The 71,608-nt window shown below is 48.7% G+C and overlaps 1 protein-coding gene across 1 annotated transcript; it reads right to left on the bottom strand.

Annotated features, from left to right (window-relative positions):
• Positions 1 to 35,503: 35,503 nt before the first annotated feature.
• On the bottom strand, positions 35,504 to 50,216 carry DACT1 (dishevelled binding antagonist of beta catenin 1). The gene is made up of 4 exons (XM_075426973.1): positions 49,911 to 50,216; positions 47,689 to 47,821; positions 45,915 to 46,070; positions 35,504 to 43,415 (listed from the first exon to the last, which is right to left on the bottom strand). The coding sequence occupies exons 1-4, from the start codon at positions 50,214 to 50,216 to the stop codon at positions 41,557 to 41,559; spliced, it is 2,454 nt and encodes an 817-aa protein (XP_075283088.1). The 3' UTR covers positions 35,504 to 41,556.
• Positions 50,217 to 71,608: the final 21,392 nt, after the last annotated feature.

Consider the following 71,608-nt stretch of genomic DNA (forward strand, 5'->3'; position numbering starts at 1 on the left):
TGCAAATGTTCCATCAGAAGTGCAGCTTTAATTTCTTTCCTGAAAGAAGACCCTCCCCAAAAAAAGAGTTTAACCAGATTTCTGAAGAAAGAAAGGAGGAATGCAGAGAATGAATCCACCAACATCAAAACCCAGGAAGCTGCCATTTAGCCACGAAGAGAATCTCACTGATAGACTTGATTTTTCTCACCCCAGCCGGGAGTAATGTTTTCTTTCCTTTTCTTTTTTTTTTCCCCATTTGCTGAATGTGTTCATTCTACAAAGGGTTTTTTTTTAAAAAAAAAAAAAAAGACAACAGACATTCATGGCTCCCAGCTGTCAAAAGCCGCAAAATGCCTGAGGCTGTCTGTCTTCTTACAAATGCTGAAGCCATTTTCCTGTAGTGTATGTTCTCATTAATCAAGTTTCAGACTCAACTCAGTCTGTATCATTGCCCATAAGCCAAGAGAGACACTTTAGGGTGAGTAATGTAACGCAGCATCGCCGAACTTACCATGGCATTGTCAGACACAAAAGTGTCAGCTGGACTCTTCTTCCACTGAAGTCAGTAGGAGGTTTTTATTTTAAAATGGCTCAATTTAAAGTCAGAGTCAATGACTGATGAATAGAGGTAATATCTACAGACTGGAGAACTGTTTCTTTGAAGATCGCCACCAGAAAAACGCATAGCCCCAGACCCATCAAAATTCAATTAATGTGGTGGGTTGACTTAACTCCATCCCAGCCAGACCTAATACAATAGTATTTAATTTCCACTGAACCACTAGACATAGGCCTGGCTGGTGACTGGTGGTGTCCCCTGAGCTCATCTTGCTGAAGTCTGGAGAGCAAATAGGGTCCTGGGACGTGGATATGTGTCGGGTGGCAAAAGCGAGAACAGCCTATTCACCATTTGCTGTTTGAAAAACATATCCATGCCTGGGCTTCTCACTTCAAAAAGAAAGTTGAAAAGCTGTAAATGGTTCAAAGAAGAGCTCTAATAGAGGGGGAAAGCTGGTCTTGAGTGAGACAGTAGAAAGTCAATCTGCTCCGCTAATGCAACAGAAAGTTGAGGCCCATAAGTATAGCAAGAAGAGACAATTTCCAGGGTCGGAGCCTTTGCCGGCTGGCAGAAGCAGAATGACATCACACAGCTGCAGGTTTGGGCAGCTGAATACACTCAAACTGGAAACCTGGAGGTACAGAAATCGAATGGTGGCAATCGTGAAGAAGCGAAAGGGTCTCCCCAGCATTGCGGCACGCTTGCGGGAAGCTCATATGCTCCCGCTCAGCCAGGGCTGGGCAGAGGAGGTGCAGCTCTGGCACACGCCATGCCCACAAAACCCTCTCATCTCGCTCATGGCCACAGGGATTGAACAAGTTAAAACTGTGGCCAGCAAAAAGCAAGTGGTGACACGACACACTGCTCACTGCCGGCTCAGAAACATCACCCTCAGGGCCCAACCCAGCCAACGCAGGCTGAAGCAGTTGGGCATAATTGCCCCTTCTTAACGTTTTTACCTCCAGAGAAGCCACAAAAGGGCCTCGCACATCTCCGACAGCAGTGGAGGACCTGGCCCTCATGTGGAGCCTGGCAGGCTGCTCACAAGGCTCCTCTCAGCTAATGTGAAAGTTTACCTTCACTCTGGTAATGAGATATTTCATGGCTTGCGCTTCTCTCCTTTAAGTCAGGTGGAGGGTCAAGGCAGGATGGCTTCACCATGAAGCATTTGTCACACGTCAATATTCAATTAATGGCTGTGAAAATGTCCATCAGGAGTCTGGTGGCAGCCAAGCAACGTGAGGGTCACCACAGGAACACAAGCAACAGCAAAAGGAAGAAACAAAAAATGTGAGCAGAGTCCTGCACGTGCTCCTGGGAGAAAAATAAGAGCTTTTTCCATCTCATTTCATTCACAGAAATGTTTTTGCTTAGAAGGTTTGTATCTTATCTCATCATTCAGGTCATTTTTTAACTGTCAGTAATTTTAATTTGGGCAGGCACTTAATATGCTAATCAAAACTGATGGCTCTCAGGAGGATGGAAAATTCCAAGTGTGGACACGATTATTGGGCTTCTAAAGAAAAACATCGTCATGTAAAGAGAAAAAAAAAAAGAAAAAAACAAATACATTTTTGTATAGCGGTTGTTTACTGATCTTTTCACTCCACACATAAATTCAGCCACATTGGTCTATTTTATACCCAGGGTTATTCAGGCACGCGTTACTTCATCTGCTGCATCCCAGAGCAGCGGGAGGGACCCAGCACAGCACAAAGAGTAACGGGAGCACCCTGCTTCTTGTGCCATTAACCACAGCTCTTCTGCTTCTCAGAAGTTGACAGCCAGGCCAAAATCTCTCATCTGCAACCCCAACAGGTGCTCACAAGGACTGCACACCTATTACCTTCAGGAGCAAGGCTTGACAGCAGGTGAGGGTGCAGATGTGGCCCAGAGGTTCAGGACAGTGCAAGAAGCCCGGGGTATAAATTTCCTTTTCTCAGATTCCCGTGCCAGCTCTGGGGCTGGGCACCCAGCTGAGGAGGTGCCTTCAACACGGGATCCAGGTCCCCTACCCCTGCCTTGCTGGGGGCTCCTGTGGGTGGGCTCACAAAGGGAGAAGAGAAATCACTCCTCCCCTTCCCCTGACTCAGGCTTGTAAAATACGGCCTCTTGGAGAAACCAGAACACTAATAAATCCTAACCTGCCTGGGTGACGCATGGTTGCGTGATACGATCAGTTCCAGAGGGAGGCAATCAGCGCCTGTCAAGATTAAACTGACAGGTCGCAGTGGGTGGGCAGGATGGGGAAACTCCCAAGTAATGGTCCAAGCCCTCCTTCAGCCCCTCCGTGCGCAGTGGTGCTCCCCGAGCAAGCCAGTGTTTGACGGAGGAGGAGGCTGAAGCAAAGACTGCAACCAACTCACTCAAAGCAAAGCAGCCTCTGCTCCAGCTGGGAGCAGACTTCAGGATTGATCCCAAGACCAAGGGTGGTATCTTTGCTCCCTCATAGCCTAGACCTGCAGCATCCCCGATCAGCAACCTCTGGACTCCAGGATCCATCCACTCCCCAACTTGCGTGGGGAACTTGCTGCCATGATCACCCGGGATGGGTCAGAGAAGAGAAGCACAGATAAACGTAGCAAAATGTCTCATAAATCCTGAGACAGCTCTTGCAGCAGTGATGTCTCTGCACCGCTTTCCTTCCCAGTATCACCAGTCCCTGTTGATAGCCAGACCACTATGCCAAGGCAGCTCACAGCTGAAAGTCATGCAGCCTCAAGGCACTCAGGAGAAGGAGCACCCCAAAAACAGACAGCAGAACAAGACACCCCACAGCCTGTTCCACTCCAAACCACCCTGAATCCCAACAGGCCCATGCAAACCCAACGCTGGAGGTGGCTCAGAAGATCCAGGGGCTCAGTGCAGAGCCCAACGCATGCCTCTGTGCAAGGTCGAGGATTGGAGCAGCACAGCTTGAGCAGCCAGGTCTGGTGGTCCAGGAGGTGAAAACACCAGGCGGACAGTATTAATCCAGGTGGGACTGACCTGGATTGCTGTCTGCCAAGCAGCACACAGTCCAGCAGCACTGACCAGCTCATTACAATGGTAAACACACAAAAGTATGAATCTGTCCCTATAGTCAATGGTTTACAACCAGTGCGTGGCATCCCTGCCTACTCATGCTCAGCCCCAGGCCTGCTAGGCAGTTGTCTTTGGGAGGGCCCGCCGCCCCCTTCTGAGATAGTTTTCATGGAGATGTGCAGAGAAAAATGGCCACTTCTATAGCATTTTCTTCTCCTCTGTCTACCTGCCAACAGCAAATTGGGAACTCAGTGCCCAGGCAGCAGTGCACAAGGGCATCCGCGGTGTAAGTGAGTTTTGAGGTGCTCAGCTGGCAACCTCTTTGTGGTAATACTGCAACTCCTTAGGAGTCTGGGTCCTCTTGTGCTTCGTCTTTCAAAGAAATCCAATTAACCTACTTCCCTTTGTACCTAGTATTTCTAACGTCAAAGAGCATCACCTGGAAGACCTTTTACAGACATGATAAATGCCATGGCAACTGCAAAGATATTTCCAAGAAATCCCAGCTGCAGCCTTCAGACTGCAAGTCCAGGAGACATTTCCCACATCGTAATTTCTCCCTTTCAGTATCCTCCATTTCTGGGGAAGTATTGACTAAGCGTTAAGCCTCCAGACTGAATTTCTGATTCAACCCTTTGAAAGAGCAAGAACCCATCATTTCAATTTATCTGGAAATGCTTGTACAGAAACGTTGATCACTGTGATTAATTGTCACATCTGCGGGAGCATCCTGTTCAGGGAAAAATTAGACTCAGTTCTACATGAGTTATTTACGACCCAGCTGCTCCAGCCATTAAAATTGCCCTGAATATCTGCTTTCCCTGCCACAGTTTGAACAAGTGGATTAGTCCCTGAAAGCACAAGCCTCCGAGTTTTCCAGCTCAGTACAGCTCATCGCAAAATAAAGGCCTTGCCGCAATAAATAGCACTGTTAAGGGCACTCCTGCTGAAACAAGCCTTCCCTAGCAAAGCTTTGACTCTGGAAAGAGCCTGTTCTGAGCACTAAAGAAATCCATCAGAAATAACCTTGGAATCTGTATGTTTATATCTGAGTAGCTGGGGAAACACAATGGGAGAGGGTTATTTTTTTGTTTTGCGAGGCAAATGGAAAATCTATTATATTCTTTGATATTCCAAGGCTTCTCTCCCCTCCTGTTGCAAGCAAAGGGCTCTCACCCAAGCTGGGTTTTTTTATAAACGCCTCCCCTGCCCCAGCACAGAGTAATCCAGTGTCAAGCACATTCCTTGGCATCCTCACCCCTAATCACTCTCAGACTGTTGCAACACTTCTCGTGTTCCCTGCTGGATACGGAGACCCAAGGGTTGACTTGGCTTTGGAGGAGGCTGGGCTGACCCCAGGTCTTGCTGAGTCCACGCTCCCGGTGAGGTGTCTGGGAGACACTCAAGGAGCCTGGCTGAGAGATGAATCACCTGTTTGCTTGGGATGAAACAGAGTCTGTTCTCTGCAGCTTGCCGGAGATGTTGCTGAGATGGCTGCAGCCAGCAGAGAGCCCAGAGCGCACCGTGCAAAGCGTCTGCCGAGGCAGATCTGGTTGGATCCTCACGCAGACAAGTGTCCCAAAACTATCCACAGGAAAATCTTGGCTTCTCCTTTTTCATTTTCACTGCTTCCCTCTTTTCTCCTCACTGCTCCTACTCTTGTCCCCACCTCTTCTGCTCCACTGCTGGGAGGGCTCCTTGCTGCCTCCTTCTATCTGCTTTCCTTTCGAACCTGCAGCCCAGCCTCCAAGGGGTGAAGCCCGAGAGGCACTGACTGAGCTGCTCTGCCCGAGAATTCACCAGACTGCCCCACCATCAAAGAGATCTCTTCCCAGCAGAGCAAGTCCCCTTTCCATCTCTGCTTTCTCCCTCCTTCCCGGCCCATCGAGGAGAGTCAGGACCCCTGCAACGGGAGCAGACGGAGACTCTGTCCTGTTGCCAGCTCCAGCGTTCATCAGCATTTGAGTAACCTCCTTCTTGGCACAAAAAAACCTCAAGCCAAACCTCTGTAGGGCAGTGCTCCCCTCACAGACACCCACGCCACAAACTCCTCACAAAACCCCATTGCAAACTACCAGCTACTTAACACCGTGTCAAAAATTCTTTCCCAAGCACCTGCACGGCACCAAGCACGCAACTCCCAGCCGGAGCCTCCAGCACCACTGTGATGTTAATGATAGGCACGAGGACCTGCTAGTGCAACCCAGCTCTTGCACGCTGCCGCGCACAGGAGCTTGTCCCTAATGGTGTCTGCGTGCACAAGGTGTTATGGCCTGCAGCAACCCCAGCGAACGGAGTAACCCGGGGCAGTGCAACACGCCAGTCTAAGGCAGGGTGAAGCAGCCTGATGATAAACTATCACCATCCTAATCAAAACCCACGCACGCAGAGCCAGATGTATTCAGCATCCTGCAAAGAAAGGCTCCAGGCCAGCGCTTAGCGAGGTGCGAGCCAAAGGATTTTCCCAGAACTAGGCTGAGCCCTGGCACAGGCTGCCCAGGGAGGCTGTGGAGTCTCCTTCTCTGGAGATATTCAAGACCCGCCTGGACAAGGTCCTCTACAGCCTACTGTAGGTAACCCTGCTTCGGCAGGAGGGTTGGACTAGATGACCCACAGAGGTCCCTTCCAACCCCTACCATTCTGTGATTCTGTGATTCTGTGAGCCTGGCATAAGGCTTGGGAACGCAACTGCTCCTTGTGACAGGATTGCCATCTGAGCAAGGGCATGGGACACCACCAGAAAAGGGACGTGGGACTGGCGTTGTCCTCCATCAGCAATGCAGGAGCAGAGGCTCCCTGCTGCAAAAACACCCAAGCAAGTTGTGGGGAGGAGTGGTTGCTCCATCAAAGAGGACTTTCCAGATCATCTGTTGTAGCCGCACCGTCAGCCTCACCCGTGAAGGAGGCAGGCCCCAGGGCTGGAGGCTTCCCGCTGCTGCTGCGTTCGTTAGGAGGAAAAGTGTTGCTGAGTGGTGGTTAGAAGGCAAGGGGCTGCCCAGAGAAAGGCTTTGCTGTGGCGCAGGGGTGTGACCACACTGGGGGTTCTGGATTCCTGCCATTGCCACTTCACACAACTCCCTTTGTGGTCAGATACCAGACCATGGCACTCACCAGGAGCATTTACAGCCACAACCTTTGCACATGGCTTCTGCCCCTGGTTGCAGCACGGGTGAGGAAGGGGACAACCCTGGGAACAATCAGCAGTTTTTCTGGGGCAACAGAGGCAGAGGAGACCCCCGTGCCCATGCTGGACGTTATCCTTGGCCTCCTGCTGCCAATACAGCACGTGGTCTGCCACTCCTGCATTTAATGAGGATGAGATACGAAGGATACATGAGGGAAATTAGGGCAATTAAGGAGACGGATCCATTGCTGTGCCCATTGCATCTGTGCTGCGGCAGGAGAACCAGGGCATGTGTGTGCCGGGGCACAGATGGGAATCGCTGCTTTCATCCATGCCACATGTAGAGCCGTGGCGTTAGGCTGCTGGTCCGTAAGGCTGTCGGGCACCTCCAAGTCACAAACCCTGTTTCCATGTGCCCTGGATGGTGGTCCCTGCACACGGCATCTCCTTGAAGTGACAACGAAAACTGTTGGTTATTGCACACAATCATTCACCTCCTTCAGACACAGGTTTGGAAAAAACGCCTGATTGAATCCACCCTGAAGCACTTTGATGGCCTTTTCTTTGGCTTTCCCTGCTGCAGGAAGCAAGGGGTGGGAAACAAGTGAGTCTCTGTAGCAGGAATCAGCCTTCTGCCCAAATTTGCTGAGGTTTTTTTTCCTTTTTAAACTCTGCTCAGGAAAGCATAACCATATGGAGCAAAGGAAAATCTGGATTTGGGTGGGAATGGAAGGACCAGGCAAGGAGACCATGAGTGGGAGACAAGTTGCCCCAGGCAGACCTAGGGAAAAAGCATGGGCAGGGAGACAAATTAGGGGTGCCCGAGCAAAGTCATTTCTGGTATTCCCCAGTCTGCAGTGCTTGGCTTGGCAAGCATGTCATCTTCTGCGCAAGAGCCCCGAAACGGAGGGTACTGCAGGTGTTTTGATGGGAGGTGTTTGGAGCAAGACGCCATGATGGGGGTCAGGAGTCAGCCAAATCACATAAATCGATAGGATTTCAGAGCCTGATCTCAAGGTTTCTAGGGGTACTTCAGCATCATTGCAGATCGGGTACCCCCTCTGCTTCAGACCCCTCGCACAGTTCCACGCCAGCAGCATTTTCCTGATGCATAATAAATTGATTAATTCTTGCTAGGAGTAGAGGTAATATGCTACTGATGTCCTTAGGTATGGGTAACTTCATGGACATTTAACATACACTCTCCTTTCAGCATTAAAAAAACCCAGAACCAAAACACTTCTAGAAAATCTCTTGCAGAGCCTTAAGACCAGCTCCCTAAACACTGCATCCCTTTGCAATCAGGCATGCCCTCCCCCTTCCCAACTTCAGTTTGTAAACTATTTGAATGCTGATGGTTTTTAAATAGCTCCCAATGAGGATTTTACATACAGGGGATGGCAGAGAAAAAAAAAAAATCTGCAGGCTGGAAATTTATGTAAACACAAATTCCCTGCAACAGCAAGTTCCTCACTGCATGTCACCCCTTTTACACAAACACACCACCAGACAAAGGAATGTACGCGATTCACTCGCTGCCCTCTGATGTGGTGGAGCTCCTGAATCAAACATTTAAACTACCCTGCTTTACTATGCTGCTTAAAATCAGTCTCATAGGACTTACAGGCGGAGGTGGCATGGCAAAAGGCAGGCTGAATTTCCAGCAGACATGGGGTTGCTCCCCATGTGCTAAAAACTCACGTGGGGGCTAGAAAAGAGGTTTTGTTCAGCTGCGCTGAGCTGTTGGCGTGTGGAAACTAGGAAGTCATATTTATATCTGCTGGCCTGCTCTGGAAGCTGTTACAGGCTCGACATTCACTGCCAGTGGATGCTTTATCTTTCCTTGCTTGTGCTGGAAATGTCGTGGGACCACAATGATGGCAGACTGCTAGATAGTGCAGTCCTTATTAGACCAAAATAGACGGGTCCCGTCGTTCAATAGTGCTGCTAAGTTTGCAGCTGCATTTGCTTCTCCTTCCCAAGAAATGGGCCAAAGCTGGTAAAATTGCAAAGCGTTTTGGGAGGAGATGTGGGCACACATGCTTCATGGAGGGCTGGGATGAGCCCACACGGCTCTCTGAGACCTGAGATAAAAAACCACTTTGGTGGTGGAGATCCAGGACTCCGCAGGGAAATCCGGTAGCCCCATTCCTTGGAGGGGAAACTAAAGCCCTGGTAGAGCTGCTTCCAGTCCCACGGGACTGGGGCTTCAGCCCTGTCTCCAGATACCACCCAGCCGACCCCACTGGCTGTGATGCACCAAGGGCTGTGCTGCTGTACCGGCAGGCAGGATTCGACCTCCAAGCCCCCAGGCTCTCTCTCTTCAGCACAGTCTGCCTAGCCACAGTGGTTGCTCACACTCATATGAAACAGGGAGGGTTTCAAGCTGGAGCCCAGAATCCTGTTTTCTCCCCTAAGCCTGTGTAGGAATTGTGGGCGAAGGCCCAGTTCCTTCTTCACACCATCAGCTGCCCCTTTACAGGTGCACCAGGGAGCTCTTCCCACATCAAGAGATCTCACTCTCCATTAGTTGTCCAAGTAGCAAAACACCAGGGTAGGACTTCTGCAGAGAAAGGAAAGCCTGGCACCTGGCATCTCCTTAGTAAAACTCCTTCCTCCTCCCCAAACCCAACCCAGCTCTTCTGGCCGCAGAGACCCTCCAGCACCAACTGAGCCCCCCCCCACCAGCATGTACTTCAGACATCTCGGGCGCAGGCAACCTCCAAGCACAGGTCTGAGGATTTTTGGTGGGGTTGGTGGGCAGGTCTGCTCTGGAGAGCAGGATGAGATTGGTGCACAGGGTGAAGATGAACCTTTCTACCTTTCTCTGAGCATGGAGGATCATCCCCCTTGATAAGAGGCAGAGCACCCTTGGCCAGCGCTCCAAGCAATGATGGGGAAGGGGTTGCCAGCAGAGCAAAACTGTGGTCTTCAGCAGCCGCCACAATCACCTGCCAAGCAAACTGAAAACCAGACACCTCAGAAGAAAACTTAAAAAACATGGTTTTGATGGTTCTGAGCCCTGGCACTGCCTCCACAGGCTGTCTGCTGAGAGCTCCCTCTCCTTTCCTATGGCACTTGCTGTTCCCAGCTACTGCCCAAGGACCAGAGAGGAAATTCCCTTGTTTAAACACAACAGTCCCTGGTTTTCATGGGATATCCCGCAACCTTGGAGTTTCCCTGCAGAAGCCTTCCCCCATTTTGCTCCCGACCACAAAGCATTTCCTTTGCATTTAGCAGGAACAACCAGTTTAGTGGCTGAATGAATGATCAGTGTTAATTAGTAGTATTCAAAATTAAAATAAAGGTCAAAAGATGGTAGGCATTATCAAAGAGCCTTGTTTGCTCAAACGAAACATTAATGACACTGTTCAGTGCTTCAAGATAAACTCGTTCAGGCACGAAGTTAATGAAGAAATAAACCCTCCTCTCCAAGGAACGTCACTACTCCTCAAACACAAACCACAGTCTTTCATCTCAAGGTGTGCCCTTCTCTATCTCTCATCTCTCCTCGCTGTTTCATTTCTCCTCACTATTGAGATGTCAGTTCCCTTGCCTGAACATCTGCAAGACGGGCCCATCACCAGCTCACTGGACTTGGGCTGAGAGATTCTTGCTGCAGAGGTATCACCCTAGAGCCATCTACAAAGGCATCTCACTGCCCTTCTTCCCGCTCTCATTTGATGTGAAGCTAAGGACAAGGGGGTATCACAGGACTTGTGTGCACAGGGAGCACGAGGTGGATGCTTTAAAGACCTCAGTCTTCTCCAGCTGATCCAGACCAGCATCAGCTCCTCTGCCTCTACACTAACCTGACCTGATGCTGGGTAGACGCACCACCAGATCACAAGCTCCCTGGGGCAGAGCCACTTTCCTGCCCCATCTCTGTGCAGCACCTGGCACAGAGGGGCCCGGCTGAGGGTCCTGGCGTCAGAGGACATGTAGGTCCAGACCCTTCCCTGCTGCCTGCGGGCATTTTGCTGGCACAGAATAAGCCACAAGCCAACTAACCAAACCACTCACCTGAGAGAGGGATCACCTTCTGCAGGTGCTTCGTTCCATCGACAACAGAGGGAGCCCGAGGATGTCTGTGCTCCAGAGCCAGGCACCTCAGGCAAATTTAGGGTGGGATGAATCCAGGGCCAAACGAATATTAATACATTCAGAAGCCAGCAGCAGCAGCATTCAAACATATTTATATATACACAGAGAGAAAGAGGGAGGGAAAGTGCGTGCGCACCCTTTGGCTTCTCCGTGACCCCCAAAATGCCATAAATCACTTTCAGCGGGAGAGCAAGATGCAGCAAGATTTACCTCCCGCCGCAGCTTCCACGCTGCCATAATTAGGGCAAAGCCTGCCCTGCCATCGGCAGTGCGGCGAGAAGGCTGCTGGGCCGGTGGGAGGGAACCGGGATGCAGGAGACGGGGGCTTCCAGACTGTGCCAAGAACACAACGCTCCAGCGCCCGCCGCTAAAACCGCTGAAGGTCGAGGAAGATGATATTTCCATTTTTTGGAAACTAAATACTGGGAACACGCCTACACAGTCTTTGTCATAATCTCCCGAATTCAGTTAGAACTAAAGAACAGGCAAAGGTCAAACTTTTCCTTGCTTAATAGAAACGCTATCAAAATTTAACCTCCTCCCTGCTGGCAGCAGGCGGATCTCCCATTCCCAACAAAGATAGGGCCACGGCACTCATGTGCATGATGAACACACGCTTGCCTTCGTAGCAACATCATTTTTCTTCTCCCGCTTCCCTGCGTGCACAGGCAATGCAGACAGCAACGTTTCCGACACCGGCAAGCATGAGCAGACTCGGCTGCGTGACAACCGTCTGTGGAGAGATGCAATCTTGCGTCCCGTGTCCCATTCGGCTGCGCGAGCGCACGTACCAGCCCGACGCTGCCTCACCCCGTCTCATACGCTAGAGGAGAAGAGAGATGAAAGACAGGCTTCCAGGGGACCAGATGGGCATCTGTCAGCAGCCATACATCAAGAGATCAGTGCTTTGGATTGTGTATTACAAAAAAAAATTTAAAAACAAAAAAGGAAAAAAAGGAAAAGAACCCACGTTCTGCAAGATTTTCAAACACATGATTCTCAGATGTTGTGTGAAAAAACAAATTGGCAGTGCTCCCCCTTTTTTTCTGAGCAGGAGTGAAGCAGTCTGGTATCCCACATTTATCGCAGCACCCCTCACCGTTTTGGAAAAGCAGCAAAGCAGGGTCTATTTCTCCAAGTTATTTCCCCCTGACACTTCAGAGGAGCAGTGGGCAGCTGCACATAGATGGTCAACCTGGAGAACAGGAGCAGTAAACCGGTGAAAAGTTGCACTCTGCAGCTCAGCACCGTCACTTCGCAAAAGGCTGGGAGCTAATTCTGATCTACATGTTGGTGGCCATAAGGATCCCAAGCCCTAGAAATCGATAGTGGACTCCAAACATGACACATTAGACAGCGATGAGGCGAAGATGCTCAGGTAACTTTATCCTGCCCAGCAGACCTCTGTGTCAAGGCTGTTTGCTCCAGCCCAGCTGTCTCCGAGCTCAGCAGCCATACGGCTGGTAGGGCTTCAGAGCAGGAGATCAAATTCGGAGGTTGCAAAGCATGTGGTTGTTTGCTTTCCACGTCCCCGCTCAACTTTTGGCCTCCTGCTTTTGTAATGAATTTCTCGGAGGTTCTCAGCATTGCTTGCTCATTTGCAGACTGCACTTCCAGCCACAAAAATAGCACAGACACTAAAACGATCTTCAGGAATCAGATAAGAGCTCCTCCCAGGAGGAAGAAAAAGAGTTCTTTCTTCTCTTTTCTTTTTTTGTTCTCTGTGTTTAAGAAGGCTGACGTGTTGCAATTATAGATTGTGATTTCCATCCCAAAGTGCTTCGCAAGAGCTCCCCCGGCACCTCTGCGCAGAGCTGGCAGCAGGCACTGCTGGGACGAGCTGTGCAGCCGCACAGAGGAGCACAGCCCGCCCCGGGTTCTCACATAAACTGTCCAAATACCTGCTCAGAATAACTGCAACAGACCTTCTGGGGTAGGAATAGCCAAAGACACCAGACAACACCGTTTTCTGACGTTGCTTGCTCCTCAAACACAGCTCAGTGAGAAAAATGCATAGGTAAAAAGCTCTGTCACATCACAGCTTTCTGTGGTCTTGGGCAAGTCATTTCTGGCACCGAGGTTTGCCAAGCAAAGCCTTAGGGAGCCTCCCACATCTCCCCCAGTTTCCAGCTGGCCACTCCACTCCTCCCTCCCCCAGATTTGATGCTCACCAGACTCTTCCCCAAGCCACCTCAGCACATTAACTTGGGACGAGTGCCTGGGCCCTTGCTGGGCTGGTGTCCTCCCATCCTCGTGAGCTGTATCAGCTCTCATAGGGGTCCCACCAGTCCTGGAGCTGGGGTGAGATAAGCCCTGGGAAAACAAGGATGGGAGAGAGGACGGAACATGGGACTTCTGCCGGTCCTTCTCCCTGCTTGCTGCTTTTCGTGGAAACTTTTGAAACCTTTCTCTTTGCTAAAATTAGAGTTTTATAACTCCCTTATCTGCATATAGTTACTGATAAGCACTCTGATATATGTCTGGTCACACTGTGCACTGTGTGTACACGGAAACAGATACCCACATGCCCCAAAATAGCCTTTAAATGCTACATAAACACAAATAAATAAATACAATACAGCAAATGGGGCCATAAGGGACCTCGAGTGGTCTTCTAGCTCACCCCCGAAGGCAGGCTCAAATTACAGCTTATTGCCCAACCCAGTGCTAAAAATATCCGTTCACTGAAATTCTAGTCTTCCCGGGCAACTGCTTTCCGCAGCTCTCTCTTCACCCTTCAAAGCTTTTCCTGGGCTTAGATGTCCCTCACTGCAGCTTAAGCCCAGGCACTCTCCTGTCTCTGGCAGGCACAGGGAACAGTTCATTCCCATCCCGCTCGCGGCGCACATCTGGAGATGGTTATGTCTCCCACTCGGGCTCTGCTACGTTTGCATCTCTTTTCTGTACAAACAGTGGCAGCTTGTTCGGGAAAAAACAAAGAGTCAGTGGTTGGCCGTAATGCAAGAAGCAGAGCTGGTGACGGCCCTGGAAGGAGCCGGCGATATGGCTCGTTTTTTGGTGAACTGGTGGTAGCAAGAAAATAGGGCAGCTCTCAGCAGGGGCACCGGGGCCAGGCGCTATGAGACCCCAGCGATATTTTGCAGCATGATTTGTCTGCTGCTACCTGTCCCAGCATCCCATTCCCACCTCCGGGCTGGCACACGTTTGCAAGACTGCGTTTTGCAGCATTTTTCCATTTTTAACACACTTTCAAAGATTTTCCTTGCAGGAGGTCAGAAAGCGAGACGTACTTGTGAAAACAGACCAGGTACATACTGGACCAAAACTACAGGCTCCAGCATCAGCCTGGAGATATAACTGGTCTGAAAATGGCCTTGTTTCATCATTTGTCGTGGTCCTCCCTCAGTGCTCCCCCTCCAAATTGGAGCGTGGCCTCTGCATACCACAGCACCTTGCGACATGACTCACCTCCACCAAGCAAAGCACATTTTCCACCCACGTTGCTGCAGCTCCTCTGCTGGAGGTCACCACCGTGGCTGCGGACAGGATTGCAGGTCCAGCCCGCCGTTGCTGCACCCACTGCACCAACGTGCCCCGCCAGCAGTTTGCTCCAGCACTGTGCACGGGAGCCCCTCATGGGAAGGTTCTTGCTCCCATCCCTCACTGCATCTCCTCTCGCAGAGCCCTTAAGATGCAAGGGAAGAACAAAAGCAGGCAGGAAGTCATGTAGAAGAGAAAATACACCGCATGAGTTCCTGGGTGTAGCACACTGATGCCCTCTTATCCCTTTAACACCCACAAAGACTCATTGAACCCTAGCTGCAAAGCTGCCATCACCAACACGCGAGAATTTTTGGAGTCCTAACTGAAATGGAAAATACCACCTACTGCAAAACCCAGAGTTTACCCAGCCTGTCCCTTAGAGAAACGCCACATCAGCTTGCCCAGCTCAGACCTGCTGAAATCCCACCTGAAGGTGTCAGGGCCTCAGGTCAGTCTAAACCCTCTTCTGGGAGCATCCTGAATCCTCCTCCCTCCCCCAGCCTCAGAGATGCTGTTCCACATCTTTGCCTTGTTGTTTTTCTTGGCAGCTGTTTCCTTTCAAGTCAAGCTATGGCTGTGTTGCTTTTAGGTACTTAAATTCATATTCTTGATTCATTTCTTCCCTAATCACCTGGGACACTGCGTTTTACAAAAGGGAGTATAATTAATCTTCCAGGTTTGTGCACGTGGGATGAAAAAGATGTGATCCGTGACAATTTAATGCCCTAGCTAGCTGCGAGACAATGGAAATTTCTGAGTTATGCCCAAAAAAGCCACACCCAGGCTCACAAAGACTTCAGCAGCTGACAAGCATCTTTTCCAAACTCTTAAACAAGAACATTTTTGAGGGTTTTGTTGTTGCTGTTGTTGTTTTAAACTTGGCCCCAAAAATCCGTTGCAAAAGAGCGAAGCTGGCAACTTACGCAGCGGTTCGATGGGTTCCAGAAGCTGTTGAATTTCTCACGAGGTTATCAGCGATCTGGGAGACCCACCAAGGCGCATTTCGTACGGTGATCGCCGTCAGCGTGCCCCTGCTCCCCTCCAGCACGCATTCCTTGCAACCTCAGTGACGGTTCGACAGCCAGCATCGCTGGCAGACAGCTCCATCCCATCTCAATCACTCTCTCAGATGTCAACAGCCCCGCAATGGCCAACGTGATGTTGGCTGCCCATAACAAAGCTATCAGAGTGACATTTTGCTAGGAAATGGTGAGAGTGCTGCAGTAATCGGACAGAGTTATAAAAGGTTAATGAAGATGAAAGGACAGCAAATAAAGAGGAAAAGCCCAGGCAGCCAGAGGGATTCTGGCAAGATTTGCTAAGCTGCTGCCCAGCCACACACTAATACATTTCCTGCGTTTCCCAATCCAGCTGCTCTTTTCCAGTAGCCTCAGCAAATCTGTATCGCTGGGAGAAACGCTTGAGCTACTGTGTGGCTGGTAGCATTCGTAGCGACTCTTGCCCATTACCAAGAAGAATGCTCAAGTTTCCAAAAGGAATTTGGGAAGAAAGTTCATTTCATCTAGGTACAGCGTCCCTGGGGAGGCTGAAGTCAGGAGTGCTCCAGCTCAGCCCAGACACACGTAACTGAAGCTCTATGGATACATCGTTCACCTAAGGGACATCTCTTTCCAAGTCACCTCAGTGTTTTTGGAAGGAAAATTTCTCACCCTGCGTTATGAGAATGCTGCTAAGAACAAGCGATCCTCTGGTGCCGCTGGGTAGGGTAGAGCGGTGCGAGGCACTCGTTCAAAGCTGAGGGGATGAAAATTCATTTCTTTCCACCCTCGTCATGGGACAATTCCTGACAGTACACTTGGGCTGTAGTATCCAGATTTCACACTACGGGACTCCACTCATTCCCTTCAGAAAGCTATTTAATGCCTTAATAGATGTCCTCATCACACTTTTTGTTTTTACCACATCATTGTTTTCTTCATTATCTCTCTCGCCACCTAAAATATCCCTTCTTCCTCACCAGCACTTCAGGCTTTCAAATCACTGCAGGCTCTTACCTAATCTCTTTCCTACTCCTCATCCGATGTCGAGACCGGTGCTTAGCTAAGCTACGCACATAGCTCGCTGTCAGCGTTGCCACATACATCAGTCTCTCCAGCTCCAGCGCGTTGCCGGTGCGATTCTCTGAATTCCTGCCACTCGTCACCACGTCTGCACGGGTGGGTGCCAAGGGGAGGACACGGACCTGCTGGGTGGGATCAGATGAGCTCAGCAGAGGAAGACTTGCAGCTCATGTTCTCCCCAGCACAGGACATCTGCACGTACAACCCAGCCCATCACCCAGCAGTTTTGCTGCCATCTCCTAGCATTCATCCTTCATGTGATCTTCCATCAAAATTTCTCCATGCTTTTTCCAGCTTCCCCATCTCACAAAGAGAAGGGTATTATTAACTATTTAGCATAACTATTTCCAAGGCAAGCCTTGATCTACTCTGTTGCTGATTTCTCTCAGTTCTTCCCAGTTTCACAGTGACTGCAGGTTTGACTACGCTGCTTTTAGCACTGAGATCATTTATGAAGGCACGATGTTTGGCCAGACTCACCACCACCGCCATCTGTAACCCACGAGACACCTCCTTCATCCCAGCCACACACCCCCCTGCAATTATTGCTGTCAATACTGATGCTAAGGGTACGTGTAGGCAAACAGAGTTCACTCACTGCTAACTCGATCTTCATACATCTTGCCCTTTGGGGAACTGGGGAAATTGCTGCCTCCTTTCCCATCACCCATGACAGCACAGACTTTTATGTTTCATCAGTAGTGTAACCATGGTCATGGTGTACAACACTGGCCAACCCAGCTGCAACGTTGTCCATCCCAGAGACTGTCCAGCCCGGGCAGCAGAGACCTGGTGCATGGCAATACCCATGACTGACAGCAGCGTCGGCCTCTCCAGCCTCGGGATTTTTGTGGCCGTGACAAACTTTGAGCTGGCTTTCAATTTATGCACGCTGCCGTACCCGCGCCGCTTTGAACTGCCTGCATGAGTAAGCCACCCTGACAAGCTAGAGTTCATGGGGGTTGCAGTCAGTCATATTACAGCCCATGACAGATTTAATTGCAGATTAGAAATTACATAGCAGAAATATTACAGGAGACTTGGGATCCTAATTGTTTCCTGCTTAAGGTAGTAGCTTAATTTTATTTTTAAACTCCCAAGCGCTGACAGCCAATATTTTGGTGTGAAAAAGCTAAAGAAGTAACTGCTACCTCACTGTGAGCAGGTAACAACTTTCAGAGTTTAATCTTACACCTTAATTTGTTCTTAATATTCGGATTGTGGCAGCAGCCAGGAGGCATTATCAAGCTAAGTGCTCCTTTGTGTCAATACACAGCAGCAGAAAAATTCCCCGCCCAAACGAGCTGTGATTGCTGTATCTGCTGGAAGAAAGCCATGCTCTCTCTTGTGCCATGCTAATGCACTTTTAGCAACAGGACTGATTAGGATTCTTGGTTTGGATTTGCTCAGATCTAGCCTGGTTGGATTTTTAATCTTCAGGATAAGCTGTGGATAGAGAATTAGCCGTTTGGATATAAATGCATCGCTGGGAAACAGTTTGCCGGCACCCACCGCAAAATAAATTCAGTGTCCGATCTGGCGAGCGGCTGCTAGATAATGAAGTGATAATCAGGGGTGCGGGGGCAGAGGGGGGATTTTTGGCTTTCAAGAAGCACCAGACATCTTTGCCTGATTCTGTCTCCACCAGCACAGAATTTAGAAGAGTGCTGAAGAAAGTGTGCTAAGAGTAAAAATAAGCACCCTCCACTCTTCTCAGATTTAAAATGATGCTTGACAGGGGAATTACGGAGTCGCCACCGGCAAGCCGAGGCACAGGGATCACTGCTCGGGCTGTTTGAACCTCACGGCTCTCCTGTGCTGTATTTCGACACAGCTGCCTAAGGAAGTCTGGCAGGCCGCGCGTCCTGTCCATCTCGGCAAGGCTGGCAAGCAGCATCGCACAGGCGAGAGACACCGGCTTTCGGGTTTAACCCGACAACAAGCCTCTCGCACCCGAGTCTGCAGCGTCTGACAAGGGGAAATGCTCCCCGGCATGCTCTCATCTTGCAAACAGCAAGGAGGTTGGGTGTGCTCCTTCCAGAAGGCTTCTTTCTCCAAAACCGTTCTTTTTTCCCCAGTCCTAAAGAAGCCTGACAGCCACCTCCCTCCAGTTGCCCATTGCGTGGTGGCAAAGCCTCCCAACACTGAGCAGGACCCAGGAGTGGCACACCACCACGATTAATTCTGCCACAGCACCCGAGCAACCCAAAAGAATGCTCCCACACACTTGTCACCCCACTTTCTCTAGGGCTGGCCTCAAACTGGGCAGCAGCACGGACACACAGATCGCAGCCTGAAGATCTCAGATCCAGGAGCAGTGGCCATACTCCACCTGAAATTGATGTCCTGTCAATCCTTTCTAATTCTCATGGATGTCAGAAAGATTTATCCGGAGAGGTCTTGTTTTACAGCCTGTGTCTTCTGGTGTATTTGCTCTTTCAGAACTCTGGGTTCACAAGCTACTGCACCCTCCCCAAGCCCTCTCTCACCCATGCTGGAGAGCTGTAAATCAGAACAACCGGCAATGCATTCAGCTACAGTCTTGTCCATCATCTGTGCATGGCATTAACCCTGTGAAACTTGGACACTCAGATCTGCATTTCCCAAGCTTTGAATCCTTATCCACCGCTAAAGCCCCTCAGACAGCCAAAGAATGAAGCGTGTACAGCAGCCGGCATTTCTAAAGAAAACTTGATGGCTTTCTGACACCCGACACATGCAATTCCCAACAGAGTTAATTGAAGCTAATTCCTCAAAGGCTGAGATGAGAATATCCCCATAAATTATGTTCCCGCTTCATTCCAGACAAGGATGGCAAGAATGCATTACACGCAATCCCCCAATTTACAGCATTAAAACCGGCACGTCAATCAAGGAGACAGCATAAAGTCACTTGAAAGCTGAAATTCATTTTCAGCCTCGCTCCATCTGTACTGTAACCTGAAAGGTTGATTTTTGAGGGCGTCTTTCATATTTTCACGCACAGCAGGACCCATTCGGCATGAGAAGGGCCTTCTCCATGGATGCAGAAGGTGTTTGGCACAGCAAAGCCCCTGCTTGGGGGATGTTGCTGGGGTGCAGGTTTTCAAGGCCATTACTGAGGCAGCTTTCAAAGATGTCTCCAGAGACCTTTGGGTTTCCAAGACACAGAGAAAAACAACAGAGGACTGAGGGCATCACGTCCCTGCTGCTGTCACAGAAAGCTAGGGCTGATTATTGGAGAGGGTGCGCGCACACACAGACAGACATGCACAAAATCTAACCTATAGCACTGCTACTGCCAATCTGCTCTCATTAACAGAGAGTTATTTTTAAATCCTGTGTTTTTTGGACACAGTCCTAACAGCAAGTTATTTTGAAATGGCAGTTTAAAGAAATAAGCACATTTCATGTGCCATTCATGTCACTCTTTTAGGGACTGAAATATCATTGAATTGTACTGTAGGGATCATGCAAATTAAAGCCAGATCCAATAAAAATTGCCCAGCTTCTCTGCTGCTCAGAATCAGGACCGAAAATACATTTCTGGGAACTTTTACTGCCTTGCAGAAGCTCTGGAGCTGTCAAAGTTGGAAATGGTTTGAGCTGTGGTCTATACCCAGTTAGTTATGTGCTGCAAGATGCATGAATGCTTCGTGTTGGATGCTCAGAAAATAAGTATCCACGTGAGGCAAAGGTGAAAAGCTCAGCCTAGATCAAATAGAAAGCCTGTGACAGAATCAGGATCTTGTGGGTCCCACCATGGCGTAACTCCAAAGCCGTGCTATAACCTGTTAAAGATGAAAGAATACGACTTCCACCACATTATAAATGATCCATAGGGCAACACTACTATCTCACTTTTTAATTTATAAGGTCTCTTAGACATGCAGTATTTAGCAATTAATGTTTGCACCAAGTTCAAGCCCAGCTATGGTGAATATGCTATAATTTTCACTGGAATCCATAGAATTTAAGGGCCCAGGGCGACCTTAACAACTGTCTCGCCTGACCTTCTGCACAACAGCTAACACAGTTTCTGCCTCAAGCCCTTAACTCCTGGCTGAGCTATGACCCACTCTCAGGGAAATGTGCAGACTCGACACAAAGACCTAGAAGATGGAAAATCCAACTTGTCCTTGAATCACTGTTCCAAGGTTAGCTGCCTTCCTTGCTCCGAGTTCTCCAGCTCTAATTAAGCTGACTCTCATTTCCATTGTAACCTATTCAGCTACAATGAAGCATCACCTCCTATTAGAAATTTCTTTTATACACAGGTACTCCGAAACCACAATCAAGTCATCTCCTAACCTCTTTGATCGGCTAAACCAGGGGGTTACTGTACAATAATGTATTCACCACCGGCTGCATTGTAGGTCTGTAGATGCAGTGATGTTTCTGCTCTCTAATGAGTAGCAGTTGCCACAGGTCAGCTGAGCTTCAGTAAATGTCCACATGAATGCCCTTCACCCAGAGCTAACACAGGTTTATCTATAACACAGCTCAAGAACAGCAATAAACTCCTATAAATTCATTTACTTTCCTCTGATTGTTTTGGAGAGAATCTTTCATGAATGAAACGTTCAACTCAAGAAGCATTAAATGCATTGACACAGCATTCCAAATACATTTAAATCAAGTAATATTTACCTATAAGAAAATATAATGGTGATTTAAACACATTTTTTAATGATTAAATGCTAAAAATTGTGTTACAAGTTCAAACTCACAGAAAAGAACCCACTTGAGGGAAACCCATTTACATTTCTATAAATGAAAGGTTGGAAAAATATTATTCATCGATGATACATGAGCAATATAATGTTCTGTTCCTCTATTCTACCCGAGAGATAATGTTAATCCTTTTGATTTATTCACAGCTCCTTAACTAATACTGTAATAAATGGTATTGACAATTGAACTCACTTCTGTAAGAAATTCATTGTATTTGCAGCACCTACAGTAAGAAATGCCTTCACGCTCCTGACAGGAGATCCAAATAAAATTAAAGAGCTGAGAACAAAGGCTGCAGAAAAAACAGATAGGCATAGCTGATTAGGAAATGTGACTTGCTTATACAGGGCTAATTTTTGTATACATCTAAGGCAGTATACTGCACATGAAAATGTTGGGGGGGTTATTCAATTTACACACATGAAGGTTCTGCAGTTTACACACATGAATCTCCAGTTCTTTGATTCCCAACATAGAGATGGCTACTGACCATCACACAGCGCTGGCTTTGAAAAGGCTGGTGAAGACCTGAATCAATTTAATCTTATTAAAAGCCAGAGCAGTTTAAAGATATTATCCCCAGTGACTTACTAGTGGCTCAATTGCTGCTACAATCTACGCAAGGCTTCAAGTGATGAAACTGTATTAGTTCCTGCCTTGCCTCTCCTTTTCAAAACGGTTTCAGAGGTTACTGCTATCACGGACTCATCAGTGCTCAAAGGAAATACTTTCAGAAGCAGAACTAGAAATGTCTCCTCTTGCATTACCAGTATGTAATTAGGGGAAAGCTGCATTCCTTTCAGCTGTACACACAAAGTCACACAAAGCGTTTTCTAGAAATGGACTTAACTAGGGTCAGACAACAGTAATCAGCTATAATTCACTCAAGGGCATTCAAAGGAATTAATACTGATTACAGGTTATGAGTTAATTTAGTCATTCTTCCAGAAAAATAAAAAGCCCCACTCTTGTTAAAACCCCGAGCAGCTGGCACAACAGAGCGCTGCCAGCCTGCCACACAGAGCCGCCCATTACACCCCTGCCGTGCGTACGCAGCAAACCCACAGCATCAGCAACAGCTCGGGATGAGGCACCAACCCAGAACCCAAGTCGTACCACTGCAATGCCGACCTATGATTATTCTCAGGCAACAGCAGCAAAAAGCAGCCTAAGATTTGATTACTAAAAGAACATGATGTTACACGATTGCACGAAAATTATTATAATGGTCCTGAACTGACAGGGCTATGGCAACCTCCCTCTGAGCTACGTGCTTTAAGAAGAGAGAAAACATGGACTATAAGAGTGAAGTCCTCTCCTGCGTGGGGAGAGTGGGAGAGGGAGAGGTGCCTGTGGTAGGCAGCACAGCCGCCTTTCGCTCGGTCCAGCGGCACTGGACGCGCGCGCCGGCAGCCCAGCTAGCGCAATCAGCAGGGTGAATCGTCAGCTTTAATGATCTTGAAGTGTCTCCCAGGCAAACTACCTCGTAATGAAACAACTTTCGCTCTCAGCTAAACCCACGATCCCACAAAATGGGAGCACCAGGATCTACAGCACAACCGAAACCCGTAGCCGAAGCTTGGCTTTCCAAAGGCATTTGTTCCGTTGTCTTTCAACAAGCGCTGAGCAATTTGCCTTTGTACCCTGCTATTTATTAAAGCTGGTTCAGGAAGGAGGAGGATTCAATGCCTGCTTCAAATCATTCCCCCTAGAAATGGTCATATTTACCCATAATGAAAATAGAGGATTCCCTGTGCCAGGAGGGCATAGCTTGAGTTAGAGTAATCCCTCTGAAATCTCCCTGCGAGGTGATGAAAGAACAGGATTTTTTTTGGAGAAAAGGGGGTATTCCCAGCACAGTCATCACCTCTTTGCTCCGTGGAAGCTTTTTCAGTCTGCAAGGAGAGGAATGGGTCAGCATAAACAGCAAGAAACAGAGATACTCGCTCCCAGCGCAACATGACATTGCCTGGAAAACTTGCAGAGGAAGGTCCTGTTGCAGAAAATGTTAATATTTTGTGGATGGCAGAAAGAATACGCAAGCCACAGTGTTTACAAATGAAGAGCTGTCCGAAGAATTTCGGTCTTTCAATTCTGTTTTAAAAGGGCTGGGATGCTGAGGGAGGAGTGTTGCTGTTTCTAAGGAATGCTACCCATTTTGCAGAGACGTAAATCAAAACCAAAAAGGGGGGTGATACAATATTTTCAGCCACCTGTGGGATTTCTCCCATCAGCTCTCCTCAGAGCTCAATAGTCAGAGAGGGAGCAAACGTGGACAGAGAAATCTGGGACCTGTTTCACCAGGAAAAGCAAGCACGAGAAGCACATGGTGGGGAAGTAGGTGGTCTGAGGTGTGAAGGACGTCTCTGTGAAGCTAAGGACCTCTGCGCTGGGGTCCGCTGATCAGCCTGGAGGATGTGACACTCCCGAGTGAGGGGGAATGGCAGGAAATTAAACCCAGGGAATTTCCTGGCCACGCCACCCACCTCCACAGTCAGACCATGACCAGACCCAGATGTGAGTAGTTACTTCAGGATAACGTCGTGAGTTACCAGTGATACACAGCAGTAGGTAAAAGCAAAACCATCCCTGTGACTCGTGAGATTAATGAAAGAGGACGGGGAGGAAATAGAGATTATTGTGCTCCAGGTGGAAATACGCTTTGTGGAACTTCAGAAAAAGGAGTCTTTCTGTACAAGAACCGCACTCTGCTCGTCTCCCCATTCTCCAAACACCTTAACCCATCTCCTTTGCTTATTTTCATTTGCATCTCAAGGCCAGAGCCAGCCTGTTCCCACTCACCATACAGCCAATAGTTTCATCTCCCACTCTACCAGGCCTGCAACCACCTCACTTCATCTAGCAAGGGGATAATTTTGCAGCCAGCTGTTCCGACTGCTTTACAGTCCCTAACAAGATGTAGACTGCTCCCTGCTTTACCTCTGTGACAATGTGGCAGGCTCTGCCAAGAGGAAATCTTCAAAGGGCTTTGCATAATGGCGTAAGAAAGTTGCAGCAACCAGCCAGATCTGGACTGGGGATCTCCTTTGGTGAGCTCCACTGTGCGAGCAGCCTCTGGTTATTCCTTCCCTCAGCTGCTGCCTGTGGAAGACCTTGCACTCCTGACACTCTTTTTGCTACAGAAGAGTACCTGAGAAAACAAGCTGTAGGGTGTCCCAGACCTCCCAGCTCCCCATCCCATGCCTTCCAGAAAAAGCTGGACTTTCCAGATACATTGTGAAGCTGCTGCAACATCCTTTTGCAAGACGAGCACACAAGCTCAAATCTGAGGCAGATCAAGGAATCACCCTACACAGATGCCTCTTTCCAAACACCTGGTGCTATCGTCCAAGTCTTTTAACTGAGGCCAGCGTCCTCTTGGTGATTACCCAAGGCTTTGTTAGACATGCAAATGAGACACTCATCTAGGATCTTCCTAGATGAGGACTTTGTGATGTGCTGCCTGCCTTACAGTGACAATGAAAGATTTTTTTTTTTGCTCATACTGGAGACCTGCTGAGCGTGCATAGGACAGCAAGTCCTCAGAAACCAAGGTCTTGAGGAGCTGACAGCATTCCCAACCGACAGCACGCCAGTTCGCCTGTTCAGCGAAACCACCATGAACAGCAGAGAGGAGGAGGCAGGCAGCCAACGGAGATTGCCACCTCCTGTGCTCATCTTCACCTTTCATCCTGCAGCTTCACTTACCCTTCTAACCAAAGCTGTAGGCTTCAGCCTGGGGCTGGCTGCCTGTTGGTACAGCGTTGCTCTGGCCTCCCATAAGAGGCTTTGGACATCGGTACAGCGCAGAGTAAGAAAGAAAGTGCAGTCAGCATTTCAGAATCAGCATCTAACACAACCAGTAGTATCTGAAACACCGGATTATCCCAACACGTGTGCTAAGAACTAGTTTTCCAGCTAGCTGCTGAGAAATGATGACATTTTGAAACACGTTCCCTGATGGATTTTTGCAATCCAGTTATGGGCATGGCACTATTTAGCAGCATTTATTAGGTGCTGCAATTTCAAATATTTTAAACATTATCAATGAATGAAGCAAGCAGTTATTAGATAATAACCTGGACCCACTAAATATTCCTCTCTCCCTGTATCATTCGTTCTCCTACAGCAACATTTTGTGATTCTAAAATATTTTTTTAGGATTAAGGTATTCTGCAGCTGTAGGAATGGGAAAAGATCAAGAGATCAAGAGATGGGAGACAGTGAGGGAGGAGCAAGAGCTCAGAGTAACTCACGGGCAGCTGGCAGCTCAAAGGCTGAAACTGTTCGATCCATCTTGGAAGTCAGCTTTTGCAAAACAGCTTCCTCGGACAGGGCCTTCGCAAGGGCAAACCACACTGGAGCATCCACTGGTCTGCCAGCAGCCAAGGAGAGGTGGTTCTGGCCCAAGGCGATGAGAGAGCCTGAAGTCCCAGTTGCTCTGGATGGGCTGCGAGATCCACACACCCAGCATTACGCAGAGTGGCTCATTTCAGTCCCCAAAGTGGCACAGCCTGGCTGGCACAGTGCTATACCCACACTAATAAACTTTGTTCGGTGCAGCTAAATTCTGCTCGTTCCAGAGCCGACATCAGCTCTCCCCTGCACAGCATCAACTTGCTCCAAAAGTCCAAGACTTGAATGCCAATACTTATATGTTTTGAGACTGGGATAGGCTCTCCCATACTGCATTTGAGCATTATTTCCACATGCTGCCGTGTTTAGCTGAGCCATTCTGCTCATTTCCAGGAGGATCCCACGGGGTTAAGGAATTAGCCTGGGGCATGGGAAAGTTGAGCTTCATTCCTTGATCTGCCACAGAAACCCCAAGTGCCACTGGGCATATCACTCAGCGCCTGCACTTGGGTCTCCTAACTGTAAAATAGGGATAGGAACCCTGTGAGGGTGTTGGCAAGAAGATAAAACATATTACCATCTGGGAGGCACTGCGATGCTGTGATAAGAGGGGCCGTGCAAGAAACTTAGATAAACAGTTTCAAAACTCTCAGCTTTTTGGTGCTTTCTCTTCTACACTTGACGTACTCTGTGATTTCACACAGCCAGCCACAGTCTTGTTTGCTCACAGCTTCCTAAGCGTTAGAGGTTTCCAGCCCAGATAAGCGGTCTTCCCACAAATTGCAAAAGGTCATGATCTTTACAATGGCAGTTTGCACCCTGCATTTTAAAGGGAGTGAGCAGAATTCTCCACAACGCTTCGAGGCCAGCAGACCTAAGGCTTTACACTTTGAGCACGAGAACCTCTGTGTCATTTCCCAGTGCTATCTCATCGACCATAGCATTCATCCTTGGAGCACGCCACCAAGTGAAGCCTTTTCCAGAAATGCTACGTCTCTAATGATTGCAAGCTCTGTTTTGCCCATCAGCACTCCAGCAGACTTTTTAGGAGCAGAAGGGAGAATTATAGATAAGTCATTCCCCAAAAGCCCCAGAAAAAGAAACCCAATCCTGTAAATACTTTCTAGGATCAGTGGTTTAAGCTTTCATGGACACTGAAGAACTAGGAGATGACATGAAGTCACTGCAGGAAGATGTAAACAACCCATGAAAGAAACATCGCATTTCAAAAGATAGAGTACTTCTAAGGCTACAGCATTCTAAACAAAATTATCTGATGCCAGCACTGTTTATTTGGTGTCTGAGGTCTCACATGCAGGGCAGCCACAGCTTATCAGAGAAGAGTTGTCACCTATTTAGAGAGAAGCTTTAAGCTAACAAATTCCTGCACTATAGAGATACCAACCCCACGTGAGAATGGGGCTGATGGTACCCATTTTCCAGGAGGGAAAGCAGTTGCCAGCACCACGACCTCCTTCCTCTGGATTAACGCCAATCAAACAGCCCAAGGAACAAACAGGCGAGCCAAGCAGGAGTCCTGACACCAGTATTCCAGTTATCCAATGTGCATATATATACAGCTAAACACTTAATAGATGCAATAACTTCAAAGCACCACATTACCTGGCTGAATTAACCCCCACTTCAACCCTGTTAGAAGACACTTAAGAGAATAAGAAGCTTTCAGTCATGTTCAGCAATATGGTTGTCATGCACACTGAGGTACACTGCACAGAAATCCAGCAAGAAAACGGTGTGAAAGATTATTCTGAGTTTCTGAAATGAATTGCTTACAGGCCAGTGTCATTCTGCAGGTTCATATAACATCAGATACCCTTCTGGCCCTTTCAGAACCTGTGAATTACAGTTAAATAAGCCCCAGTAGCTTGTTCCTTAACATTAACTACGGAATTGTGTTGACATATGAAGAGTCGACTCATGTTGTGTTGCTCAGCGTTTACCCTGTGCCAGCCCGGAGCATGCTTGGATAATTCTGCCTAAGTAGTTACAAAACCAGCAGAACTCAGGAGAAAAGGCTCCTGCAAAATTTGGCACCGTTCCACTTCACCAGCTAAATGCTTCCATCTGATATGCAAAACCGGCAGGTGGAAAATTATCCAGAGACACACCGTCATGTTCTGCTTGAACAAATGCAAAAGGGACTAAAATACCACTTTGGACAGTAAGTCAATTTAAATCAAAGAGTTCTCCCATTGATACTCCAGTTTTTCTGGAAGATGCACAGGCTGTTGTGCTCTGAAGAGACCTGTGTGTCTGAGGGTTTGGAGAGGGGTGTTAATTTCTGGTTTCCTCCTCACTTGGTAGGATTCAAAAGGAGTCCAGCTTGTTTCGCCACGCCAGCCTGTCATTTTATTCCACCAGGACTCCAATGCAAATAAAATCACCCAGTGGGTTTGTGAGATCTGCTCACAACAGTGTTATAACTAATTGCCCACAAAAGCCATGACGATGCTAAGCTGAGCGTGCTCAGAACTTCATCTCACCCGACATCCAAAAAATGAAGACATTGCAAACACTGATCCCCAAGGTCAGCTCCTCTCGCCATGAGACGGGTTTTGCTCTCACACAACAGGAGACACATTGGATGTGGTGCTTACATGGTATGATCACCACACTCCACACACTGGCAACCTCACAGGTTGCAAAGAGTCAGCAACCATGTCAGTGCTTCTGACATCGCAATGTCCATTAGAAAGACGTATTAGGCTTTATTATAAACAAACAGGCTTTGGTACAAGGAGCCGTATTTCAGTTACTTAAGCCCTAATGCCAAACTTGGTCTGTTTCAGAAGCAAGATAATACAGCACTCACACGGTATGTTATCCTTGCTTTTCAGTAGCCATAGATAAGTATCATTATGTCACTGTGAAAAAATGCACTCAATTATCCTACGTTGTTATTACTTAATCTGCGTTTCAAAAAAAGCTTTAGACTGAAAAGATGTTAGATAAAGGCTAAGTATTGCAGATAAAGGCATTGCTTCACCGAATACATGCTGTAAAAGCATGAGCTGTGGTTGCACATATTTAAATGAACCAAGCTCCTCTCAGCGCGTTCCCATATTGGCAGAATCACAGCCAACAGGCTGCTTGCACAAGAAGGTGGTTGGACCGCTAAAAGCAAAATGCAGAGGCAGGCTGGGGAAGGAGCCTGCTTCACGTAGGAGAGAAGATTTGCAAAGACTTCCGTAAGGCTTGGCATGAATCTCCTCCCCAGTGCATGGAGACTGGGTCCCCGCTAAGGTCTGTCCAGGATCCACACGTATGACCAAGCCACATACCGCATGACCGGAGGTGATGGTCCAGCCCGAGGCTTTCTCAAAAGAGAAAAGGGGCTGTATTCAGAAGAGCATGGCCACCAGATTCTCATTCTTTACACAGTCACCGGCCAGAGGTAGCAGGACTCTTACTTTGGATACCCATGTTTGGACTACAGCTGCAACCCCGTGTCAATGCTGTGTACTTTAATGGTCTCAGAAAATGGGTCTGGCACTCTGAATTGACGACAAATTGATTGAAACCAGATGTTGTGAAAAATGCCTTTTCCAAGTTCAATGGCACATGAATGGTCTTAGCATGCCCCTGGATAATCTGACTTCTGTGCCCCAGTCTGCTGCAATAAACTAATTGGGAGGATAATATTTTCTCTCCACATTGTGAACTCCTTGGGGAAAGGAGCTTTTTAATTGCATACACAGCCCTTGACCTAGGAGGCTCTAAATCTCGCTGGATGATATGCAAAGTTCTAGCAGGACCTCAGCTGAACACCCTGAGCTCATGTTACTGTCTGGATTAGCAAAACTTCAGACTACTAAATCGTCTGTATTCTTCAGGATTGCTGGGAGTTTGGTTTCCCCACTGAGCTAAGCTTTTTTTTGGCATAGTCAAAAGAAGACAAACAATACACCATAGGTACAAACGCACAGAAGTAAAAGCAGCATAAAGCTGTTGTTTGGCCAAGCCAGCAGATGCACTCTGGCAATATTGGCTTTGTAGGACAGCAGAGATGGCCACAGCCAGCATGCTTAGGCCTCACCGCTTTGCAGACCTCATCATAACAGATATATTTACACCGACTCCACCTAATTAACACACCCTGCCAGAACCAACATTGCACTCTTCAGCTACACACGCAGAGGAAGACCCCAGTTTGGTCGGGTTGTACTCCTGAAGGCAGATAAAAATGACCTCAGAAGCCAAGCTTGATTCCTGGACTGCCACGTGACGGTCCCTGGGAGGATGATTGATTGATCCTGCTTACCTTCGGCACTGCAAGGCATTTAGCATCAGGCTGGGAGAAGTGCAGCTTTGTAGTTGTTATTCTAATGGGCGTCAAGTCAGAGCTATTTGTTTTAGAGTATGATAAGACCTTTCAGACCACTGACTCCCCGGGCAAGGCTCTGAAAGTCTATCACAGCACACGCAACGCCACAGCACCAAATATGCTCTGCAGAGTATTACCAAGAAAACTTGCTCCTGTTATATTTCCCTGTCAAAATTACAAAACGCCCAACAAATCCTACAGCGTTCAGCTCACATCCGTCCCAAAAACTGGGGGAAGAAGCCTGCAGTTAAGCTACAGAAGAGACAAGGTTGAGAGCAGACTCTCCTGGTGACTAACGCAGCCTAGATAAACATCTAGATGCTCACTAAAACATACGGTATCACACGCAGATTAAAGGCTCACTCGGAGATTTTGCAAGCAGCCGGTGACTCCTACCCAGCCATCTGCCCAGAAAGGGCCTCCGACTTGTCAACCAATCCATTTCCCGCCAGTGCCACAGGCTGAGTGATACCGATCTCTGCCGTGTTTTGTTATGAGAGCTTTGATGTACGAGTCTCCGCCGAAGCAGCAGCCCCCTTTAGGGAACAAAGCCGTGGTCTAGCCAGGCTCTTCACCAGTTGTCCAGGTATTAGGTTCTTTTTCCCGGCTTCGGGGCAACCCTGGCACTAACCTTTTCCTGTGACCTTTTGCAGGGAACCTTCTGCTCGTGGACATCTGCATCCTCTCCCCCTTTTCTTTTAAAGAATTCACCTGAGCGTCTGCAGCACGCAATTACACACACACTGGTTTGCATCAGTCACAAAAGCTGTAAGCCTCCAATTAACCACCTCATGCCTTTTAATGATACAACGCTAAACCAGGAAGAGAATTAGAGGGAACATGCTCAGAAGTGGTTTGCAGCAGGACAGAGCAGTCTTTATTACTGTTTATATTAGGATAGCACCTAGGAAACTCAGCTAGAGGCTGTGAAAACAAATAGAGAACTTGGGAAATTAATTTAATATGGAGAATTTATAGTCTATAGGACAAGACAGAGTAGGTGGATGAGGTGTAGTGTAATGAGGAGAACACAATGATTTTCTAAGGATCAGAATAACCTGCCAGCACCCTTCATTTGTCACTGCCAAATTCCTGTATCCTCCCTCCTCGACACTACTTCAAGAGTGTGAATGCTGGCAGAGGGCTCAATAGCAACGACAAGTGCTTTTTGACTCCCAGAAGACCCATGTGGCAAAGCGCAGGTGAACAGGTTGTCTCGCATCTTCAAAAGATAGCTGAAGATACTGCACCTGCTCAGGAGGTTTCAGGCAAAACAGCATTTCAGAGGAATTCACCAATTCAGCAAAATCTCAACAAGGTGAGTCAATTTTGCCCAGGTTCCCATGAAACTTGCGCAGGGCTCCAGCCATCAGAAACCTGCTGAGTTTCCTGCCTGGTCACCCATCTGGTTCCTCCACCGTTCAGGTTTCCAGGGCCCTGGGGCAGCCTGCTGCCAAATAGGCTGCTTCACAAGAGGGGATTTCACTGCTCCCATACTCCTAAGTTTGGGGTGTCCCAGATGTTAGACCACCTCAGGGAGGAAACACAAGAGCATCCACAGATGGAGAGCCCATGAAACCGAGCTGAGAGGCTCAGCACTCCAGGGATCGGCTCTTGAGACAACCCACAGTGCAAGCTGGTGTGCTATTTCCTTCTGCCGAATTTCTACCTGGTTGTGTTTTGCTCCACTTCAGAGGGAATAATGGACCAGCCTAATGGTCCACTGCAGAGGGAATTCCACTTAATTTCATTAAACTTCTTCCCAAAACAGAATCATCTTTTGAAACCCACTCGTAAGGACACCCTCACAGGGCAGCTCTAGCCATTTCCCTCTCAACAGCAGCCTCTGCACCTCAGTCCTGTTTCAGCTGCTCTCAAGTCAGGTCAGAGAGCTGTAGATCCTCTACATCCCACCAGAAACACTGCAGGGAGATACAAATCAGTGAAATCTAAATTGCCTGATCTGGAAGGCAGATGATACAAATTACTTTACAGTCCCACGAGCTCCCCAAGGGAGGAGAACGAAGTAAAAATTCATCCATCAGCTTCTAATGGAAATACTTGATCTGCCTGAGGACTACACACCTGATATTGTGCGTGACTGCAGCATCGTGGGCTGAGCCCAGGGCTCAGACCAGTTCATCAGACTCACAGGTAATGAGGGAAGAGTTTCACTTGGAAAATCAGCGCCTAAATTAAATTTGCTAGAAAATACAGGGGAAAGAGGACAGATTTTGCAAACAAAGGGGACTGAAGGGTGCTTAAAGTACACGAGAGGTTTCTTGTTCTGCTTGATGTAACACTGGGCACTTCTCACTGGTCATGGAGCAAGAGATAGCAGCAGCAGCTGCTGTGCACAGACACCTTTGCTTACCCTGTTCAGCCACCAAATAGACTCCACTGGAAGCCTAATTTTATCTACCCTATGAGAAACATGTTTCCAGAAGCCTGTGTTGTTCCCAAACACGTACCTGCAATGTGTCGAGCAAGCACTGAGGCTCCTCCTTGGGATGTAGCCGGGCGTGCTGCGAAAGCTGAGAGCTCCCAAGGACCCTGTGGGGAAGTTCTCCTGGGACACATCGGTGGGAGACAACGGCACCAGCTGTAAGGTTATGTGGGGCTTGAGCAACAAACCATCTGTCAAGACCTGCTTATTAGTATGTTTACTCACAAAATTGGCCTTTTCATCAGTGCACCGTAAGTGGTTTCTGAAAGCAGCCCTGACCACCAAGAAAACGGTCTCAGAATCAATCAGCAGGAACAAGAGTGGATCCAGCAACCAGAGGAATCAAGTTTCCAGCACAAGGACCAGCGACACTTCGCCCAGCTTCACAGCTCCCATTTGTCCATTTTGCTACCCCTCCTAATTGTAAATGGGTTAATTATTTGGGGTTTTAGATTAATATCAATGAGGATCCTTTGGCAGGACAAAAGGCCCTTTCTTTCTTTCCCCCATGCAAAAGCATTGACTCTCTGTTATACAGGCGCTTTATTATTTTCACTTCTTTTGCTGTGTTTCCTGTCCATATCATGACACTTCTGTTGTGAAGTTAATAAAGGGGGGAAACACAATAGAAAGAAAACCCAGCTCTTCACTCACCTTTTTTTCCGAATTTGAAATTCATTCCTTATTTCATATTTTTGTAATGGACCCACAAAGTTTTCTTAAACCAAAGATATAGGTGCTGTGCTCTACAGTCATGAGGAACACCCCCACAGCTGGATGACTTCAGATGACAGTCAACAGGACAAAGGACAAAAGTTAAACAATCCCACTCTAATGGCAAAGAGGAGGGAAGGGAGGAAGGCTCAGAGCACCCACATCACCGTGTACATGTGCCCAAGCAACCTACCCAGGGTGATGGTGGGCATCTGCAACAGGCCCAGGGGAAGACATGCGATCCGAATCAAAAGTCAATCGCTCAGAACTAAAAGCCTCTCTCAGGACTAAGACCATCCTTCAAGGGCAGCTAGTCTTACCGTAGATCAACACAGCAAAAAGAAAGCAGCAGGGACCACAGCAGAGATCACTATCTCCATGGCGGGGAAGGGGAAAGAAAAAGAGCTTGCCATTTAACAGTAATAATAAACATTTCTGAGAGTGCTTCCTCCTCTCCCCGCAGGAGCATCTTCACCCTAAGCACTGATGGGCTTCAGGTGGTATGAGTCAGATCCAAACCTCCCAATCCCGATATCCCTGTCAGAAAAACGTCTTGGGGTAGCTGTGCATTACGCAGATACAGGGTTGCTTCAGGGTGTCCTGCACAGGGGTGAAGAGCGCAGTGTGTTGCCTCGATGAGCTGTTCCCTACAAGCCACTCAGAAGACACCTGTGAAAAACGGATATGTTCCAGATGAGAAGGAGATAGTTTCCCTTCCTTCCAAGCAACTGAACATCAAGGAACACGCTATCATGAGGTGTCTGACAGGAGAAACAAGCTAGAACTTCAGTTTCATTCAGCGCTTGTGTTTTAGTGCCAAGCCACAATTTAATTCATTAAGAGGAAGAAAGAAGCAGTAAAGGAAACACTTACCAGGATGAACATGCTGTCTGCTGTGGCCTGGAGGCATGAAGGTGGCTTAAGCAACAGCAGAGGTCGGGATAGCCAGGTCAATAGCCAACACTGCCCTTGACCTCATTGCCCACCAGGTGAGACGGCTGCTCGCGTGATGGACGGGTGGTTGGTGCTATGGCCTCTGCAAGCTGCTCCAACAGGATTTACAGACTGCTCTCTTATCAAACCTGATGGATTTCCTCTCCCACTCCTTTCCCAGCCCTTGCCCTGCACTGGGAGGTACAGAGCATGACACAGCATTGAGGACTGACCTTAGGTCTAGAAAGGAAAGGCCATCACCACAATTTTGCTTTCCAAGGCTCTGGATTTTTAGCGGACTCCTACTCTTTCCGGAGTTCACCTTCCCAAGCGAAGAGTACCTTCAGGAAATCGTGTCAGTCAAGAGTCCAGGAAACAAAACTGTAATGTGATACAGGTCTAACCCACAGAAACGCTGGGAACGTCTCCTTTTGCAGTGGGCCCTTCCAAAAGGAAACCAACCCACTGTAAATAATGTGTCTGGGAAGAGAAGACAAAATTTTAACCCTTCCCTTGCCTCTCCTGTTTGCTCAGTCAAACTGCAGTTTTCTTTGAAGCCAGGCAAAGTCGCCTCCTCTATGCTTCCCAGCTCTGTTCTCCAGCTCTGGGTAGCCCAGAGGACCCGCTGGTTTGTTAATCCCACTGCCTGAAACTGGGATTCGAGTAAGATTAGCCAGGCATATGAATGGGAGGTGCTCAAAGTTCTACAGGTCTGGTGTTTGTGCCTGGCCCTCCCTGCCTGCATCACTCTCCCAGCCCCACCTGGACATCCAAGGGAAGGGGGCGAATGTGGAAAGGGTCATTCTGTCGCTTCCCGGGTGCCATTCCCAGGGCTTACACGAAGCCCTGCTATTGATACAGAGCACAAGCACGTTCACTCTTGCGTATCTCCACGTGTTTTTAGCTCAGTGTCCTCAAATACAACAAATAGAAAATGCATCTCTTTAAAAGTACTTCTTTCTATTACTGCTTAAAGCACGGACTCTGGATACAGCTTCTCCCAAATTCAGTTTGAATCCAGTTTCACCGTACAGGGTCTGGCTGGGGGAGAGCAGGGAGTCCTTCCAACATTAGCCAAGAGAAGTCACGGCGACAGCTTGCACAAACGTAGGACGCTTGCAAAGACAAACTTCAAGATCTTGATCCACCAGCACTCCTGAGCATGTGCTTCACTCACCCCAGCCGCAAAGTACCCGAAGCATGTGCTGAAGTGCTTCACTGAGTAAGAACGGGCTTAACCACACGCTTAAACACTTACTGCATGAGTGCTTCAGAGATTCAGACTGATTAGGTCCTTCTCCTCCCCATACCTCGCGCTTCGCCTCCTCCTCATGAAGATCTCATTTCTGAAGACATGAGGCTCACAGAGTGCAAGGAGACACAAGGAACGTATTTTTCAACAAGCTGCAACTTTTCCAGCTTCCTGCCCTTGACCACAGAAGACTTGAACCTTTTTTGGGAGAAAACCATTAATTTGCTTACAAAGGCATGAGGTCAGAGTCCAAATCATATAAATTTTCCTTCTGTATTGTCATGAAAATCTTAGTTCCCAGGACTTTCAACTCCAACTCCTTTAAAAAGAACAAAAGCCAGATTTTCAGAGCTTGGCTCAGTAGAATCAAGTTATTAATGTTAATATACTTTATTGATCTTAAAGGAATACAGCATGGAAACAAAGGCCGTTAACTGAGAGACAGGCTCTGTTTACATTAACCAGTCATTCAGCACAGAAGGAGCAGATCCAAACTGACATCCCCACACGCATAACATACGCAGTTCAAGTGTTCACTGCAGCCTCAATTCAGTCTGGTCCCCAACGTCACTTTGACCAAACGTGTCCACATTTTTTGATGGGAAGCTATTCTAGGGAGCCATCACTGGTTCAGACTCCCATGTCCCTGTCCAGGTAGAATCACACTTGCTGTGTCCCTGGAGCAGACCGTCTGGGTCAGCGTTCCAAAGGCGTCTAGCTAGAGTGTGCCAAAACTGCTCTGCCATCCAAAGTGACATGCAGTGAGTGGAGACGACCACGACATTCACTTCCAGGCTCCTTTGTTGCTCCAAACAGGAGCACAAATGTAGACACAGCCAGAGGGAGAGAAAAACTCTCCAAGTCCAGCAAAGACCCACGGCAAGGTGCAGTAGATGCACTTCGTCACTAGGATGGTTGGTTTGGTTTGGAGGTCATCAGCTTTTTCCTACAGTTTAGAAGCAACTGGAGGATGTAAAATTGCTGCCCAACAGTGACTCCCACAGTAAACTAATACATGGACTACGTCCATAACAGTGTTTGCATTACAGGGGGACAATGTTCACCAGAACAGAGGACTTCAGCACAGACTGCCCCTGTGAAAGGGTGGATGAAATTATTCTGCCATAAGACAAGAGTGACCAGAAACACATGTCCATAGTTTGAATAAATGCATGCATCAGCCAAGCCTGCAGAGTGAATTTCTTCGCAAAGCAATGCCATACTTGTCTTCAGCAGCAGTTAGGAGGACAAACGACTAATAAAGAGTGAAGAAATTCATTTGCATAGACAACTCCCACCAGCTACACCAAGATCCCACAAATACAGGTAACGGTCTGCTAGGTCAGCAGGATGGTGCATCTCCTCCCACGAACGGTACTTCAGCAGTTGCAGGGAAAAACAATCTTTAGGGGGAGCACACAAGCCTGGCCACTACCTGCAGTCCGCTCACCTCACGCTTCTCCTAGCATCCACAGCCATTGACTGGGGATGGTAGAGCACACATCCTTCCCTACCTTCTCTAATCCCTTTGAAATTGCTGATACTATATCTGCCTCACCATTTCTTGTGGCAGCAAATTTCTTGCTGTCTAAAACGCACTTTCTATTATCCCTTTTAAATAGATCTCCCACTTGTTTCCATACACCTTCCCTCATTCCAGCATTGTGGGATTTTTTAAACCCCAGAGCAATTGTTTTGCACCACTGTGCTCCATCTGTAACGTTTAGTTAGAGAAAGAAACATCGTGCCATGCAAGGAGCCTCAACGCAATTCCCTGGTGCTTCAGAGAAATTCAGGAGAAAAGCGAGCTTGAAAGACAGGCCTGGGGTTTACGAATTGTCTCCATCGGTTTGCAGTCTCTGTACCCTCTCTGTGCTCTGCACAGGACTTTGCAAAGAGACGATAATGGTTCAGGTTCTTGTACTAGAAGCTCAGTTGAATGTATTATTGTTGGCTACTCCAAAGGTACACACTAGATGCTGAAGTTAGCTATTAAAAATGTCTTTAGCTGTTTCTGCTTCCTCAAAGTACTCACAGCCTTGTTCCCTCCTGTGAGCAAAATGACGTGTTCAGGGAGAGCCGTGCCCGGTGTGGTGCCATCTGCTGAGCGGCCACCACAGCTAATGAAAGCCTTTGCTGCCCTTCATGGCAGCAAGCAATCCAGGTCCCTCAGGGATGGCTTCGCTGGCTGCCACCTGGGGAGCACCTGACCTGATAGATTTGTGATGAGGGAAGGCACAGGACTCTGTTGTGGGCAATCTGTTGTCAGTCCTTCACCAGGATGAACCCCAAGCCAGAAGAAAACTAGAAAACTTGTAAGGGATGGACAGTTTCCTTCTGAAGCCCCAGGACAGGGAAAGCTTCAAAGGGCTGGGACCTACAGGCTCTCTGCAAGCAGGGGTTGGGCTGCAGATGGTCAAAACCAGACCTGGGCAACAGGAGCTTATCACTTGTCCCAGTAAGGCTCTTGCAGGACTTGGCCAGGTAGTTAAAGCACCTCAGCAACTGGCAGTGCTGATAGTGGCCTCAATCATCTAAAGAGCACTGGAAGAAGCAAGGCAGAGTCCCTCAGAGGACTCTGTTTAGCCCAGTCCAACGTACTGAGCTGGGCACTAGACTGAAACACCTCCTCTTTCAGCCTCTCCCAGAAATACTGATGGATCAGGATCCGACCACTCCATTTATGGGGCTCTCCGTTGCCACCTTCCTTCAGACCCAGCTGTCCAAATCCTTGCACCACATCGAATTTCTCACGACAAGCGTGATATCCGCAGCAGGGGCCCCGCACAGTTGGGACGTCTCAGCACGCTGCCAGGGCCTCTCTCCGACCCCGCACACACCAGGCACAGCTTGCTCGGTGCTCCGCTGACCCACGGCTGGGGTCAGGGAGCAGAAGACAGCCACAACAAGCCTTCTGGAAGGCAGGCAGCCCAGCGACACCCTCATTCCCTTCCAAAGGACAGCAGCTCTCGGAGAGCGTGCCATGCCGATTCCTGCCCCGGGAGAGACAGCACTTTAGAGACGCGCAGCAACACTATTTAACCTGAACCACAAGGAGCCCGGGTAAAGGGGTCTGCTCTTGCTCTTCACGTTAAGCGTATGCTCCTGTACTTTCCAGCACTCAGCTACATGCGGAGCATGGGGGTAGCTAATCCCAAACCTCCCCGCCACAACCTGCCCCCACCTTCAAATAGACCCTGGTGCAATGAAGAGAAACGTTCCCACTTCAAGCTTCCAAAGACTACCATAAACACTGGGGATAATTAAAACGCGAACATTATGAAAAATACGCTGGCAAGGACTCAAGGCTGTGGAGCTGGAAAGCCAGGTAGCTTAAAGAAGTGCCAGATATTTAACTGGTCTCCAAGATCAGCAGATGTTTTTCAACATAACGTTGCAAAAACCTTACTAACCTAGATGTGTTTCCTAAATCAGAACCAGAGAAGAGAATGTGTGTTGTGTATTGGGACCATATCAAGTACTTTTCCAGCACTTTTATTTTAAAAAAGGGGGGAGGGGGGAATGTAGAGAGAAAAAACTACGCCTGTTTAAAGGATTCTGGAAGCTTACCCTAAATCGTGTAAGAAAAGGAAAATCCCTTCCCCAAACTGAAAAGACTCGGATGAAATTAAGATGGAGATAGCATCAGCCCATTTCCCCAGTCTGGTACTCAGCTGTTCAGCAGGAGTATTGCAGAAGACAGTGGTTGCAGCGGATACAGTCTTGGCGATATTTAGGTGGAACTACTCGGCATCTTGCTTTTGAAAACCAGCCTCCCTCACCTGGTACGAGACAATCTGCTATAGTACTGCAATTAAAAACTCCTCATCCCAAGGCTGCCGTTTGGTTTCTCTTCCCACCAGTGGCTCCTCTACAGCCAGAGAGACAGAGGGCACGTCTGAAGGTCCTCTCTGCTACTCTGCTGCACCTTTGAGGAGATTTACAGGATTTGCACGTGTTTTTCTCACTCAAACAGAGATGATGTGGCCTGATTAAGAGATATTCTAGGAAAGACACTACTGGCTTCAACAAGCTTCTTGATATTCCCTTTGTTTGATATAACACACATCAGTTATTAACGGGAATGTATAAGCTGCTCCTTAGCCTCAGTAATGCCATGTTTAATAACAAACATTTCTCCTCTCCCCTCTCTGCAATGGCAGCCATTGTCCAGTGATTTGTGGACGGATTATTCTATATCAATATATAAAATTTATATACATGTATATATATACACCATCTGCCCTTCCATGTGTAAAGAAATGGGAGAGCTGAGACCAGGTAAATAAGGTAAGTTACAGCTCTCCCTGTACCGTGGGAGATGGAAATGCAAGGACTTTCTGGGTCACTGAACCCAGAACCTTGTGACCATACTGTGAGACTGCTTACAGAAACTGACATTGCTCTACTAAAAAAACGGAAAAAAAATAACGAGAGACACTGTCTGAGTAGAGATCCACAATACTACCGGTTCAAAAATAAAATCTGACACTTTTGGAAAAAAAAGTCTCAGAAGCTGCTCCCATTTCACTCTGGGTGGACCTCTCCTACATTTGCAATGCAAGGAAACCTAAGAAAAAAACCTGCTCTGCCTTTCAGCAGGGTGACAGTAGGAAGGACACAGAGGAACCACAAAGGAAGGTGCCTGCTCAGCAGATCGTGCTAAGGAACGGACAGGCTGCACACATATCCTTGAAATCCGTACCAGTCACAGCATCCATGCCAGTTGTATGTCTGTGGCTTCATGGATGCCAGAGCAGAGGAACCTGCAGAAATCAGCCCAACATCTGGGCCTGGCCCATCAGACACGCCTGCCATAAACCTCCAGCCTTCCCACCAGGCAGCTTCAAAGCTGTTGTTGCAAAGGGAAGCAGTGCTGTCTATGGTCAGCTCCTTTCTCCTTTGCTGGCAGACTCACCTCCAGTCCTATGGGAAGAAAGAAACTGAGACAGAAACCAGTGCGTGACACGATTGTCTCTCCTTTCCATAACCTCATCAGGGTTGTGACAGTCAGCCACCATACCGAAAGAGGGCACTGGGGACAGCAAGACCATGCTCTCCTCCACCCAGCCCAGCTCCCAGAGCACACAGCTCTTGGGGATTCACTTACTGACCATTTCAGCAGGACAGCTGTTGCGTTACACAGATCTATTTGGTTACAGGAACTTACCATCTGCCCCTGTGTTGCACCAACCAAAGTCTGCAAGCACCCTGACAGCGAGGAGGATTAATATCACATTTCCGTCTGCTCCGCAATATGAGCTGCCCACAAGCAACAACCCAAAGAAGCCTCTGAGCTCCTAAATCCCACCTTGCCCTTCAAAAAATGCAAGTTATGGGAAGAACAAGAGGAGCCACGACAATCCAGTGCCCTCACAGCACAAGTCACATCCACAGCAACATTTAAAACCTGCTTGTTTTCTGCATGGCTAAATTTAGGGAACAATAACAGCTGACATCAGAGACATCTAAGTGGTGACAATGCCAGTATAAAACCATTCACTGGGTCTGCAGCAACGTAACAAACTTTAAAAAAGTATTAAAACAGACCGTTTATTACAGCATATGATGTGTTATATTAATTTACACAATGATATATATATATATAAAAACAGCCATTGATGATGTACAGTAAATTGGACATCAATAGGAATATTAAAACTACTGATAGTCATGCACGTGACATGCATATGTTTTTTTTCTTTTTCCAAAAGCAGTTTTACACAATATACTGAAGTTACTAAGCCTTGGTCAGCTGCTCCAGCAGTTTACTCTGAACACCACTGCCGTCCGCAGCAGGACTCCCGGGAGCGCACTCCAGAGAAGGCGACTTAACCTTGGAGACAGACTGAACAGGAGCCCTTTCCTGGTGGAGGAAGGCTGGGAGAGGACAGGGGTGAGTTTCAAGAAGAGAATCAACAGGAAAAGAAAAAAAAACAAACAACAAAGAAACCAGGCCAGACTACTAGGAGGAAGAAGTTCAAGCCGTGGCAACAGAAGCAGCAGAAAGGGACAAGCGAAGACATGAAGACCGCCCACACTTCCTCCCCCTTATACCCTAAAAAATTATGACCTTAAGCTGTTGATATCCTGTATAAGACCCAGAACTGGAAAAACTAGGCAAGCAAAATCCATTCCCAGAAACATTAGCCTTTTGTCTAAGCCTTCTGATACCGTGCACTGGAGGCTGTTCACCACTGAAACGGCAGTGTTATGTTGGGTTATTTTTAAACGAGTATAATGGTCTTTTATTTCCACGTAAAAGGCACTAGTATCCACCCAAGTTCTGAAGACAAGTGACATAATTTACCTTAAGTTTTAAATATTTGTATAAAAAAAACCAAAATCTGTGGAAATATGTACACAAAAGCACCTTGCTTCCGAAAGCAGAAGCAGATACATTCCACCAAATCACCTCGCTAGACGGTTGTCATGAGCTTCAGCGAACCCGACCGAAAGCGAAGGATTTTCTTCTTGAGGTTATGGGAGGCTTTGATTTTGACAAAGGCCTTCGCCGCATTTTCATGCAGCTCCGGCGCCGTGACCGCTTGGATGGGGAGCGTCTGGACAAACTGAGACCAAATAAGGCCCCCACTCTCATCAGAGTCGCTGGTGGTTGTGCTCTCCCCCACGAACTCCACCTCGCTCAGGCTCGACTCGCTGTCTCCAAAGCAGTTTGTTGTGTAGTTGCTCTGCTCGTCCTCGCTCGTGTCCACCACGGTTGAGTGGAACAAGGACTCGCACTCCGCCGAGTACTCCGAGTCGCTGGCAACGTAGGCGTACGGGCTGACGTAGGGCAGGGGGACTTGCGAGTAGACCCCCACACCTTCCCGCCGGTTCCTCCTCGCCCTCCGCAGGGCCTCCTCGTAGGAGATCTCCGCCGACGACTTCCATCGGCGGTAGTCGGCCCGCTTGTGTTTCGGCTTGGCCACCACCGCCTCTCGGCCGTGCCCGTGTGATCGGACGGCGGACTTGTGCAGGGCACCCTGCCGGCCCTGGAGCCCCGACTCTGGCTGCAAGCCGCTGCCTCTCTTCCCGCGCGAGGAGGGTTTTTTCAGTTTCTTATTTGTATCCAACTCATCGGGAAAGCGGCACTTCTTGCCGACCGGCTTGGGTTTCTCCCGTGAGGTCTGCGAACTGTTTTCCAGCCCGTTGGCAAGGTGGGGCCTGTGTTTCAGCGCAGAGCTTTTCAAAATCTTGACGTTTCGGGTGCCTTTGTGAAGCTTCACGCTTTGCTGCTGGGCCGGTATGTACTGGGCGTTCACCAGCAACCCATCATCCAGGCTCTGGGAGGAAGAGCCCTCGCTTTTGAAATCCAGCGCGGGCCTCTCCTCGACGGCAGGCGACGAGGAGCGAGCCGCCTGCAAGCTGTTCTTCAGCAGGACTTTTTTGGGAGGCTGGCTGACCCTGTTCTCCGGCTGCAGCACCACGGGCTTCCCCGGGCTCTCTTTGGGAGATGCGGCGAAGAGCTGGCCGCTCTCCTTGGGGACGTCCCCCGCCACGGCCACTGCGTTGCGGTTGAGCTCCGGAGGTGCTGGTTTGACACTCCGCTGCAGGTGCTTGCTCTGAAGCTCGCCGGCCATGCCTGGCGGGAAAGCCACCGGCAAAGGCGCCTTCCTACTCTCCAGCTGCTCGCCAGCCGGCTCCCTCGGCCTCTGCTTTATCGGGGAGGGTGCCGCGTGGTCCAGAGCGGTGGTCCCACCAGAAGGCAAGCACGCTGGCTTGGAGCTCTTCAGGTTCACGACGTTACCATGAGCCACCACCCCAGCAGGCTGCCTGACGCACAGGCTTCCATGCCTCAAGATCCCTTTGGTGGGATCAGCGTTGAGACTTGTCCTGGGTTTGTTAGTCCTTACCGCGTGAGTCTTTTTCTGAACCAGGCTTAAGATGTAACCGTCTATCCTCTTGCTGGTGGAAGGGCACGGCGCCGACCAGGAGCTTTGCGGGAGAAGGGCGTTGGTGGATTTTCCCGAGTCCGTTTCAGATCCGGGGCAAACGTTGCTAATATCGCAACCGAGTCTCTCCTCTTCTCGCTGGGGGTTTTCAGTCACGGGGAGAAGAAACATGGGACTCTGCACAGCTACCGCATGGAGTGGGCTGGGGTACCGGTAGACATCATTCCCGTTTTTAGACACCAGATCGCACTGGTACTTTGGATGTACATCTGCAACGACATCGAGGGAATTTGAGTGCGGTGTGGACAAAGAGCGACAGACAGAGCCTGCGGTCTGGTCCTCATGCTGGCCTTCCTTATTATAGTCCATCCAGCCTATGAGATCTGAAAGGCAGTTTAGAAGAGTTTAGAGAGTCTGCCAGGGACAGTTCTGCTACGTTTTTCACGTGCCACCAAGGACGCCGGTCCTATCTACACATATGATGTCAAAGCTTATACGACAGCAGCACTGCTCAAACAGAAGAAACTTTGCAACCAGGGATGCCATTTGAGCCACATAAAGGCAGCACTATCCTTCTCACAGAATCACAGAATGTTCAGGGTTGGAAGGGACCTCTGTGGGTCAGCTATGCCAACACCCCCGCCAGCGCAGGGTCACCTACAGCAGGCTGCACAGGACCTTGTCCAGGCGGGTCTTGAATATCTCCAGAGATATTCTTCTTCTGTGGGTCTCTTTGTAACTGCTGCTATGTAGGATTTGCCCCAGTATGACTACATGGTTAAAAACACAAAAATCATAGCCCCAGTGAGAACATTTACTTTGGTGTCAAACCTGTGCCTAGGTTGCTTAGACCTTCCTATGTTACTTCCACCGGGAAGTCTGTAAGGGCCTCTTCTCCTTATACGCTACACAGCCACTTCTAAAGCTGACTGTGGGCCTCAGCACATACAAATTTTATCTTTTACTTTGCTAAATCCAAAGGGAAACATAAAAAATATAGACAAGAGTCCAATGAATTCTTTTAGCTTATTGACAAATTTCACTTCCAGATTTCTTCAAGCATACCTTAGGTCCAAAAAAAATCCAGATTTAATTTTGTTGTTGTAATTATTATTATCATTACTACTACTACTGTTGTAATTATTTTATAATTGTAATAATGCTAATAGTAATAACAGATGCTCCTTTTGAGCAATAAAGGGCTAAAGAATGGGAAACAAGCTCATCTTTCCACACAAGTACAAGGAGTGCAGGTCAATCAGCTGACATCCTAGCCTTGGCTCTGCAAAGAGGGTTCTGTAAGAGAAATCCAGTGCGTTTCAGGGTGCATGAGTCACGTTTAATGGCTAAGGTACTTGCTTTGGAGGTAAGCGACCTTAGGAACAGGGCTTCAGTCCAAGCACGTAAGATTATTATTTTCTTAAGCTTAGGTTGCCCTTGTCTTCTTGGGTAGGGGTACAATCTAAATGATCCTTCTAGATCACAGTCAGTCCTGTTTTCTACCCTTGGGCTAGAAACTTCAGCCAGGGTACTCAAATTTGAATGCTCAGTGCTCATCACACATGTGAGGCTTATTTCAAAAGAGGTCTCACAGACGTTGATGAAATTAGCTGATAGAGATCATGTTCCTGTGTGAGCAGGAGAGGAAGAACAGGGAAGTCAGGAGCATGAACTCCCTCCAGATCACCTCACATTTTTCCCACATTTCCTAAATTCTATGTCGGAGTCAGGAAATGTTGACAAAAACTTTTCTTTGAAACACGCCAGTTTGTGAAATTTCATCTCCAAAAGAGCGCCATTACGAATAATGAGAGTTTTAGGGGTTTGTGATGTGTACAGAAAAAAACGGCAACGCAGTCATCTGAAGTTCCTTGCGTATGTTTTCCTTCTTCTGTATGGCCAATGAAGATCAATATACCTTACAACGTGGAGCATTAAATCACCTCAAGCTGCTCAAAGGATAACTTAGAGGACTTCTCAGCATCTCAGAAGGAATGCATCCCTGGCTGTACTTTCCCACTTCAGAGCTAGAAGAACATGAATTATTTTGTCCTCGATTCACAACAAATCCCTGTAAGTTAACCTTAAAGAGCAGAGTGGAAATTGGAAATACTATGGTTAGAAGCATCCTCCACAACGCAGAATGAACTAAGGCTTTTCAATGAGTATGTCTGCAATCAATAGTGTTTGATCACAAAAGTCCTACTGAAGTGTCCTTTCTGGACAACAGACAGAGAAGGCCTTCCTATTTAACCACCCCACACATTAAGGCTTGCATCTTCAGCCTAGTGTCCAACCAAAGTCAACAGCTCTCTGCCAAAGAGACAAAGTATTTTTTCCCCTGTTCATGATGTCTATTTGTCTATACTATAGAAACGCAGGACACACATCAAGCACGTTCACCTGGGGGTTGAGGACAGTCAGAACTGACAAAATGACTGCGACAAACAGACTGACGTGTGCCCTGACCTCCTAAAACCTGTAGCTAGCTCCTTACTCTGTCACTTTAACGAGGACATGGCTTTTGAGGTATCTTTAATTACTGCTATTTACTAAAAATGCTTTTCTAAAGGAAACTATGAGAAATTTGTTGAATAACGTGTTTATGTGCATAGGTACCACTGCCCTCTACTGGGTAGAGCAGTTGTCATATCTTCACATGTTCTTTCCATGTGCTTATTCACACGTACAGCTGGACTAGCAGAAGGCAAACGGTCCTGCCTCATGACCCACGTAGGTGAGAGGCACTGGAATCTTTTCAGAGCATAACACGTCAGAAGAAAGGAAGAAGGGTTAATCCAACCCAGATACTCCTGAGGCAGTATTTCCAAAGCCAAAGCCACCTCCTGGAGTATGACGTATTCGACCTGCTTTTACTATACCTGCAGATTTAGGGCGTCCATCTGAGATATTCAGTGTTGCCTCCAAAGGGCTGCAAAAGCAAGTGCTAGAATGGCAACTGGATAAACACTCACTGAAGACAGAGTTAGACGAATTGGAGAGCGATCCAGAAGCTCCATCACTCAGCTCATAAAACCCTATAAAAATAAGAGTTTGGATTTATATTAGTTATGGCTACACAAAGTTACCATTTGTGTCCCTAGAAAGGCAGTCAAGCTCATGTTTACGTTGGCTTACCCTATTGCAATTAGTTACGGGATTTCATTCAGGCACCCAAAAAACAGCGCAGAATTTAGTAATATCCTTATTTCTATGAAGGATTCCGTTTAAAAGTAAGGCACTTGCAAGTAAAAAAACAGAACTTAGCATATGAAATACTGAACTTTCTTTTTAACCTTTACAGGGGTTGGGGGTTTAACCTTTACAGGAGTTTTCAGATTTCAGCAAGACGGATCCCGGCTGTGTTTGACAGCCCACTCATTTAATAGTGTATTATCCTTCCAAGACAGACTCCCCATCTACTACTTAACTACAAAAATTTTACCAAGTGTTGGGCTCAAGACTATCCACTATTTTCCTCAAAGTTCTGGAGATTAATATAATATTTGTGGATGACACGAAAGAAGAGAAATCGTAGATAATGTGCAGAAACAGAAAATTTAATTTCCTGGTAAACTGGGGCTACTCAAGAAAAATATGACACACCACAATCAAAATTTAAATTTTACATTTAGGAATAAGGAATGCAGGGCACGTCTACAGAATGGGGATGCATTCTGGAAAACAAGAATCCTGAAAAGGACTTAGTCAGCGCGGAAGAGCAGCTCAATCAAGCTTAATGATATGGCAAAAAAAAGCTAATGAGATTGTTGGATGTACAAAGAGACTAATGAATAGCAGCAAAGAAATTTCTTCGGCAGTCTATACAGCACTGGTAAGAAAGACATTGGAACGGTATGCCTAGCCCTTGACTCCAGCACGCTTAAAACCAAGCTAAAAAATTGGAAAAGGGTCATAAAGCTATTTAAGAACTTGGAAAAATGCCTTAAAACAAATGACTTAATGAACTTGACCTGTTTAGCTCATCAAAAAAAAAGTCAGGAATCATACTGTATAGCACCTCCAAGAGGAGAAAAAGCTGCATACTAGAAAACACCATGGGAGAAAAGCACATTAAAAAAAAAATCAGTTCTGGAACAAGTCAAATTCAGATTAAAAATTAGCAATGGTTTTAACAATTCCAAGCTGGTGGATTCTCCACTCTTTAGTGTCTTCAGAACAGGTTTAGACACCTCTAAGAAAGGTTCCCCATAGTTAAATAACACTTACTGGCTTCAACATAGTTAGGATAGGACGAAATTCAATATATGGGGCATCAAATTATTTCATTCAATGTTCCCTTCTGGCCGTAATATCAGTTTTGACCTCTTCCTCCTGCTGGTGGTGCTCCTTTCACCCTTTTTCCTGCAGCCTCCTTCCTAATACGCAGAATTAGAAGTTTTTTGAACTAATTTATGGGTGGCCTTGGAAAAAAATGAGCACTAAACACTAAAAATCTAATTAAGCTTGAAACGCTTCTCTGAATACGTTGTCTACAAACAGCAACCTTTCCAGTGGTAGGTGAACTTTGCTAGTAAGCATCAATTGTCAGAGTGTGAACATGCTGTAGACATTTACTGTTGTAGTACTGAAAACTACCGCCAGTTTAATTGCAGGTACCAAGAGAGGCTCCATGTTGCTGAATATTGGCCTTACCTGAACTTGGACGACTGTCTGTCTCAAGGTGTTCATCTGTCGTTTTTTCCACGTCCAGGCGGAGATCGCTTATTTGCTTATCTAGCTCTTGTAACTGATTTAGTAGGCCAGCGTCCCTCCTCCTCAAGCAATTCTGGAAAACAAGAAGACAACGACATCAGCTCCTTCAGTGGCGCAGACATGAAGGGGCTTCAAAGACAACCAGCCTCCTCCATATGAGCATCATGGAAATAATGATAGGACAAGGGGTAACGGCTTCAAGCTGAAAGAGGGGAGGTTTAGATTAGATATAAGGGAGAAATTCTTCACTCTGAGGGTGGGGAGGCCCTGGCCCAGGTTGCCCAGAGAAGCTGTGGCTGCCCCCTCCCTGGCAGGCCAGGCTGGACGGGGCTTTGAGCACCCTGCTCTGGTGGAAGGGGTCCCTGCCCATGGCAGGGGGGTGTTTAAGGTCCCTTGCAACCCAAACTATTTGACGAGTCTATGAAATACCTTGTCGGTATTCTTTTATTTAAAAAAAACCAAAGAACCAAGCCCTGAAATTCTAGACGGACGCTCCGGATAAACACTTAACTGAGGAGTTATGCAGGCATTTCATTCCAGCCTCTTCCAGCCAGTTCTGCATAAGGAGCACACTCCACAATTTAGGAAGACCAACACACCATGTTGGCTAAGCGCTGCTTTGCAGGACCACAGCTGTCACAACAAAGCTGTATTGTATGATGCAGTCAAACCAGACCTGTGCACACGAAACGGGCTACTTTGGTGAAAGGACAGCTCTGCCAGTGGGACAGGGGATGTTCACCACCACAGCCACGTTCATCAAAGATCTCCTCTGTTCACACAATGGGACGAAATGGCTCTGCCAACAAGTGCCCGTGGTGTGGGAACCGCCTTGCTCTGCTGCACATTGTGAGCTTATAGTCTGCCATATCGACAGCAAGATTCCTGGGGCTGGGATCATGGCCCTTTTATTAGTTTTGGAGTGCAGCAGGAAGGAAGAGCAATTCTTCCGCTTCTCCCATTATAATTGTATAAAATTGCTGTGTGATGGATTTTAAGGCTATTTACGAAGGTAATTTGATGGCATAAAATAAGCAATAAGAAATTATTTTGTAAGGCACTCATTAACCCACGGTCAACGCAATGTTTCCCTGTGTGTATCACAACGTTGCTTATCCATCATCTGTTCGGCTTCGTACCCTTTAATTGCTCCGGCTTCGGGGAAAGTGGGGGGGGCAGGAGGAAGGTTTCTCTCTTTTCTCCAAGTGCACCACCTGATCAGTGCCCAGCTCTGCTACGCTCGTCACAAAGAGTTTTGACGCCCATAACTGGATGAGTTCTAAACCCATTAAATCCAGGCCAGCCTTTCCCCTGGGGTGAGCCAGTCCTGGGGCAAAGGGGAAGCAGACGCTAACAGCGTTAGCAGGGCCGTTTGAAGACGTGCTGGCATTTAACACCGTCCTTGGAGAACCAAAGGGGCGATCCCAAGCCTTCTCCCACGTTTCCGACAGGAGCAGGGAGCCGGCTGGGAGCCAGGCTTGGTGGAGGTGACGGCTTCAAGCCCGTAACTCACCGCACCACCCGCTGCCACCAGCGTCCCCGCTGCCCCCGCCAGCGTCGCGCCTGGTTCCAGGTCTGCAATGCCAAGTGCGCGAATTAAAGTGCTGCCACAAATCCCCGCGTTTAGGTTTGGTTTTGGGGTTTGGTTTTTTTTTTGAGTGATGATTCCCTGTTCCTTCACCACAGCTCTTCGGCACCTTCACAGCAGAAAAATAATTGATTTGTATCTTTTAAAGAAGGAAATAATTCTGAATTCACTAAACCTAAAGGCTAACAAGAATAAAAAGGGGAAAAAAAGGGGGGGGGGGGATCAGGCAAATCAATCAGGCAATGCAACTTCTCCCCGGTGAGAGCAGCCGCACAAAGACGGCCGGGCGCAGCCGAACGCGGTTCTCGCCGCCGAGCGATCCGCCGCTCCCCGCCGGCTCCGGAGCGCGTCCTCCGACAAAAGCGGCCCTTCTCTGGAGGGGGCCCGGAGCTGCCTCCCGGCTTCCCCCCCGAGCCGGCGGCAGCCCCTCTCCTCGCCTCCGGCGGGGCTCGGTCGCCGAGCCCGGCTCCGCGAACCGAGCGGGCACGGGCGGCGGAACGCCCGCCTGTCACCCGCAGCCCGGTCCCCCGGCAGCCGCCGTGACAGACCCCCCCCCACCCGCCGCCCCGCTCACCAGCTGCCTCCGGAGCAGGAGGATGTTCTCCTCCAGGAACTTCTCCTCCAGGCTCCGCGGCGGCGGCGTCTCCCCGCGCCCGCCCGCAGCCCCCGGCGCGGAGCCCGCCGGCCGCCGCAGCAGGAGGCTCTTCACCAGCAGCTCCTGCCGCTGCCTCAGGTACTCCAGCTCGCCCAGCCCGGCCAGCGCGGCCTCCAGCCGCTCCCGGGTGCGCTGCCGCTCCGCCTCCGCTTCGCCCTTCTCCCGCGGAACCCCCGGCTGCCCCGGCCCCGCCGCCGCGGCGGCCGCAGCGGGGCTCGGCTTCATGGCGGGGGGGGGGGGGGGGGGGGCGGCCGCCGCTGTGGGCCCTGCCCGCGGGGGGCCAAGCGCCGCGCTCCCGCCGCCGTCCGCTCGCGAATGGGCCGCGGGGCGCCCGGCTCCTTCCCCGGCTGCCGCCGCGCCCGCCCACCGCCGCCTTCCCTCCCTCCTGCCCTCCCTCTGCCTTCCTCCTCCTCCTCCTCCTCCTCCCGCCCCGGGGGGCTATGCGGCCGGGGGGAAATCGGTCCCCGCGCCGAGGCGTCGGGGTGCGAGGGCGCGGCGTGGGCACGGGGGTCGAAGCACCGGCGTCGGGGCTTGCGATGGGCGCGCGGTGGAAGCATCCTCCTAGGGAAGCTCAGGATGAGCAGGCAGTGAGGCGGGTGGAGAGCTGGCTGGATGGCAGAGCTCAGAGGGGTGTCATCAGCGGCACTGGGTCTGGCTGGAACCCTGTAGGTACTGGTGTCCTCGGGGGTCAGTAGCTGGCCCAGTCTTAGTCAACTTCATCAATGACCTGGATGAAGAGTTAGAATGTACCCTCAGCAAGTTTGCTGATGACACCAAACTGGGAGGACTGGTAGATACACCAGCAGGCTGTGCTTCCATTCAGCGAGACCTGGACAGGCTGGAGAGTTGGGCAGAGAGGAACCTGATGAGGTTCAACAAGGGCAAATGCAGGGTCCTGCACCTGGGGTGGAATAACCCCATGCACCAGTACAGGCTTGGGGTGGACCTGCTGGAGAGCAGCTCTGTGGAGAGGGACCTGGGTGTCCTGGTGGACAACAAGCTGACCTTGAGCCAGCAGTGTGCCCTGGCTGCCAAGAAGGCCAATGGGATCCTGGGGTGCATTAGGAGGAGTGTGGCCAGCAGGTCGAGGGAGGTTCTCCTTCCCCTCTACTCTGCCCTGGTGAGGCCTCATCTGGAGTACTGTGTCCAGTTCTGGGCTCCCCAGTTCAAGAAAGATGAGGAGCTACTGGAGAAAGTCCAGCGGAGGGCTACGAGAATGGTGAGGGGACTGGAGCATCTCTCCTACGAGGAGAGGCTCAGGGAGCTGGGCTTTTTCAGCCTGGAGAAGAGAAGGTGAGAGGGGACCTTGTAAATGCCTATAAATATCTGAAGGGTGGGTGTCAGGAGGACAGGGTCAGACTCTTTTCAGTGGTGCCCAGTGACAGGACAAGGGGCAATGGGCACAAACTGAAGCATAGGAAGTTCTGTCTGAACATGAGGAAGAACTTCTTTACTTTGAGGGTGATGGAGCCTTGGAACAGGCTGCCCAGGGAGGTTGTGGAGTCTCCTTCTCTGGAGATATTTGAAACCTGTCTTGACAAGGTCCCGTGCAGCCTGCTGTAGGTGACCCTACTTTGGCAGGGGGGTTGGACTAGATGATCCCCAGAGGTCCCTTCCAACCCCTACCACTCTGTGATTCCTTGAGAGGGGAAGAGGAATGCAGATGCCAAGCAAAAAAAGAAGAAAAATGTTAGTATTAAAATAGAGCAAAAACTGAGTTCCAGACATGTTCTGGGGGGAAGAATGGCAGACGAAGAAGAAAGCATTGAGGGAGCCACTCACAATATGGGGTTTGTTTGGGAAGATGTGAGCATGCCATACAGTGGCTCTGATGGACAGGATGAGCATAATGAAACGCTCTTTCCTGTTCTCCCTCTGTTCCTCAGAAGCTTAACGAGTGTTTGTGGCACTGAAAGGTCTCGGATGAAACCCATCTCCCCACTGCCGTGCTGTTTGCGGCAGACAGTACGTTGTGGTGTGCCGTACACCTGCTTTATCTGTTGTAGGTGTTGGTCCCAGCTCCAAGAGCCTGCAGCTGACAGTTACTTCGGTTTAAGAAGACTGTGAAATAAAGTGCTTTCTAAAAAGGAGATCCGCTTTCCTCCTTATAACCAGCCCTTGGTACCTCTAAAATGCTGGCCCAAATATAGGTGAGGCCACACACATCAGCTCAGCGATGGTTGAAGCTGAAGCCAGCTCCATTTCTTTTTGCTTTTGATCTCTTCCCGGAGCTGGTTCATCCCATGGTCGTGTCAGCACAGTGCAGCTATGCTAACGTTTAAGTCTGGGTGCCTTTTTGAACCACCTCTCTAGACCGTTCCAGCTTACCGTGCTTGGATTCACATCACGGGGTGGTTTGAGAACAAGCAAACCGAGTTGATTTGGGGTAAAACAAACGCAGGTAAGGGAGCACATCTAAAGCACTCCAGCCGCTAATGGGTGTTCGTTAATGGATGTTCGGTCTGCGGGATGAGAACACAACCAGCCCACACACCCTTGGGACAGCTGCGGTGTGGATGGCAGGTCCTCGGCACAGCCAGACCACCGGGTAGATCCATGCCTGTTGTAGGTGCTGACGCCGGCTACGTGCCAGCAAAAGTGGGGGAGCAAGGCGACGGAGGAATAAACAGCCAGAGAAGGCAGGGCCACCTCTTTGGGGAGCAATGTCCCTCCTGCCAGATTCGAGACCATGAACTTGCAGTGACAGAGAGAACCGACAAACACTGAAAGGTTGAGGGATGCCCCAGGGGCAAAGGATTGACTGAGGTTGCTCAGCACAACTGGAAATCAAGCCCCAGTCCCGAACTGGACCGCTGTCTCTCTACTCATTTAACGTGTCTGGGCCCGTAAAAGGTTCAGACGTAGGTTTGGTCCCACAACCTATAGGCCACCACTGCTGACCTGAAAAGCTGCTCCATGGCTTTCTCTCCTGCGTGGAGCTTGGCACGCAGCGCCCTCCAAGCGTGTTTGTGCTGAAAGCTGTGTGGCAATGCAGGGTTCCTTTCCCAAGCGGGTACCAGAAGCTCTCCAGCTACGGAAGCAGAGAGCTCCCGCGTCTTCCTTCACCCTTTTTTAGCCAGGTTTTCCATGTAGCTCTGTGCCTTGTACGCATTTGTACACAAAGCTTCGTGCAATATTTATGCAAAGCTATTTCAACTATTTCTGTGCTGTTGAGCACTGTGCAATGTAGATGTTGCTTCAAAAATCAATTACAGCTCTAAAGAAAATCTGCCTTAATGTTAAAATTTATTTATTTTGCCACTTATCATCTGGTAGATTTCAGTCCGATTCCTCCCTCCCAAGTCACCTCTTCCACTCTGCAGAGTATAAGATGCTGCTCGTCTCCTGTACTCCCTGCTGACATTTCTGCGTTCTTCCTTCACAGTGCATCGGTTCCAGGAAGGAAAAGAAACACAAGAACTGCCAAAACAGTCAACTGCCTACACCACGCGGAGAGGAGAATGCGGCTTCGACTGAACCAGACTCACTGTGCGGCTCGGATCAGCAAAGAGGAAGGGGGAAGGGGAATCTGAGGAAGAGGAGCTCAGGTTTTACCCCATAGAGGAAGGAATAATAAGGTGCCAGAGAACCACTTGAAATTAGGAGGCTGGGCAGCGTGGGAGAAAGAGATGTGAGAATGAGCAGCCAGCAAGAAATGTCAAATTATGTGAATAATAGAAGGAAAACAAGACGTAATTGAAGACATTAAGAGTGAGGGAAGGTCCACAGAAGACTATTCAAGAAGTAGGATGCAGCTCAGCAGAGGGTAGGTCATGGAGACAAGGGGAGGAAGAGCCCGGAAAGGCAGGGTTTGAAGGCAGAAGAAAGACCAAAGAGAATGAGCATAAAATTGAGGTGGATTGAGAACTGCCTGAATGGCGGAACTCAGAGGGTTGTCGTCAGCGGCGCTGAGTCTAGTTGGAGGCTGGTAACAAGTGGTGTCCCTCAGGGGTCAGTACTGGGCCCAGCCTTGTTTAACTTCTTCATCAACGACCTGGATGAAGAGTTAGAATGTACCCTCAGCAAGTTTGCTGGTGACACCAAATTGGGAGGTGTGGTAGATACACCAGAAGACTGTGCTGCCATTCAGCGAGACCTGGACAGGCTGGAAAGTTGGGCAGAGAGGAACCTGATGAGGTTCAACAAGGGCAAATGCAGGGTCCTGCACCTGGGGAGGAACAACCCCAGGCACCAGTACAGGCTGGGGCTGACCTGCTGGAGAGCAGCTCTGCAGAGAGGGACCTGGGTGTCCTGGTGGACAACAGGTTGACCATGAGCCAGCAATGTGCCCTGGCTGCGAAGAAGGCCATTGGGATCCTGGGGTGCATCAAGAAGAGTGTGGCCAGTAGGTCAAGGGAGGTTCTCCTTCCCCTCTACACTTGCCCTGGTGAGGCCTCATCTGGAGTACTGTGTCCAGTTCTGGGCTCCCAAGTTCAAGAGAGATGAAGAGCTACTGGAGAGAGTCCAACGGAGGGCTGCAAGGATGGTGTGGGGACTGGAGCATCTCTCCTATGAGGGGAGGCTGAGGGAGCTGGGTTTGTACAGCCTGGAGAAGTGAAGGCTGAGAGGGGACCTTATAAATGCTTACAAATATCTGAAGGGTGGGTGTCAGGGGGATGGGGCCAAACTCCTTTCGGTAGTGCCCAGTGACAGGACAAGGGGCAATGGGCACAAACTGAAGCAGAGGCAGTTCTGTCTGAACACGAGGAAGAATTTCTTCCCTCTGAGGGTGACAGAACCCTGGAACAGGCTGCCCAGGGAGGATGTGGAGTCTCCTTCTCTGGAGATATTCAAGACCCGCCTGGACAAGGTCCTCTGCGACCTGCTGTAGGTGACCCTGCTTCTGCAGGAGGGTTGGACTAGATGACCCACAGAGGTCCCTTCCAACCCTGCCATTCTGTGATTCTGTGATGAAATACAGTCACTTTAATTAACTCAGGAAGACACTGTTCAGAAAACAACAAAATAAAGGGTCCATAAGCAGCAAGACAATAAGTCTGGCCATAGGTGGTACAATATAGATGAAAGACGGAACCAGACGAGGACAATAAGGTGAGAAGATGGAGAAAAGGGTGCCTTTGCTAGGTATTGTCCTCGAGTGAAACAGATATTTTAAGCACAGAAGGAACGAGAAGACAGACTGGTTTCTCCCCTCTGAGTTAGACTGCAGTCGATCATCCCAGTGAAAAACTGGTCTGAGATAAGAGGGAGGCTCCAGTCCCCAGATTAGCTCTGACTGGACAGCATTTGGCGGCCTTTATCTCAGCAGAGCGAACATCTCAAAACTCTTAGCAAGGGCCACGTAATAGGACTCTCACATTGAAAAAAAAAAATCTGAGTCTGAAACAGTCTTCCGTTCCTCTCCTGGACGGTGGCAACAGCTGAAGGCCTTGCTCTCACCCTCCTATCACCCTTCACTGGGGTGATCAGCTGGAGTTCTCCAAAACCAAGTAATCACAGATTGCCCATCCTAAACTCCAACACGGGAACGGCAAGGAGGGAGGCAGTGAGTTATCTGCAGGGAAGGAGAAGAGACGATGATTGAGGAGCTCTGTTGCTAGGATGTTGTGAGAGATGTAATTCTGTCTGGTACAGAGGCGGTTATGAAATGGCTCATCTTTTATGATCACCCTGGCTCATCTCTCATGACTGTATTATTAGGTGGTAGAAATGCTGCGTTCCCTTCGCATTTCACATGTAGGGAATAAAGAGATGGGCTCTGCCCCACGGAGCTTACAAGCCAAGAAGGAGCAGGTGGCTGCCACTGGTAGTACGAAAGGAGCCCTGAGAAAGTAGCGGTGGGCGTGATGAGCAGAGAAGCCAAAGCACACAGGCAAGGGGCAAGAGTTTCTGACCCCCATCTCATCATTCATTTCCTTCCCACTGGGAGCAATCCCCTGCATCCCAATGCGTACATTTGTCATTCCCTCTTCCACCCTTGCTGATCATTAAGTTCAGTTTCGATTAAATGAGGCCAATTAACACTCATTGTTTTCCCTGGGTTCATTTCTGACCAGTCACACTAAAATGAGTGGAGGAAATTGCAGAAATTAAGAGGAACGTCGCAATTCCCTTGTTTGTAAAATGAAAGCAGTTGCTTTCCTCGCTTACTGTGGCACAGCCCATCGGAGGCAGGGCGATACGCTGTCCGGAAACATCCGCTTGGGGACCATGCCTAAGACCCACAGCTGTCACTGCGCCTCTGATGCTTTATTTTAATCTATTCTAATGTTAATTTTCTAACCATTTCTTAATTGCGTTGGATAATATAATAGGGTATAAATCTTATCAGCAAATCAGACTGACATCAGTTTGTGTTACCATATTACCATGGTTACGTTATTATTACAAGTGAACCTTGCGCTCATGACTAACCACAAACAATTCTAGCAAGTAATCTAAACTGAAGCAAAATATCCTGGCAGTGTTTCCATTTTTTGTCAAACCAAACCAATTTCTCTGGGTGATAGGTAACTGCAGAACACCTATGATGCATTTCACTCTTCTCAGGCTTCCGCAGCCTGCATTTATTCCCTTGTGTTTGTACAGCATTGAAACATTTCCGTGCCATCAATAAGACACAGAGGCCAAATTCCTTACATATGGAATAGGATCTTTAACACAACCTCACGATATTCAGATGACAAGCACTACCCCAGCCTGTCAAAACACTACCATGTTTGTACTGTTATGGCAAAAACCGCTAGTGACTGCCACCTTAGGAACCACTGACAACTTGATTAGATCCCTCAAGGGTCCAGTTTCTCCTTGCTGTGATATGATCTGACTGTGGTCTCCCATCAAAAGACACAGCCCCTCTTTCCCTTACCCCCAGTGCCACTGCCCACGTGTCAGATGAAGGGACAGACATTTCCCGCAGGGTCACTGCAGTGTTGTACAAGAGGGGAACGTGTCTTGGAATCGGGGAGGACAGTGATGCTGGCCCTTCGCTGCTCCTGACTGTTAGTTTGGGCATTTCCGACATTTGGCTATTTCTCTGCTGCAGTTCATTGTCCCACCAGCCGTGCAGGGACCATGGCTGGAAAACCCTGTCCCGAGTTTAAACAAATAACCTCTTCTTTCCTTTTCGTTAACCCAGATATTTCAGCGATCCACTTTAAGCACGAGCAGTTGCACCGGCACGACTGAGAAGGCAGAGCTGTGCAGGAATGAAGAGACGAGAGCGGGAAACCCTCCAGCAAAAAGTTCCATCCAGAGGGAACGTGGAAGGAAGGATGGGCTGTTCGCAAAACAAGAAGTCCCAGGAGGCCATGGAAGAGGATGCAGAAGACAGCTGCTCATGGGGAAGCGACGTTAGGGCTTCTCCAGACATTCCTGTCAGACTATGAGCCATGCAAAGACATTCCTTTCCTTTCTGCAGGCAGCAGCCCGTCTGTTGAGTCCGGCAGAAGGCTGCCTTTGAATCACCCATTGCTGTCTCAGATGGGGTGGTGCTCCCCAAGGCCGTGAGAGATCCACTTCTGCTTAGAAAAGGAGCCGGAGCAGTGCAGGACCTCCAGCAAGCTGGTGAGCCCCAAGCCCAGCGAGGTACCACAGTGCTGGTCCAGCAATGTCTCCTGACTGTGTCAGGTGTCCAGCTGGCAAAGAAGATGCAAAACTCGCTTCTCATCCCTAGATTAGGGAAGATGTGCGAGACAATTGGATGGAAAGCTTGGAAAGCCAGGTAAGATCAGCTCCATATTTACCTCTGTTTTAAAGATAAGAGAGAGTCTGATAAGGACAACATGGGGAGGGGGAACATGGAGTTAAACAAACCGGTGTCACTCATAATGTTCACAGCTGACAAGAAGCAGAGCTTGTAGCTGCCCCCCTCACTGGCCACTGTGAAGAAGCTTTACCAGCATTTTAGGAAATCACTTAACACACCATCTCCTGATGCGAACGGGTAGGGACAGAATTCCCTCCCCAGGCTCACAGACACTGTTCAAATGAAGTCAGAGCTGGACTACTCCAAGTGATACCTTCTCACTTTTTTTTTTTCTTTCTCCCTCATCACCAAGCAGATGATGTCGGTTGAGTTCTGCTGCAGTTACTTTTGGTCCATCCTTACAACATCATGTGTGATGTTCTTAACTCTTTTTTTCTCCTGGCCTGGGTTTCGTATTTGCATTTGCAAATGCCTAACTTTTGGTGACATGGACTTCTGCTTAGTTTAATGCCATCTTGCACCCGTGCTGCCAGTGTTCATCTCAGCACATCAGGCTGGTAACAGCCCTCACCAGCATGGGCTTTGCAGAAGAATGTCTATTAAACTGTGAATAATGAGCCACTGGGAGTCGAAGAACAGAAATGATGGCCTTAAATTACAGTTTGAGATTTAGACAGCATGGGAAAAATTCCCAACAGAAGGAACTGGAACAGCCTGAGGAGGAGAAAGCTTCTCTACTGTAAGATGTCTTTGACAAAAGGTTAGATATGGATGTCAGGATCGATAAGGACTCTTCAAGGGACAGCAATGTACTGAGCACGAGCTCACGCTTTTCATGTCCCACATTAACGTAGGCTCCAATGGCAGCCAGTCCAGTACAGCAAGTCCATGCAGAGGCCAGACCCAGCCCTACCACTGGCTGCCTTCCCTTCTCCTCTCCGTCTGCCTTCAGCGTTGGATCTGCCCTAGAGAACCACACATCCTTTCTTACCAGGAAAGGGAGTCCCACTGAACCTGTGCTTGGCCACACAGAGATCCCTCCCTCTTGCCACCACCAACGCCCCTGATCTAGGCTTCAGAGACCTACCCATGGCAGCTGCACAGAGGACCGCTCGTCCTGCTGAGCTCTCCATTGCTCCTTCACATTACTAAGAGCCTCTGCTTCCCCAGCAAAACCCCTCTGTGTTCCCCTCTCAGCCCCACATGCCCAGCAGCCCTGCTCTGCTCCAGCTCTCTGCCGAGAGGAGGAAGGGCAGAGAGCGGGTCTTGCCTCCAGCCCTCCTTTTTCCCCACACTGCAGCGGAGAGACAACCACACAGGGCTAGGGAGGAGGGAGGCAAAGCGTGGCAGGGTAAGAGAGGCAATGCTGGGGCCAGCTCTGCTTTGGGGACACTGCAAAACCATGGCAACATTGCTACTGAATTATATAGCAACTGCTCTCTTGTTGTGCAGTGGTATAGGAATATTTCTGCCTGTGTGGACGCTCCCCACATATGGGGCTAACCCAGCCAGTCAATGTATGGTCAGTGATGAAGGTATAGCAATAGTGACAGCAGCATGGCCCACTGCTTTGTCCCGAGCAGGTTTATACATTTCATGCTTTCCCTGCTAGCTGAACTGCTGCGCCTGCCTCCCCACACATCGGTAACAGCCACAGCTCAGCGTGCAACCCAGGACCAGAGAGGTTCATGCTCGACGTAGTAAGCCCTTCCCAGAAGAAAAGGACATAACTCACAGTACAATTTGCATTCAAACTGCCTGTAATCAAGGCAGAGCTGGCTGCCGTGGTGCTCTTCGGACAGCCTCGGGACCCCTCGGCTGAAGCAGGCCGCGCGATGGGAGCCTGGAGGTGGGCAGAACTGCTCACGGGAAGGCTTTCCACTCAAGCCTGCCTGCACGCCGTGGGAAGCTGAGCAAGATCAAACTGCGCCCACAATATGTTTTAGTTCATACAAACCTGACAGCAACAGTAGGGACTTTTGCTTTTTTTTTTTTTCCCCTCAGAAAACTGTAACCCTTCAGCCTGTAAAGGAGTTCATTCAGTCCCAGCTGATGCTCACTTGGACAAAGGCCCCTTTACATCAGCTCCGCTGCCAGTGAAGAATGGCACTTGAACATGAATGAGAGGCAACCTGTATGTGTCTTGCTTGCACCAAACAGCACGTTTTATGAACTGGCTTTTAACATTCTTTTGGATGTGGGCAAGCTGAGGGGGACTAAATAACTCAACCAAGGTCTCAAGACTTCGGCGGCAGAGGCAGAAGAGATTAGGTGCACCATGCTCTGCCTGGCTTTCCTTCAAACCAGGAGATGTCACATGTAAAGGAAGAAGGTGCAGAAGACCTCGTGGTAGTATCGGTCTGCTAGGCGGTCCTCAGTGCATCACTTCGCTCTTGCTATCTCACCTTCCTGTTCTTTGCATCTAAGAACTTTTTTTGCATTCGAGAACTTAACCTAAAACTTTCAGCTTTATCTCCACGCATTGTCTCCCTGCTGGTTTTCCATACTCAGCGGGTTAACGGGAGTGAGCCTCATTTAGTGTATAACAACAACAGGTCAAGGAACCGCTAAGAAAACCCCCACCAACATAAATCTCTTTGCCTGAAAGAATTCCCTTTCCACTGTGCTAGGGAGAACAAGCACAGACCTCTTGCTGCTGCCTCAGGCACGCGCCTGGAGGAAGGGAGGTGTCGCTGGCTCCGGGCTTTGCATCAGTGAGTCCCATAAAACTCGGAAGGTCGGGTGCGCAGTCATGGAGCCCACGACACGTAAACAGCAGGATCTGAATGGGAACAGACAGGGCTCCGGAGGGACTTACTGTCTGTCTCTGAGCCTTAACTTAAACCCTCAGCTGAGAAACTGCCGGCTGGCTCTGAATTCAGGTGCAAAGTGACCTGCAATGGTACTTGAATCTCTGTTGTTTTCATTGTCCCATCATTTTTTGAGTATTCAGCCTCTTATCAATGTTGTCTTAAGAGGAAATATCACTTTTTAATCTTCTTTAATGAAGGCTTTGTCCTGGAAGAGCACATTTTCTATCAAACCAAGCATCTGCAAATCTGCAAGAGTAAAGGATGGCATTTCAATTTCCAGAAATTATTGGCCCAAAACTTTAATCTGAATCTCACAGCTGAGCTGTTGATTCAGGGCATGCTGCCTCTTTGCATTACCGTTTGCTCTGTTAGCCTCAGACGTGTGGACAGGAACATTTTTTTTTAGGAGAATAGCCTGCAACAGCACTGGGGAAGTTATTCCATTTCAAAACATGTTGGCATTGCAAATCAAAGCCTCTCCCTCACACGGCGCTGCCATAGTCGTGGGACAGCACTGCCAGCCCTGTCCTGGGACCGTCCCGGCAGCCAGCCTGCCTCTCCCTCCAGACCCGGGAGAGGACATGGGAGGGGGGGGCTGCATCTGGTTTGTCTGGAGGAGGCCACCCCAGTCCTGCGATTTTAACTTGAAAAGGAAACCTGGTTTCTAGTAACTATTCTGGTGCCTCTGCAATAGGCTGAAAATGTTGCCCAGAACTGTTCCCGCTTTTCAGATGATTACCTCCAAGTGCTTCTCAGATTCCAACTGTTAGTCTCATGCATAATGTATTTCATTTCAAGCCTTTCATCTGTGCATAAGTTTTCCATCTATTTCCATCCTGGTCTCAGACACTCTTTTACCTGTACAGCAGGAAAAGTTGCTATATTCCCCACTTCTTTCTGGAGTCTCATTTCTCTCAAACACCACTTGCCAGTTCCAGCTCTTGTGCCACCAAAATGCTGTTTCAGGGGATGAGGTTCATACCCATCCTTCTGCTGCAGGCTGTTGCAGACACCCGCTTTCCAGCAGCATCTACGCCGGCTGGAATGTTCCCTGCCTGCAGCTACTCTCTGTTCCCTGCTGTCGGTGACGGACCAGCCCGCTGTGTTCCTGTGATCACCCCCCAACCCACGTCACCCGCGGGTACCCACTCCCTTTAACCAAACTGACCAGGAGCTCTCACAGCAAGGAGGAGCTGGTTACGAGGAGCAGCAGAGGAGCCACCAGAAGAGGACACCTGAAGACCTGCGGTGTGCCTCTTCAGTTGGGCCAGCAAAACAGCATTGTACGTTGACACCCCGGTATTACCGTGCTCCCTTGAGATAACCAGTGGAAACTGCAGGGCAGATGAACTTCTCCAGGAGTTGTGCCGGGGCATACGTTAAATATCCATAACTCCCCGTCCTCTCTTGCATAATCACCTGGTGGCCAGGGACAAGTCATTTAGATGATGTGGAATAGCAATGAGAGCAGATTTAGAGGAACAAGCCTTCAAAGCAGGAATGCGGAGCTCAGCCATCAAACATCCAGCAGTATCTGGATGCCACTTCTTTCCCAAATCCTTTCAGATGCAGCCTAAGGGGTTCGTATTGACTTTAAAAGCCAGGGGCCCTGATTCAACAAAAACAGCTAAGCACTTAATAACATTAAGCACATGCTCAAGTCTCTTCCTATTCAACAAAGCACTTAAGCACATACTTCACCCCTCTTAGATGGCCCAGAACCAAAACACTGACTTCTCAGAATTTCTTCAATCTTTATTTAATTTTGGAGGAGGGACAGGAATTTGAACCTTGATCCATGTTTTGCAAAGGGTCCCTATTTGCAAGTGAGTCAGACTCCAGCTCCAGACCTACACACCCAAATGCTGGCACGTTCGTCTTTTGGATTGGGATCTGAATTCTTCAGCCTGCGCCTCACCGATCTACGCTCATGTTCATTAAAGAGACTGGACTGCAGGCAGGGAGCTGTTAAACCGCGTTTCTGTGCAAGGTTTAAACAGATGATGCTTTCCCCAACTCCACCTAACTGAGATGCAAAACTGAGGCACCACCTCGGTGCAAGTTGTCTGGATGCTCAGCCTAGGAGTGTGCAGGATTTGCAGAGGATCCTCCAGTCTGGCTGCTCTTCCAAACGTTTAAACCCACCACAGCCCAGCTCTGTAGCCCAAATCCCAGAGCCATGCGAAATCCTCAGACTTTGGTTATTATTAGAACGCCATGTAGCATTCACGGAGCGGTTGCAGAGGGAAAGTGCAGAGGGAGCGAGCCCAGGAAGGGGACTGACAGCCAGGAGGGAGAGCCTCAGTCTGCCTCCGAGCTGTTGTTTCAAGCTTTCAACAGGCTGAGGAAAACATCACCACATTGCTTTGCGCACACTTCCAAATGTCACTGCTTCCTCCAACACCACCTTTTTCCCTTTTTTTTTTCGTTTTCATTTTGATTTGTTTATAACAAAAGCTGAGATCCTCCAGAGCGAAGCAGCAGGCATCAGGAAAAGTAGCAAACAAATAAAGAAATCAAAACAAAACCATCTGGGCCACGTGGCCAAATCCGAGCCCGCTTCCCGTCTCACACCAGTGCCAGTAGCATCTCGGCGCGTGGAGCTCAACCCTTCCCCTCTCTTTGCTTTGGCAAGGGAGCTCCAGGGCTGCTGGCAGGGCAGAATAAAGCTACGAAATAAAAGGTCAGACCCGTTCCAGGGAGACTGAAAACAAATAGACTGCCAGTTGTCTGGGTGAGCAGGGGAAGTGGCACTCAGACATCGAAGGCAGCAGGAGGATGCGAGAGCCCTCCCATAGGCAGTACCAATTGCCTGGAGGAGGAAGAAAATGAACCTGGTTAAAAAGAAAAGGCAGAATCCGAATAACCGCGTTGTGGGCCTGCCAGGAAGAGCATCACTGGAGGGTTTGCTTATTAAATGGCTGCCAGAAGGACAAGAGGAGGAAGGAACATCCATCCATGGGCTATAGAGCCTACAGGGAGTCTGTCGCTGCAAGTGACAAGAGGCCCAGGGAACCAGTGGGCCCTTCCTCGCTGGTCGCGGCAGCATGAGCACCAGGAAAGTCAGAGCAGCTGGAGGGAATGGTTCACTCAGGCTTCCCTCCACCGCTGGTGGGGACTGATAGACACCCAGAGAAACAGCTCCTGTCCTGCCCAGGCAGCTGGGCTCAGGGGGAGTCTGGCACAAAGACTAAGCATGAGGTGAGACAGGCATCACAACTGCTTTGTGGGCAATGCCTGCCTTCAGCCTGCCCTGTTAATTGACTTTCCACCATACCTGCTCTGAACAAAAGCACGTGGGCTGGAGACACCAAGCATCCTTTATTTGGGTGGCAGATAAAGAGGCTGCAGTAAATGCCCCGTCTTACTGAGCTGGAGGCAGAGGTGAAGAGACAAGTCACCATCCCAATCTAAGACACAGAGGTGAGAACAGAGCTGGCACATGCACACGAATCTTACTAGTCACCATCTGGTGCTACTGCCACAAGATCAGGCTCCTTCACACCACTGGATGACACAGTGAAACAGGGATTCCTCCTGGGAAAGATCAGACTTGGAAAACTTGAAGGAAAAAAAAATCCACAGCTTCTTGCAGACCAGCAGCAACCTGAGAGCCTGTCTCGCTCGGCTGGGCTCAGCCGTGTCACCGGGAAGCGGTGCCATCAGCCTTCCCTTCTGCATCTGTGGTCGTGATGCCGAGATGCACTGGCTCAGGAGATGATTTCCCAGCCTTTAGAAACAGATGACGTCCTGGTGGAACGAGCGCTCAAAATTACACCACTGCGTTGCAAGAGACAAACACAGCACCCTGCACTGCTGCGATGAGGCAAGAGCTTTATCTTTCGTGGACAGGTATATGAAAGTATTAACCACGGAGTATTTGAGAGGGCCACAGTGTTGGGGAGGACTGGGTGGCAAGTGTTGGTACAATAACAAGGGTTTGGCTCCTGGGTGTCACTCGTTGCCCTAGAGAACATTCCCTGTCCTCTCCCATCCTGTTCTGAAGCCAGAGCAAGATAAAAGGTGGGGAGAGGATGGTCCCAGTTAAAGAACCACATCCAGACCGTAGGGTGCTGGCTTGATTGCACTGATCTGACCAGACCTTCCCCACCACTCCCCAGATCACAGGTCATTTCCAAGTGAGTGCACCAATCCTAAATGTGGGTGCAACCCTGGGTTTACCACAGCAGGGGTTTTGCCAGCACTTCCAGCTTAATGCACAAAGCCCAGACGATCAACACTGGCTTACCCAAGCAGCAGGGGAAAAGCTCCCCAGGCCGTTGTCTTTCCCAAGAGAGTTTTCAAACACTCCCTTGTCTTTCCCAACCACCTCCAGCAGCTTATCCAGGGGACCTTTTAACTAAAGTGACTAAAAACCATCTTTCATTCCTGTTCCCTAGTACATAGGGTGGCTTATTTTCTATTCTACAATTGCAGAGACCGTCAGAAACCTTCAGCCCTTGGAGAGGACGCGATGGCTGCAGCAGCCACCCTGGGAGATTTATGAGGGCAGCAAGCTCTTGGTTTCCCTGGTCACCCTCAGAGGATTTACAGCCCCATGCATTGAGAATGAACAAAGACCTGCTGTTCCTCATCGGAGACCTTATGATTCTGTCTGTGGGGAGGAGGCTTCAAGCATAGATAACCTTTGCAAGGAGAAACAGCCATCCCTGGATGTAACTCGAGAGATAGGCAGAAAGAAAAGCATCCGCAGTGCTCTGGGAAATCTCAGAAAATGAAGCTAGGAGTTTGCGTTGTTTGTAAGGGTGGAGAAGAAAGGTTAGTCGTGGGGCAGCGGGAGGAGGAAAGGAGGGTAGTAGCAGAGTTTGTTCATGTAGATTTGGCTTCTGGGCTGATTTTCTCTTGGATGTGATACATGTAAAAGTTGCTTCTGAACAGGACTCAGGTTCCAGATTCTTCTTCTATCTGCAGTGCACACGGTGCCTTGAGATCTGCATCAGTAGTCCTGGACTCCCATTTTGAGTGGGCTGCGCTCCTTGACATACAGATACGAGGCATCTACAGGCACTTTTTGGAGTACAAGGGCTGATGATAAACTTTCAAAGGCTTTGCTGGAGCCTGAGCACTTTGCCCCCTCCAGCTGTGCTGAGGCTCTGATCTCCCCGTAATCAAGAAGAGCATGACCAGCAATACTTTCTAAAAGACTTTGCTGCAGAGCTGTGATCCTTGTGGTTTTCCTCTCAGCTTGTTATCCAGTCTTAAACGACTGGCATGAGACTTGCGCGCCTGGATTCTGCTAATGGATCTGACCATGAATCCCACACAGCTGTTTACTGTACCCTTTGTACTGGAGTCATCAATGAAGGAGGAAGGACGGTAAACAGTAATTACTATGCAGATTTCAAAGAGAAGTGCATCTGTGCCTCTGGTTTCTGCTTTGTTTGGTGACATCTTCACAGGACAAAGTGGAGTTTTTTTCCTTAACCCTTAAATTAGCAGAGGAAGTATGGATTTGCTGCACTACTAATTGTCGTATGCATTAAAAAAAAAAAAAAAAACAAAAACAAAACAAACAGTAACACCATTCCCTGGGACTGAAGATGCTGCATCTCAGTAAGTGGCTTCCTGGAGGAACATATCCACAAAGGAGCAGATTCCCCTCCTAATTAAAAGGAAATCTCTGAGACAAGCTTTTCTACGAAGGAAACAAAAAGGCAGAGCTGACACATCTAATGCATATATTAACACTAAAGACATGGAAATTAATTGGATTTATTACTAGTCACAGCTGCAAAGATGGCTCATTTCTAAGTTTATTTTACAGAAAGTGGCAGGAGGAGTGGGATTTAATAGTCATCTCGGTTAAGCTAATGAGCCAAAACTAATGGTCTCTTCTTGTTTAGAGAGGCCCCAGCTCAGTGGAGCACCTAAGCATGTGTGCAGCTCTCACCGTGGTTTCCAAGGGAAGCTGTGCATCTGCTGGAGTGTTTCTTGATGAGCAGGATGCTTACAGATGCTTATGGTCTGTGAGGGAGAGGAAGCATTTTTCTGAACGGCAGTGAAAATCAGTGGGGTGTTTGGATCATCCCATGTTATCATTTCTGTCCAGACGAGAGGAAATTACTTTCCAGAGAGAAAAAAAGACCATGAGAAACTCAGTGTCGTGAGGAGTTCCCCACTGTTATTAAGTTCTTAGTGTGAAAACAACAAAATCTCCCCTGCACTTGCAGGTGATGAAGTGCAACGGAGAGGACTGCAGGACTCACACCCCATGCACAGGGCACAGCTGGGACAGACATGATGGCAGAAATTCAGTGACATTAACTGCATTTCTATTACCAATAAAAATTAAGTAATTCCAGCCTGCCTACAAAGAGGAATTTTGGCTGTCCCAGAAAGACGGGTGGATCCTGCAAGAAGGCTAGCTGCTGGAAGGGCTGGGGCTGGGCTTCCTGCGGTCACCAAGCTGCAGGAGGATCATTCCCTTTTTTCCTTTCTCCTTCTCCTGACTGCAGGGTATTACCCCCTCCCTAGCCCAGCAGAGCACAATATTTTTCTTCCCACCCCCCCCACCCCCCCGTCAGGCTAGTCTTCTGCTATTTTAACAAGCCAAAACAGCTTCCCAAGGGGTTGGATCCATTCAAAAAAGAAAGCCATAGCTACCTTGTGATGGGTCCAGCAGGTACAACACTGAGACGGGAAGCCAGGAGCCCAGCTGCAGCTCAATACTGGCACTGATGTCCCTAAATCACAGCTCCTCTCTTGTTTTCTAGGCTGCATCACTCGAAAGGATGCTGAAAAGGTGCCCAAAGAAGCTTTCAGAGATACCTCATCTCCTGTAGATGAAGAAAAACAGAAGGTGTTCAATGGGAAAGCTGACCATGGAAGTGGAAAGATGGGTGTCTTTTGCAAAGCACTTATCTTGCCTTCCACAAGAGGGTTTGGAGGATTTTGGTAGCTTCCTTCCCAAATTGGAAACCAGTTTTCTGAGGCAAAGACAGGCTAACTTAGGCAGGGAAGTGTTAGACTAACAACAAAAGGGAAAGGTGAAAAGAGGGAACAAATGGAAACTCATTTAGCACATAATGAAGGTGCTGAGAACAAAATTAATCAAAGCACCGAAGGAAGTGGAGAGAAATTCTTTCATCACCTATTCACCAAAGGCAGGTCCTGGCTAATAAATAGGAATCGCTGTTGTACAGGCAAAAATTTGGCCTAGCTGGAAAGACAGCAACCTGGCAGGAAGCAGTGTTAAAATCATGGCTTTTAGGAAGGCTGAAGCGGAGACAAGATGGAGAACTCTTAGAAATGGGATCACGAGCATCCAGGTCATTGGACTCAGGAGTAAATTAATCTCAGAATTGATGGCTCAATTGTCTAAAATAGAAAGCACAACATAGACCAAATAATATCTGCAGTGGAGCACAAAATCAAACCTGCGAAGCATCTGAATGTCTCCCTCAGCAGCTGCCAAAGGCAAGGAGGGGAAGAGGGCCAGATTGTCACAGGGAAACTTCAAATGGAGTGAATTCTGCAGGAAAGCTGCCTCCAGCGCTCAAACAGTCTCTGTATTTGTAAAGATGATGGTGATTATTTCCTGTCTTAAAAGAACTCACACATCCAACAGGGGAGAATTGTATGTTAGGCCTTTTTTCTTGGCAGATACAGAGAATTTGATCACAGGACTCAAAACGTACAGTAGCTTAGGTAGGAAGTGATTGCCACTTGAAAACATTTGCTATGTGCAGACAGAATAAAATCAAACGCAGTAAGATATTGCCTTGCTGCTCTCCCAGGCTGCTGTTACAAACCTGACAACGATCATGAGCCAAATCAGCTCTGAGAAAGAATTCAAACAGAGAAAAACCCCAAGAACTGTAATTGGGGAATACTGAAGAACATTCCTCTATACTGACCAAACGCCACAATCCAACAACCAAGAGACTACTACAGTGGTTAAAACAACACCCCCTTCTTCCCCAAGAGATGAATACAAATATCCTTTATCAACAAATGGGGAAAAGGGAAGCCGATGGCAGTGAATACAAATTGGAAGGTAGGATCTGTAGATCATCCAGATGGCAAACAAAAGGGCACGAGAGGCAGGAGATAGCCAAGAGAATTAGGGCAATTGCAGCTTTTTTTTTTTCAAGTACAGGAAAACTTCTTGTTTTCCATGCAGGGGGCAATAACCCCGCAGAAATGGCAGCAACGTAAAAGCAACATTTTTGGTGTGTGTCCTTTGAAAATAGCCGGATGGTAAGGTTACATCACGTGGGGCTGATGACATACTTTTCACTCCAGTGGTAAGGAAGGTGATCATTAGACAGAGGCTAGAAATCTTCAGATATACGGGTTTGTACAACCTGCAGCTAGGCAGAACTCTCTGTGCTGGGCTTTTACCTTGAAATTTCCCGTTGCTGCTTTGTCGACACGAGCAACGATGGGAGTTTCCTTGGAGAGGCATGGCCAAAAATTATGTGAGGTAAGAATGGGCAATGCAACATCTAGAACACTGGGAGTAGCCTTACGGTTAATCTCTCCCATATCTCCACCAGTAGATATGAGCCAGTTGTCCCATTGGCAAACAGCTCTTTCCTGTCCTCCTAAAGAGCAGTGGGCTTTGCCTCCTAGATCCTGGAGATTAAATCTCATGAGGAGCTTGTGTTCTTGCTGGATGCTGCTCTCGGAGCAGCAAAAAGGACCAGGGCGTTGGGTGGGACAGGATCTTGCTGACACTCCCAAACAGCTCCTGGGCTTGGGACTCGCTGTGGGATCAAGTGTTTGCCTTTCCAGCTGGACACTCCCAAACCTACTTCATCTGCGTTTGTTAACAGAGATTGTTTACTGCAAAGCTGATTTATAAACTGCATATAAATAATCCTCAGCCTCTTTCCTGCTATTTAGCAGAGCTGCAGCCCTCCAGGGAGCTCCCAAAACATCTTCAGATTTGCCGGAAAGACAGAATTAGTCACTGAAACCTTTTCCTGATGGAGGCAGATCCAGAGCAAGGGTGAGGCCAGGACAGCTCGATGAGAACGTGGCCAGGCTCGCTTCCAGGACAAGGCAACACCCTGGTCTCTACCTCCCTGACTGAGCCCATGCTGACCACCTTCCAACCGCAGGCAGCCAGATCCTCTTTTCAAGATGGGGGACTGATGCTTCGTGGCACTGCTGTGTGGTGGTGGCCATCCTGCTACTAACCCACAAAGCTGTCCCATTTCCACTGCGGCTGCGTGGAAATCAGCCCGTGTAAATGCATCCTGTGGCACACTGTTGGCTCAACAGTCAATAGCTGAGTTGCCACACTCACAGTACGCGTGCAGAGGTGTGTACCAGTTGGTATCTTCAACTTCCAGTGTCTTAAGAAAGAAGGAAGTCTACGGAGAGTGGCACAGATCTGATGTATTTGTGCAGCCGTGACAAGACAGGTCTCTAAACGATGTCCACACCCACCTCTACTTTCCCAGAAAATGCCTGTTACACCACTACAACCCCCCCCCCCTCAGTTATTAGATATTAATTAAAGTATTCTCCCGAGAGGTGGGGAGGAACAGGAGAGCCGATGAACCCAACCCCGCTTACAGGAGCCAGAGTTGTGGGGTGTGGAGTGCCAAGCACCGATTGACGCAACGTGAGCGGTCCTGAGCCAGTAAACAGAAGAGACCTGGCCTGGTGAAGAGGAGTCTAAACCCGATCAGTTTATAGCTAGGGCCTGGCTGAAAACTTTAGGAGAAAAAAGCAAAGAGCAAAGCTACCTGGAGTCCACCATGAACCCCACCACGCTCTTGGGTGCTGCTGGCTACAGTGTATCACTTCTTATTAATACGGACTGCTATTTAGCAAGGGAACAAGTCGATGGAAGAATATACTCCAGATTCATTACTGTCAGCCCACTCAGAATTATGTGTATTAATGACCAGATTATATCTGTTTATATAATACAAATTACCATAGAGTGACTGCAGGCATTGAAACGCTCCTTGTCTGTTTGACACACATAAATAATGGAGGAGCTCGCGCTGCATTTGGTACACATGACTAACCTTTTATCCCCGGCACCCCGGTGCGGGCTGCAGAACTGACTCGGGTTTCAAATTCCTCGCTCCAGCTGTCATTAGCCTCGCAAAGCGTTAGCGAATCGGCGGCTAATTGATGTCCTTGTTGGACATTATTTTATTAGTCAGGCCTGGTGAGCATCAAGTGGAATTTTAGTGCGCTTCTATCATTGGGTCCACGTGGCTGCAAGTGTTAAGGCTTGTAAATAATTAACTGCACCCTAAGAGTTTTAGGAAGGGGCAAATAAGTTATCCTGGGGGTATGGGCTGCTCCAGATGGCCTTGGTGTTGTGACCAACATAGGGTCCTGGCAGAGATGAGCTGAGTTCTTCGTGGGGTGGAAGGAACAGCCCAGACCTTGGTTCCTCAGCCAGGGTGGTTTATCAACCAGGTCTGGAGTTCACGTGGTCCTTGGGTGTGGATGGTCCTCAGGGAAGCTGCCCTGGGGAAAAGGGAGAAGCAGGAGTTTGTAAATAGCCTCGAGAGAAGAATCATAGAATCATTGGTTGGATAAGACCTCTAAGGTCATCGAGTCCAACCATCCACCCAACACCACCATTCCTACTAAACCATATCCTGAAGTGCCACATCTACATAGTTTTTAAACACCTCCGGGAATGGGGACTCCACCAGCTCCCTGGGCAGCCTGTTCCAATGCCTGACCACTCTTTCAGTAAAGAAATTTTTCCTAATATCCAGTCTAAACCTCAGGTTCAGATGAAGGCTCGAGGGATAAAGCTGTGTCACGCTGCCTGGTGCTCATTGCTGCACCAAAACCACGCCATTGCATCAAGCTGTCCCCAACATGTGGTGAGGAATAAAGGATTTTCACAACCTGCTGTGAGCTTCTGTCGTGTCTGAAAATCCACGTGCCAGGTCACGAAGGGGCTGGGGTTTAGTGGCTGTGTCGCTTATCGGTCGGGGCACCAAGCAGCAACCCCGTGCTGGTCCTGAGATCTTTCAGCAGCTGGGGGACCCAGGGTGAAATCAAACCCCTTTGTGAGCTTGGGGAGGACGGTTTTGCTTTGGCAGTCTGCATGCAAAGCACGTTGCTTTGAAAATACTATCTTTTTTGCTTCTTTTTTTTTGCTTTAAATCTGGGTAAATAACCTGAAA

The sequence above is a fragment of the Opisthocomus hoazin genome, chromosome 7 (genome assembly GCF_030867145.1).
Source record: "Opisthocomus hoazin isolate bOpiHoa1 chromosome 7, bOpiHoa1.hap1, whole genome shotgun sequence".
Taxonomy (NCBI): Eukaryota; Metazoa; Chordata; class Aves; order Opisthocomiformes; family Opisthocomidae; genus Opisthocomus; species Opisthocomus hoazin.

Bases quoted from the DNA above. Each gene is read 5' to 3' on its own strand.
- DACT1 (XM_075426973.1), bottom strand. From the start codon at position 50,216: ATGAAGCCGAGCCCCGCTGCGGCCGCCGCGGCGGCGGGGCCGGGGCAG. The intron at 46,071-47,688 runs GTAAGGCCAATA...TTATTTTTATAG, and splicing joins AGACAGTCGTCCAAGTTCAG to GGTTTTATGAGCTGAGTGAT. The intron at 43,416-45,914 runs GTATAGTAAAAG...ACTGCCTTTCAG, and splicing joins TGGACGCCCTAAATCTGCAG to ATCTCATAGGCTGGATGGAC.